General features: G+C 37.3%; 2 protein-coding genes and 1 pseudogene across 2 annotated transcripts; 2 read left to right on the forward strand and 1 right to left on the reverse strand.

The window, feature by feature from the left end:
- Positions 1–6,394: 6,394 nt before the first annotated feature.
- On the forward strand, positions 6,395–7,370 carry LOC122894622 (annotated as a pseudogene).
- Positions 7,371–30,988: 23,618 nt separating this feature from the next.
- LOC122894623 (olfactory receptor 11H6-like) lies at positions 30,989–36,748 on the forward strand. Its single transcript, XM_044232388.1, has 2 exons — positions 30,989–31,037; positions 35,769–36,748. The coding sequence occupies exons 1-2, from the start codon at positions 30,989–30,991 to the stop codon at positions 36,746–36,748; spliced, it is 1,029 nt and encodes a 342-aa protein (XP_044088323.1).
- Positions 36,749–47,913: 11,165 nt separating this feature from the next.
- On the reverse strand, positions 47,914–48,940 carry LOC122893181 (olfactory receptor 4K15). Its single transcript, XM_044230046.1, has one exon. The coding sequence runs from the start codon at positions 48,886–48,888 to the stop codon at positions 47,914–47,916; it is 975 nt and encodes a 324-aa protein (XP_044085981.1). The 5' UTR covers positions 48,889–48,940.
- Positions 48,941–72,089: the final 23,149 nt, after the last annotated feature.

Consider the following 72,089-nt stretch of genomic DNA (forward strand, 5'->3'; position numbering starts at 1 on the left):
GTATTATAGAAGGCACGGCTTGCATGGAGCACTGGGTGTGGTGAAAAAATAATGAATACTGTTTTTCTGAAAATAAATAAATTGAAAAAAAAAAAAAGAAAAATTTTTCACATAGTAGGAATTAAATGTTGAATAAATGAATAAATAAAATAAATGTTCTCATTATGTGACAAATGAATGCAAATCCATAAAGGAAGTACTGGAATCATATAGTGTTAATGAGAGAAAATTAATTAAATACTATTATTTAATTGATTGATGTGTTCTCTATTATTGAGTGATGTGTTATCAGTCACACAACGAAAATTCCTCTTATAAGAATTTTAACCCTCTCAATTCCCCACCAATCTAACACTAATATACTCTATAGTTAATGTTAAATTTCTTACAAAGTAGTAAAAAATAGTTTTGAGGTGTTATATGTCCTCAGTGATGTTTTTGCTTCAACCTGAGTCCTCTGGATTATTTGCCCATTGACCCTGCTATGTGCTACTGTCATTCCTAGTTCAAGTTTTTATTGCATTCATTTTTTTTTTTTTTTTTTTGTCAATGCTACTAGCAAAGTACTTCTTGAGGCTTGCAGTGGTGTCTCATTTGTCTTATTCTCACTAGATCATTGCACAGTCTCAGGGAAGATACATCTTAATCCATTAATGAGTTAGTAAATCATTAGATGAATATCTAAAAGATTTAAAAGGGATCCATTATGTCTTCATTTTCAAATGGTGTGACAGTGAAATGATCAGTACATTTCAGAGTACAATAGCGGCATGAGATTAGAGTGACAAAGAAAAAAGGAAATGGAATAGAGGTGTTAGAGCAAAAATTGTACTTTGGTAGCTAATATAGTTGCAAGATTCCCAAAAGAAATGCAGATTCCCAATTTATATAATGATATCAGATGTCTCAACCTTCTTTATTTTTTTTTTTTTTTGCTACCTGTACAACTTAACATATTATTCAGACAGGCATGATTATGAAAGTTACTTCTTCTGCACATATATAGAATTCCTTTCTTAATAGTAATTTTAGCATTATCTTCTCTTAGTGCCAGTAGCAGAGATTCCGTCATAATAATTGTCATTTCAAGTAACATTTAATGAGCTCCTGGGTTATACTAGTTATCATGCTCAGTAATGAGGTGCAATGGATAAGCCATGCTCCTGATTTTTCAAGTATAATTATTTAGGCATTTCTAGATAAAGACATGCAAACTGATACTACAATTTAACGGATGTCGTTAGTTTTTATTTTTATCTTTTTAATAAAGGAATGTGGGATCCCATTTCTGGTGTGAGCAGGAATATGAGAAGGTAACCCACAGAGATCAGATCACCAAAGCATTCACCCACATGGAGAACTAGGAACCCTCATGGAACAGTTGAGTTAGCGAAAGTGAGTTTATGGAAAGCAGCAGTAGCAACCACATGAATAAGAGTTGGTGTACTTCAGGACTGAAAGCAGTGGCAGATTTGGCATAAGAATACTATTTTTTATATAAGCTGGAATAGAGAGTTGAAGGCAAGGACATCGATCCTAAAGATTTTTGAGAAGGAAGTTCATGATAGGAAAATCAGTAAAAGTTGTCAAAGAGTCATATTAAGAATGTTTCTCTGGGATAGTTGATATGAAAAGAGTAGAGTAGAAGGAAACATGGAAACTTTAAATACATGGAAGCCTATTTGAGATAACCACATGGGAATCTAGAAGAAGGACTGGAGGTGTGTGTTCCAGTTTGATGTGTGTCAGACAGTTTTCCAAAATGTCCTGGTTCGGTAGACATTTCATTCTTGCAGTTTCGGTCTGTGATTGGGGAAGGACTCAGCTGAGCAGTTCATGTCTGAGCCACAAAGGGACAGCTTATTTCAGAGTTGAGCTCACCTTGGACGTGGAAAACTCATTTACAGGATGGCTTCTTCACTCATTTGTCTGGCATCTGTACTGTAAATCCTGACAGGGGGAGACATAGTCACAGTGCAGAAATATATGTACAATGGAAGATTTTGATTTTAAGCATCTTTGGAAAATAAGATCAGCAATAAGAAGATAGGCTTGATTGTAGCCCAAAATCATACCTACATTGTATGTGTGAAGGCTATTGAAGCAGAAGAATAATAGGGAGTATCATCAATAAAGAGATGGAAAAAATAAAAAGCAGAAATTATGAGGAAAAAAAGGACAATAACAGAAATGAAACATTCTTTAGGGGGGCTCGACTGCAGTTTTGGTTGTCAGAAGAAATACTAGTGAACTTGGGGAAAGTTGATTGAGTTTCTCCAATCTGAGGAACAGAAAGAAAAACTGAATCCAAAGTAAAGAACTGGAATTTAGAGATCTGTGGGGCACTATAGAAAGTAGCATACAAAGTATACACATACATATATTAGTATATATAATGTGTATATATGTTTTATATATGTATATAAAATATATTCAAATTTACCCTTTCAGTTTTCCTCCTAATCTGTCTACAAATACAGTACTTATGATCTTATATAATGGCAACTTTATTCTTGGAGTTTCTTAGGCTACAATACTTGGAATCATGCTTGACTTCTCTATTATAATTACAACCTATAATAATCTTCAGGTAGTCCTGTTAGCTCTAATTTCAAACTGTATCTGGAGTCTGACTGCTTCTGTCTTATAGTGTACATTTGTGTGTGCATCTGATTGTGCCATCATCAGAGCTGGTCTGGATTAGTGAACTTGCTCCTTATCTGGCCTCCTAGCTTCCATCCTTGTGTTTTCCAACAGGAGCAGTTAGAGCTGTTCTAATGCCTGTCCTCTACTCAAAACTCACACTCACGACTTCACACAGAAGAGAAAGCCATGTGCTGGTAATGTCTTACAAGGCCCTATAGGACTTATGCCCTACACATAATTGCTTATCATCCCAACCACTCTCCATCTTATTCCACTTCAGTCCCAGGAGTTGTTTAACAACCTCAGGCAGTAGCCATCTAAGTGTTTCCACACTGGCTGTTCTCTCAGTGTTTTGCTTTTCCCAGATGTACACATAGATACTCCCATGTCCTCCTTTAAGTCTTTGGTCAAAAGTCCCCTTCTCAATGAAACCTATTCTTAACATCCTATTTAAAAAAAAAACTCTGGCATTCCCACTATCTCTTATCCTGCTTGATTTTTTTCCATAGCCTTATTGTAAATTACCATGTTGTTTTTGTTTATGTATCTGCATTTTCTGTGAGAATGTAAATACTGTGAGGGAGACAATGGTCAATTTCATTCAACAATGCTTTGGAGAATGTGGACTACATATATAGCCTGGAGTCCTTTTTTTAAAAACAAAACACCATGAACTTTTCTTAATATATTGAAATGTGTGTTGAAAACATTATTTTTGTTATTATATTCTATCACATTGATCATTAATTCATTTTATGTATTTGAGCAAAATGAAATGGTTATATTTTTCATATATTAATCCAACTCTTTGGTAGACATCTTTTATTACAGAAATACTAGATAGAGGTCTACCGGCATTTTTCAGGGAGCCCAATTTATATTTCCCAAGTGTCTGTCCAAAAGTTGTACTGACTTACATTCCTCTTAACAGTGAGGGAGTTGGCCTTACACAGCTTAAGAATATAAATTCTGGAGCCCATGCACCTGGTTAGAACATCAACTCTGCTACTGGCAGTGTGTGTCCATACACATTAGCCTCAGTCTCCTCATTTATAAATCAGTAATGATGGAGTTTCTCTCATTAGACTGTTGTGAAGATTAATTGAAAGAATCAACCGGACATAGCACTGGCATAGAGGAAGTACTTAAGAGATGTCAGGGGTTATTTAAATTTGTATTGTTACTTTTATTGTGAAATTATCCATTTTCATTAGAACTGACCATTGGGGAGGGTATGTGCTTTTGGGTAAATTGGAAGGGGAGGTGAAACATGAGAGACTATGGACTCTGAAAAACAATCTGAGGGGTTTGAAGTGGCGGGGGGGGGTGGGAGGTTGGGGTACCAGGTGGTGGGTATTATAGAGGGCACAGCTTGCATGGAGCACTGGGTGTGGTGAAAAAATAATGAATACTGTTTTTCTGAAAATAAATAAATTGGGAAAAAAAAAAAAAAAAGAACTGACCATGAGTTTGATGCATTTATTCCAAAACTAAAATATGGATAAAAGTATGCCTTGTTAACTTATATTTATTGAGAATAACTTTCTAATGTTTATTAGCCTATTAATCCTTTTCCTTTTAAAAAAATTATTTTCCTAAATTCTTTCCTCTTCTTTCCCTTCAGGTTTCCTTCACTTACTGATTTATAAATACTTTTTCTGTCTAAAGTATATTAAGGCTTTGTTAGCAGGGCTAAAATAGTCACACTGGAACTTCGTATAAATTAGAAAAGAAGTGCGTCCAAGGGGAAAGCCCAGGCCTGTTTAGGATATATTGTTTGTTGGATGGTTGGGGCATAGGCTGGATGTCAGCCCTGATGGGCCCTTTGTCTAGTAGGCCTTGAACACTTTAAGTCTATACAACACTAAGTAGTGACTTTGTGGGTCTCAAGATTGGAAATCAAGTTTACAAATTTGTGGTTGGATTTACACTATTTTTTGTTTGTTTGTTTGTTGTGGTGCTTCCTAAAATACAAATCTTTTAAAATATTTACATATTTTTGTGTATTGTTATTTTACTTTCTGAATTTTTCTATTACTGGCTTGATAGTGTATCTGTCAGGGTTTTCAGGAAAAAGAGGAAAGGGACAGAGAGAGACAGAGACATAGGAAGAAAGGGAGAGATTTATTACAAGAAATGACTCATGTGTTTTTCAGAGCCTGCAAGTCTGAACTCTGCTGTGTGGACTGGAAGGCCTGAGTCCCAGGAGAGCTGATGGTACAGATGAAAATCAAAGACAATGTACTGGAGAATTCTTTTTTGCTTGGAAAGGTGAGTCTTTTTGTTCTATTCAGGCCTTCAGCTAATTGGATAAGGCCCACCTATCTTATGAAGGAAAATATGTTTTACTCAGAGTTCACCTGTTTCAACTTTAATTTCATCCAAAAACACTCTCCCAAAATGATACATAAAATTAGTCATCATGTTTAGGCGACATTTCCCTACCTCTATGCAAATATTCACTTGTTTTAGCTGTCATGAGCTTCTCCATTATTCTTGGCTTGACATAGTTTATTTGTACCTAAATAATGACTATATATCAAAAACAAATAACATTGATACACAAAATTTACTTGTACAATTTTTTTCTTTATCATTTATGGCTTGTGTGCTTTAGGTAGAGAAACAACTTAGAAACGTTTTGTGATTCCTTTTAAGTGAAATAAACTATCTGAAACCAAGATAGAAAATGATACATGTAACTTTAGCTCCCATAAGAAGTCTTCCCAAACTATTACTCCATGTTATAGTCCTCAATTTCATAAAGGACCAACATAATAAAAGTTCATACAAAGGACAGTTCTGCATCATTTGTGAAATTACTCATGAAGAATTCTGTTCAATGTCTTTATAAAAACGTTTATACAATATCTTATTCTTAGGGAGAAAACTGGTGTACCACCTAATTACTCATGATAAACTGATAATGAAACCTATCCATCCCATCCCCATTTTTCTGCAAGTTCAGAACTACATTCATACTCAAATGCTGAACTTATCAGTACTCATGTATACTGTGAAAGCTACCCTCTCCCCCAAATTATTGGATAGGTTTTATGCTCTGGCTCATGTTGAGAGGTTTTGGAAAATATTTCTTTCATTGAAGCCATTCTAAAATATTTTCATAAGTAGTTTATACACAAGAAGTCTACAAATGAATTGGACCATTGGCTTTTTAATCCCAAACCTAACTGATCAATAGAGATGACAAGAGCAGTAATAAAAATGTGGAATTGGGGGAACTGTATGAGCCTTAGATTAATTGATTTATTTCCTTTCGTACTGATGGCTTTATTAACTGAACTAAGTGAGAATGGAAAACTGTCAGTGTTTCATAGACATGGTCTGAATGAGTGAGTTTGTGAATGAACAAATGAATATGGAAGGAGGAGATAGTTCCACTATTATCAGAAGTCCATGAAGGAGACTGGGCTGTCTGGAATGTGAAGATTTCAAAGCAAGCATTGTGGAGATGGGCTGCATAACTCCATAAATTTGTTTAAAAATCATTATGTTTTACATTTAAAATCGGTGAATTTTGGTAGGTAGGTACATTTTATCTTAATAAAGTGGATAGTAATAAATTTTAAAAAGCAAGATTTTAAGCATGGGAGACAAGCAAACTGTTGTTGGGCTTGGCTTTAATCATTTTTGTATTGTATTTTATATATGGCTTACAAATTAAAATTATATTCAGATGAAATTTAGGTGATCACTTTCATGTGCCTGGCAGTTGACAGGCCCTTTCATGTCCACTTCTTTTCTTTATATAGATTCAGGGCACAATCTGAAACTTGAGATAATGGAGCTGCAGAATTATTCCTTGTGTCAGAATTTGTGTTTTATGGACTCTGCACTTCACAACACCTCCAGCATTTTTTCTTTATATTTTTCTCTGGGATCTATGTGGTCACTGTGCTGGGTAACCTGATCTTTGTGGTCACTGTAATTTCTGACTCCCACTTGTACTCCTCTCCTATACACTTCCTGCTGGAAAATCTTTCTTTCTTAGATATACGGCTAGCCTCATTTGCCACCCCCAACATGATCAGGGACTTTCTTAGTGATCGAAAGCTCATCTCCTTTGGAGGATGTATGGCTCAATTCTTCTTGCACTTTGTCAGTGGGGCTGACATAGTACTTCTGATTTCCATGGCCTATGACAGATATGCAAAACTTTGCATTACATGACCATGATGAGCCAGCAGACTTGCATGGGGCTGGTGTTGGTTTCATGGGTCATTGGATTTGTGCACTCCATCAGTCAAGTAGCCTTTACTGTGAATTTATCTTACCATGGCCCCAAAGAGGTGGACAGCTTCTTCTGTGACCTTCCTCTCGTGATCAAGCCTGCCTGCATAGACAGCTATATCTTAGGTATACATATGATATCAGACAGTGGGTTGCTGTCCATGAACTGTTTTGTGTTCCTCTTGGTCTCTTACACTGTTATCCTCATCACTGCCTAACAGCATGCTGCTGGTGGTGTATACAAAGCACTCTCTACTTGTTTTGCACAATCATGGTAGTCACACTCTTCTTTGGGCTCTGCATTTTCATTTACATGTGGCCTTTCAGTCACTTTTCTGTGGACAAGCTCCTGTCTGTGTTTTATACCACTTTTACTTCACTCTTGAACCACCCCCCTTATCTACACAATGAGAAATAAAGAGATGAAAACCACTATGAAGAAACTGGGTAACCAACACATGACTTCTCACTGAATTCCAGCTTTCCTTGGACCTACGTGTTCTTACTCATTCAGGGGATATCCTTTCCTTAATAGGATTCTGTGTAAAGATTTCATTCTGATGTTTTATTGATATAATTTGTATTGTGTTATATTACAGAGAAATAGTTGTGGATTACAACAAAAATCATGTATATAGTTTTATTCTACATAAATTTATACTTTAAATAAAATTTTATCATATAATTATAGTATTGCTACCTTATAATGTAAGATTTATATTACATTATAATTATAATTTTATCATATTTTATGTGTAATTTATCTATATAATATAATGACATTTTAATATCATATTAATATAATGGTATATTATAGAGGTCGATTATATAGTAGTTACTATATAATATATATAACTTTATGTAAACAGACATACATGTTCATACACATTCAATCCAAACATTCACTTTGGAATGGTCTTGGCAATTTTCTTTCTCTCTTTGTTAAACTGAATTTCTCTTACTAGTTTATTTTGCTTAAAGTATGTATACAAAATGCACTTTAATTTCCTAATCATAGGTCAGTATAGGAAGAGCCATCACTTCATGGGCATTCAAGACATGAGATACTCAGCAGAAGGAAGCTAGTCTGAGAATAAAATGCCCTATGAATCTTTCTCTGGTTTTCAAAGTCTGTGAGGAGGAAAAAGACATGAAATCCTATTGATTTAAAAAACACATTTTTCTTGAGACTAGGTATTATGCTTGATCTTTTTATTGAAAAAATTAATGTATGCCAGTGAAATTCAATTATAGAAGTTATTTTCCACATGAGAAAAATCTGTATTTTATGGCTCAATATTTCATGGTATAAATTAAGCTATTGGTTGCTACTTAATATGGATTAGGAAATTAATCAGGTTTTACCCACAGGCTTTAAAAACACCACATTTACTCTGTATCTGACTGAATTGATTCTGTCCCTTGTGGACCTATTAAGAAGTGTGTTTGAGTACCACAGAGTCAAATCTTATTCTAAGTTTTTAAATTTCTTTGCATCCTAAAAGGACAACCATAAACAAGAGTTAACTTTTTTTTTTAAAGAGTTAACTTTTGTATTAACTAAACTACTCATCAAAGAATTTAATCCATTTTCTTGTATGTTGATTCTGAAATGTAAAACAAAAGGAGATAATTGAGCAATGTTTGAGTTACTTGAGTAACCGAATGAAACTTCCAATAATTTTGGACAATGTTTTCAATAAGAGGTATGCTCCTGTGTTCTTATGGCTTCTTATATGACTGTAATCTCACACATTTTCATAAACACTAAAAGAATACAGATTTAAAACTGCCTTGGGATAAATTTCTCAAGAGTCCTCTTGCTTGCTATTGCAATACTACACTGTTTTGATTTTACAGACTTTGGACTTGTCAAATTTTATGACAAATTATACCCCTCTTTGTGAACAACTAAAGAGCTTAAAAGCTCCACTCTATTTTCACTACTGCATTATTTACAATAGCCAATATATGGAAGTAACCTGTGTACAAGGGGAAATGAATGGATAAAGAAATGGTGTGTGTGTGTGTGTGTATGTGTGTGTGTGTATGTCTTTGCTGAATCCCAAAGATTTTGGATAGTTGTAGTTTCATTTTCATTTGTTTCCATGAATTTTTTAAATTCTTCTCTAATTTCCTGGTTGACTCATTCATTCTTTAGTAGGATGCTCTTTAACCTCCATGTATTTGAGTTCTTTCCAACTTTTCTAACTAGATATAGATATAGATATTATTCAGCCATTTAAAAAGAATGAACTCTTACTCTTTAGACAAAATGACTGGACCTAGAGGGTATTATGGTAAATGAAATAAGTCAGACAGAGAAAGACAAATACTGTATGATTTTACTTATATGTAAAGTCTAAAAAAATAAAAGAAAAAAACTGAAGAGAAAAAGTCTTACAGATACAGAGAAAAAATTGGTGGTTGTCTGATGTGAGGAGGGTGGAGATGGGCAAAGTAGGTGAAGGGTATTAAGAGACACAAAATTCCAGTTATAAAATAAGTAAGTCTCAGGGATGTGATGTACAGGATAGGGAATATAGCCAAGAATATAGTAATGACTTTGTAAGCTGATAGTAACTAGACTTCCTAGGGGATCATTTGATAAAGTACAAAAATACTGAATCAATCTAATACATACTTAAATAAAATATTGTATGTCAATCATACTTCAATTAAAACAAAGAGTGGAAGGCGCCTTGGTGGCTCAGTTGGTTAAGCCACTGCCTTCGGGCTCAGGTCATGATACCGGAATCCCAGGATCAAATCTGAAATTAGGCTCCTAACTCTGTGGACTGTCTGCTTCTCCCTTTGGCCTTCTTTTCTCTCATGCTCTATCTCTCAAATAAATAAATAAAATTAAAAAAAAAAAAAGAGTGGATACCAACATAGTTTTTAGGACGATGATACTTTATTCTTATATTGTTGAAGAGAGCAAAAGCAGGGTTAAAATCTGAAAGTGAAAAGTTTTATTTATAAACATGCTAGAATACATTGAAATAAAAAGGAAGAAAACATATTGTGTCTTTAGAGGTTAAATCCCGTTATAAATGAACGTCATGTCTATGGGAGTCTGTTTCAAGTTTTCCTCTTAATGTCTTTATTTAAAAGTTTTGCAGGGACATTTGCGTTTCCTCTGAACAAAGGGGGAAAGAAGTGTTGATTATCTCAACCCCCGACCCCTCCCTCCTGCCCAGTAAGGCCCAGCTGGGAGGGCATTTCTGTTGCCTCTGAAATCTTGAAATAAACATCAGAAAAAACAGCATCAAATGTCAATGTTGCGCTAAGGCAGGCAGTGGGTCCTAGAAACCTGTCTGCCGGAGCATCACCCAGTTCTGCACCGCAAGGTCCAGGCTGTGGTGGTGCCTGTGGTTAGCCAGGTGCGGGCGCAGCAGGGAGTCCCGGGCCAGGGCCGCGGGGGCTGCCGGGAGGGCCGCCAATAAAGCGTTTGGGAGGTGGTGCGGCGCTGGCGTGCCTTGCTTTGGGCCTCGGTGCTTGCGTGTCTCCTGCTCCACCCGGCTGAGGCAGCTGGTGTTGTCCAGAAGGCCTCAGGGCAGGGTCAGCCACTGGTGAAGCACACACCAGGGCCAGGCCTGGCTGCCTGTGTGAGACCTCAGGTGTGCCTTACTAGCTCCTTGAAGGGCAGGGAGGACTTCCTGACAAACGTGGGTGTGCTTGCCAGCGGAGACTCATGCAAGGCAAGGCCTGCTTCCTGTTATGGACTCTGTAGATGTCACTCGTGGGGGACGCTGGATCTGCATCAGGTAGGTGAGCCGTCAGCATGCCCGGGTGGAGGTGGCTCCAGGTCGTGTTGAAGATCCGGATCGCGTCTTCATTCTGGCCGGTCGCCTTATGGAAGATCATGCCCAGGTGTTGTCCTCCTGCAGTGCCCCTCTTTGTATGATGTTCCTGCAAGGCTCCTTCTTTAAGATTTTATTTGTTTATTTGACAGACAGAGATCACAAGTAGACAGAGAGGCAGGCAGAGAGAGAGAGAGGGAAGCAGGCTCCCTGCTGAACAGAGAGCCCGACGTGGGACTCGATCCCAGGACCCTGAGATCATGACCTGAGCCGAAGGCAGCGGCTTAACCCACTGAGCCACCCAGGCGCCCTGCAAGGCTCCTTCTTGATGGGCCCCACATAATGGCCCATCTTGAGTGTTCTCCGAATAGGCTTCTGGTATAGCTCTCCTTCCTCAGGCCCTGTAGCTGGGGCCTGTATTGTGGTGATGTCACAGCATATGCAAATAGGGAATGAGAACTTTGGATTCAGGAAATTTGTCCCGACCTTGGGCAACCATCTGTCGGGGGATGGGGCAGTGATTTCAGAGTTGTGTAGGTCAGACAGCAGTTGTGGTCAGTCTGGTCCCAAAACTGACTGGGAAAATAAGTTGTCGTTGTTTCAGGGAGGGGTGATGAGTGCTGTTTTACAGGTCATCCTAATTAAAATACCAAAATGGAGGGCTTCCAGAGAGTTCCTGAGAACAAGACTCAGATAAGGGTCTAGTTTTTAGTGTCTTCCATTTCAGTTGAGACTGCATTCTTTAGGAAGGAGAATCCCATTATAGCCATTTCAGATTCTGCAGTGCTTCCATTGTGTGGTAACATGGGGGGAAAAAAAAAAAAGTATAGAGAAAAGTTAAAAGGAAATCTTTCTGCCTTAGGATTAATTTCCTTGGTTTTTATTGGTGTATTGATTATTGACTTTGTAGATTATAGAGATAGCCATTTTTTATCAAGATACATCTAATAACTATGCATTTGTTCAGTTAATTTCAGGGACCTACTATATTTCAGATTAGATCACACATTTTCAAGTATAGTGGAATAAAAAGAAGGAAACGGTCACAAAATATGCTGTCATGTGAGGTCTATGATAGTGATAAACATGATATTTGAGTATAGGAGAGGGAAATTTAATCCAGTCCTCATGGTTAGGAAACACTCCCCTTATTAACTCAATTTTTCTCTGATTTCTAAGGATTTTGTGTTTTGTCTTATTACTGCACACACGTAGGATGCTTAGCACAGAACCAGTCCTCTAGTAAATGCTGATAGGTACTAGATCTCACAAGTGTTCATGATTTTGTAGATCTATCCAGTGGCTATTTTTTTTTTTTTTAATTTAAATCAAGTGGCTCTTATCTGCAATCTCTGCCCTGTTCTTCATCTTGCTTTGACCAGATCCATGAAGATAGTGTGGACTTTTGCACCCTCACTTTAGATGCAGAAATCCCTGGATTTTAGTTGTCTAGAGGGGAAGAGATGCCTGCTTGAATTGTTAGTGAAACTTGAGTGGGCAGAGTCATCAGTTTTCCCCAAACGATGTGCTTTTGTAGGGACTTTGTCATTGTTCAGTGCACAGGGAACTATAGATTGTATTTTTTTAAGTTTTTATTTAAGTTCTGGTTACTTAGGGCACCTGGATGGCTCAGTGGCTTAATCATAGGCCTTCAGCATGATCCCAGGGTCCTTGGATGGAGCGCCAGCTCAGCGGGGACTGCTGCTCCTTCTCCCTCTGCCTGTCCCCCTACTTATGTGATTCTCTCTCTCTCTCTCACCCCCTCAAATAAATAAAATATATTTTTTTACATTTGCATATTAACATATTTATTTTAATAACATTTAATAAGGAACATTAATATTGCAGATATTGCTTTTCCCATGTCTCCCATGTTCCTATTTAATCACAAATAACATATGAAAAACATTTCACTGTAGTGATTCACATATTTACAGAATAAAGAGATTTTTCAAATATAATATCTTTTTTTTTTTTTAAGATTTGATTTATTTGATGGAGAGAGAGGAATCACAAGTAGGCAGAGGGGCAGGCAGACAGAGAGAGGGGAGGAAGCAGGCTTCCTGCGGAACAGAGAGCCCACCGTGGGGCTCGATCCCAGGACTCTGGGATCATGACCTGAGCCGAAGGCAGAAGCTTTAACCCACTGAGCCACCCAGGTGCCCCTAAGATCATTATTTTAAAGATGAAAAGTGGATTCCATGTGATGAGAAATAAATTGCTTAAAACTCTATGGTGATCCCGTGGCAAATGTAGAAATATGTCCTCTAGGTAACAGACAATGTAGACTTTATTTTGAAGTTAATGAATCTCTAAGAAAGTTCTTTCAGATAATTGAATGAGTCTGATCACATTAGATTTTTGTCTGATTGTTGCACAGAGGCGAGAAGAATGTGCATTTAGAAACTTTCCATTGTTTTGCTGAAAATTTTTTAAGGAATCTCAGACTAAACTTTTAAAGCATCTGAATGTTAAAAAAAAATTGCCACCAGTTCTCAAATAAATTTGGATTCCTTCCTTTCTTTTCAAGAACACACTCATATTTTTGGGTGAACTTTACCAAAAGGACTTCCTTTACTCATCTCTAGGGGAAGAATTTTATAAAAGGCCTATCAGATGTTATTTCCTGGAACTACCTTGAAACTATTCGCTCCACAAAGTCTATCTTAGTTCTTTGAAAAGTTCCTTCCTAATTGTATTGTTATGTTCATAGATAATAATTATTTTGCATTGCTGTCCATTATCAGATTTTATAGCATTGTCAAATGACCTTCCTAGAATGAATCTGATTACTGAGAGAAGAACCTTCTGGAGTCCAGGCAAGCACAGTTCCCTACAGTATCTCTGCAATGTCATACATATACATGAAATTTTTCATGCCTTCTAATGTTTCCACAATAGTTTCTATTAAAAAGAACAAACAGTACAGAGTTCAGAATGCTTAGTGACTTAGGAATTATGCTCTTTTAAAATATTTAAGCAATGTGTATTTTTATTTGTTTAGATGGTTATAGAGCTTGTGATCCTAAGCATTTTATTGTACACAGAGATCTAAAATGCACAGTATTTGTATGTGCATATATCTTGTGCTTCTATGTATATCTGCATGAAATACAACAAAGGTGAATCAAGCATTGATGGATAAATAAGAAAGTAGGTAGACACATATTTTGAGAGATATCTGATTTATTGGTGTATACTCTGAGTTTTGATTAATATAGAAAAGAAGTTTATTTTGCTTTATTGCAAAAACATGTTGCAGATTTTGGTCGCCAAACCGTGGAAAGAACCAAGATGCCCTTCAACGAACGAATGGATAAGGAAGATGTGGTCCATATACACTATGGAGTATTATGCCTCCTTCAGAAAGGATGAATACCCAACTTTTGTAGCAACATGGACGGGACTGGAAGAGATTATGCTGAGTGAAATAAGTCAAGCAGAGAAAGTCAATTATCATATGGTTTCACTTATTTGTGGAGCATAACAAATAGCATGGAGGACAAGGGGAGAAGGAGAGGAGAAGGGAGTTGAGGGAAATTGGAGGGGGAGATGAACCATGAGAGACTATGAACTCTGAAAAACAATCTGAGGATTCTGAAGCGGCGGTGGGATGGGGAAAGGTTGGGGGAACAAGGTGGTGGGTATTAGAGAAGGCTCGGATTACATGGAGTGCTGGGTGCGGTACAAAAACAATGAATACTGTTACGCTGAAAAGAAATTAAAAATATAAATAAACAAAATTAATATCCATATTTTATCTATTATGAATAATACTACAATAATGATTTTTTAAAAATATTTTATTTATTTATTTGACAGAGAGAGATCACAAGTAGGCAGAGAGGCAGGCAGAGAGAGAGAGGAGGAAGCAGGCTCCCTGCTGAGCAGAGAGCCCGACGCGGGACTCAATGTGTTTTTTACACTAAGCTGCTTCAGGTAATTCGAATTCACAATCCTGACAGAGAACCACTGGATTATTGTTGACATTATCCATCTGCAGGAGTATTTGCTATTAAGGCTTGGTTAGAAGGATTTGCTTATGTGATTAATCTCTCTAAATGGACCGGGATGCATTCTTAGGTAAACATCATGTGGATATATTAAATCAAAAACTATGACCTCATAAAATGTGTTGTTTATTGGCAGAAAAGTTGGTTACTGAGAAGTTGCTGTGAAGTTGAAGCCCTCTTAAACATTTCTTCTCTACATGCAGTCATTGAAATCAGCTGCTTCCTTTTTTAATTTTCTGAGATATTAATGTTTTTCTTTAACATCAGTATTTAAGTAGCTTTTAAATCAAATTATTTTTTGTAAAGAATCTTTTGTTTTGTTTTGTTTTTTGTTTGTTTGTGTTTTTTTTGTTTTTTTATTTTTTTATTTTTTTTTGTTTGTTTGTTTGTTTTTAAAGATTTTATTTATTTATTTGACAGATGGAGATCACAAGTAGGCAGAGAAGCAGGCAGAGAGAGGAGGAAGCAGGCTTCCTGCTGAGGAGAGCCTGATGCAGGGCTTGATCCCAGGACTCTGGGATCATGACCTGAACCGAAGGCAGAGGCTTTAACCCACTAAGGCACCCAGGCACCCTTGTAAAGAATCTTTTAACATAATTTCTAAATGCTAAATTGTCAGGGGTGTCTGGTTGGCTCCACAGGTTTGAATATTTAATAAAGGAAATCAACCTTCAGTGTTCATGGGCCTGCTCCTGGGCTCCTAGGTAAACTATACTTTAACATTTCCAAGATCAGAATGACTTAACCAGACCTGAGAGCACAGACTCAGTTTCTGCCCCAGCATACCTTGTACATCTGTTTCAAAACAGATAAACTAAAATGAATACTTCAAACTAAAGGTAAGAATAAAAATCTGCCTAAGTTCTGATCCCATACCTCCAAAGCCTTGCACATATGAAAAGCATAAGAAAAAGTATATACTTTTCTGGAGTGTCATTTCTCATGATGATTTGTAAGACTTCTCTTTTAAGAGTTACTTATTTTTAGACAGAACATGGGTATAGTGCATGCATGGGAGCATGCAAGCTTTGGAGGGTGGAAGGGTGGGGCAGACAGGGAAAGAAAGAATCTGAAGTCAATTTGCCTCTGAGCATGGAGCCCAATGTGGGGCTAGATTTCATGATTCTGAGATTATGACCTGAGACAAAATCAAGAGTCAGATCCTCAACTGACTGAACCACCCAGGCATGAAGATTTTTAACTCCTTATGTAACAAAAAGCATGTATAATTTCATATTAAAACATTCCTTCTCCTGAGCACTCTTTTTGTGAAGATTTTGTATCCCAGGCAACAGTCCTAACTTGGGTTCCAATAAAACTTTCTGAAGTTCTAAAAGGTTTATTCATTTTGTGTCAACATATCTAGAATCAGACTTTCTAGGAATAAAATGCTGGTGTTATATAATTTTGATATTGCAGTTGTTTTCAGTGAGTGATTAAATCTGAAGTTTTCAGGTCTATCTTTGTTAATTTCAGTCTATTTTCATTTTTTTTAAAGATTTTATTTATTTATTTGACAGACAGAGATCACAAGTAGGCAGAGCAGTAGGCAGAGAGAGAGGGGGAAGCAGGCTCCCCGCTGAGCAGAGAGCCAGATGTGGGGCTCGATCCCAGGACTCTGGGACCATAACCCGAGCCGAAGGCAGAGGCCTAACCCACTGAGCCACCCAGGCGCCCCAGTCTATTTTCATTTTTATCTAGATTCTTCAAACGTAGGTATTTTGAAAATTAGAGATTATGACAGTTACCTGAGTTTATAAGTATCTTCTCTTTGAGACTGTGATGTGAAGGCTAGCTTCCTTGGGCACACCAGTTTCTCAGCTTTATCTCTTCAACTGAGGAAGTTCATCCGTCCGCCTCTATCTGGGTTTCTTTTCTCTGCACTGCAGCCTTGAATCTCTCACAGCAAAAAAGCCTGGACACTTGTAGGACTCAATTTATTTGTTTCCTGTCCCAGGGACTACTATATCCTTCACTGCCTGAAGTCCAGGATTCTGAGAATGGTTATTTCATGTTTTTAAGTTGTCTCAGATGGGAGAGTAAGTCCAGTGTGTGTTACTCCATGTTAGGCAGAAGCAGAAGTCATGCGCCATGTGAGAGAGAGAAAATTTCTTTTCCTGAAAATAAGCCTAGATATGAGTGAGGTAAATGGAGTGTAAGATTCTAGTGATACCATTAGAGGTGCTGGGTGGAAATTAGAAGTTCATCATGAAAAGTTTGAAATAAGAGGATAACTCAGTTATATTGTTGAATTCACAGCTTTGCTCAATTATAAGCGAAAAGCAGTGACTGTAAATAGTAGAGAGTAGCTCCATTGCCAAATTTGGAGAACTGTCAATTGAATAATTTCTTTACATTCTGTCAAATGATTTTTTTCTGCATAAATTAAAATAATACAGTTTTTTTTCTTTAATCTCTTGGTATAGTACTGAGAATTTCTATAAAATGATCCATCTTTTGACAGATTATCATAGGATAAAACCCAGTTGGTGTAGGAATGCTTAAATATAATATTGGTTTGATTTTGTAAGTGTGAATTTTTTTGCATTTGTTATAATTAGGTTGGTTTATAATTTTATTTTTCTGTTCTTTTCTTCCTTTGGCATCTTATGATAAGTTTGAGAATGTATTTTTTTCTGGAATACTTCTTTGTAAGGGAAAACATTTATTTTCCAGAAAATTCATCAAGATCATTTGTAAAGCTTTTACAGCGTGGTACATTGGGGAAGGATTAAACAGGAAAGTATTGCTACCAAAATTCAGTTTCTTTTGACCTTATTTATATTTGGCTCCAAGTATATTTTATTGCTATTAAAATAACACTTTATCTTTCTACCATTTTTACGTAAACATTTTTATTGAAGAATTATGTACATTCAGAAGAGTACATAAATAATAATTTTATAACTCAATAAAATTTCAAAAATTAAGCATACTTGTGTAACTAGCACCCATGTGGAGAAACACCATCAGTACCCCAAAAGCTCCTGAACTTACATAATTGATTTGAGACTTTTCTCTTTTCTAATATAAGCACTTAATGGTATAAATCTCCCTTTCAGTATTCATTTAACTTTGTCCCTATGAATTTTGATATGTTGTATTTTCATCTTCATTCAGCCCATTTCACATTATTTTTAGTCCAATATATTTTTCATTGTCCTTGAGATTTGTGCTATGAGTCATGGATTATTTAAAAGTGTTTTGTTTAATTTCCAACTGTTTGGAAATATCCAATTATCTTTCTATTGTTGCTTTCCAGTAAGTGACCATTTTAGAGAACAATCTTTTTACAATTTAAATTGCTTTAAATTTTTTGAGGTTATTTTATGTCCCAAGATACAGTCTGGTTTAGTAATTGCTTTGTGCATATTTGAAAAGACTATGTATTCTCCTGGAGTTGGATGGTGTATTCTAATAAATGTCCATTAGGTTCTGTCACTTGGTGGTATAGTCAAATTCTTCTGTATACTATATACTGACTTTCTTTCTAGTTCTTTTATCAGTTGTTGAGCAAAGGGGTATTGAAGTGTCTAAATATAATGGTGAATTTGCTTTTTCCTTTTAGCCCTGTCAGTTTTTTCTTCACATATTTTGCAGTTCTCTTGTTCAGTATATATATACATTTATGATTGCTAATCTTATTGGACTGTCTCCTTTTTTGCTGTATAATATTCTCTGTATCTGATAATTCTCTTTGTTCTTGTATTAATAGTTATTCTAGCTTCTTCAGTTGTGTGCATGGTAATTAATTTTCAACTACTATATCATTACATTTGAATTAAGTTTCTTATAGATGGCATTAAAGGGTCATTTTTCCACTTTTGCCAACCTGTCTCCTTAAATTGGTGAATTAAAACTCTTTAATGAAATGTTGATATGTTAAGTCTGAGTCTCCCCATATATTTTATTTTATGCTTGTTTCCTTATTTTTTCTTTTCTCTCTCTCTCTCTCTCTCTTTTTTTTTTTTTTTTTTTTTGCAGTCCTGGGCTTACTTGAATATTTAGAATTTTATTTTGATCTATCTGTCTCAGTGTAGCTCTTTTTTTCCCCCCAGCTTTAGTGAGATATAATTGACATCCAGTGTTGAGTAAGTTTTAGGTATAAAATACATCAATTTCATACATAGATTTTTCAAAATGATTACCACTGTAGTGTTAGAATGTTTAATATGTGGTTAGAATGGTTAGAATGTTTAATCTACACTCTCAGCAATCTTAAAATATGTAATATATTATTAAGTATAATCTTGGGCTATACATTGGTCCCCAAAACTTACTTGTCTCATAACTGGAAGTTATACCCTTTGACTAACTTCTCTGAGTTCTCCTAAACCCCTGGTAAATACATTCTATTTTTACCTGCTGTAAGTTTACATCCACATATGAGTAATATCATACAGTATTTGTCTTTCTCAGACTTACTTCACTCAGTATAGTGCCCTCAAGATCCATCCATATTTTCACAAATGTCCTTTATTCTCATGGCTAAATAATTGCCTGTGTGTGTGTGTGTGTGTCTATATCTCACATTTTCTTTACTGAGTTACCTGCTGACAGATATTTACATTGTTTCCGTATCTTGGTGATTGTGAACAATGCTGCATTGAATGTAGGTACCTCTTTGACATCATTTTTTCTTTCTTTTCTTCTTTTTTTTTCAGATATATACCAAGAAGTGGGATTGCTTGATTATATGGTAGTCTGATTTTAAATTTTTTTTTTTACTCTTTTCCTTACTGCCTGCACCAGTTAATATTCCTACCAACAGTGCCCAAGTATTCCCATTTCTCTGCATCCTCATCAATACTTACCTCTTTTCTTTTTGAAGACCTTACTCATTCTAGTATGTGTGAACTGATAGCTTATTGTGATTTTAATTTACATTTCCCTGATGATTAGTGACATGGTGTACCATTTCCTGTACCTATGGGCCAGTTGAATGTCTTCTTTGGAAAAATTCTATTCAGCTTTACTGCCTATTTCTAGATTGTTTATGGATTAATTGATTGCTATTGAGTTGTATGAGTTCCTTATATGTTTTGGATACTAACTTTTTTTTCTTAAAGATTTTATTTATTTGAGAAGGAGAGAAAGAGAAAGAGAGTGAGCTCACACATGAAAGGGGGAGCAGCAGGAGAGGGAGAAGCAAACTCTCTGCTGAGCAGGGAGCCCTATGCAGGGCTTGAATCCAGAACCCAGAGATCAAGATCTGAACAGAAGGCAGGTGCTTAACCAATTGAGTCCCCAAGGTGACCCTTGGATATTAACTTCTTAACAGATACATGATTTGCAAATATTTTGTCCTATCCTCTATGTTGCCTTTTCATTTTGTTGTTTCTTTTGTTATGTAGAAGCTGTCTGATAATATCCCACATCTGATTTTTACTGTTGTAGCTTATGTTTTTGGTGGCGTATACAAAAACTTGGTGCTAAGATCAGTGTCAAGGGATTTTTCCCTATGCTCTCTTCTAGGAATTTTGTGGATTCAGGCAGTATATTTATGTCTTTAATCCCTTGCAGCCTCCACTCAGCCAACAGGAGAAGAATTAGGCACAAACAAGTCAGCTTCAAGAGATTGGGAGCAGGGGACAACAGTCGAAAAGACTGCTGCATCTAGCAACTCCTCAGTCTCACTTTTATTAGATAGAAACAATAGCCAACAAAGGAACCCATGAAGTTCAAACATTAGTCGCATGTCTTGTGGAGATAGAAGGAGGAGGATAAAGTTTATAGTTAACCAAGCACATTCAAAGAACTCATCTAAATAACAATAGGTGCTTCTGGGAAGAGAAAGGAGCTATAACAGAAAAGGGAAGCAGGCAGTATTTCTGTCCCCCCTGAGCTTACCTGGTGTTCTGGCTGCTCAGCTTCCCTGAAGGAGGCAATTTAAAGCCCTGAGCTGGCATGGCATCCCCGGCTGCCCAGCTTCAGGGTCCTATATCATCCTTCTCCCCAAAGACCTGTTGCCAGTATATGTTTTTCTTAAGGCCCTAAATGTGCTTGGTAATTAATAAAATCCTCCATGGGTTATATTTTAAGTAACAAATTGTTCCAAGGGGCAGTACCAGTCCTTTAACTTTAATGAACATCAATAAATAAATAAGTAAATAAATAAGTCAGTAATCCATTTCAAGTTAATTTTTTGTGTTCTTTTTTTGTTTTTTTTTTTGTTGTTGTTTTTTATTGATTTTTTATTTCTTTTCCACGTAACAGTATTCTTTACTTTTTCACCACACCCAGTGCTCCATGCAATCCCTGACCTCTGTAATACCCACCACCTGGTGCCACAACCTCCAGCCCCTCTGCTCCTTCAAACCCCTCGGATTGTTTTTCAGTGTCCATAGTCTCTCATTGATGAAGTTCTAGAACCTAGGTGAGGTGGGCTGAGGTCCGGAGCCGATGACCAAGAAAGAATTCTTGAGACATCTTTGGTGCAAAATGGTGGTTTATTAAAGCACGGGGACAGGACCCGTGGGCAGGCAGAGATGCAGCCACCCTGGGTTGTGGGGGATGGCAGGTTATGTACCCTGCAGTTGGGGGAAGGTGAGGGGAAGGGAGGTTTCAATAGAGTTTTCATATGCTAAAGGGGGCCTACAAGGTGCCAGGATGTCAGAGGCCTACCAGAGGCCTTGCCCTTGTGGCTTGTTCAATGTTGTCTTTAGACCAGCTATTAACATTAAGATAGCTGGGAGACTTTTTGGTGGGATGTCACAATCCTGCTATCAATCGCCTTTGTTAGTGAGATTTAGGACATTTGTAAGCCAAGGGAGACTTCTGTCTAGCAGGATTGTGAGCTCTGCAAGTTAACTATTTGCTTATTGTTCATGGCAGTCAGGACTGCCTGAGGGATGCTACACATATGACAGAGGGGGAGCGGATGGAGAGGGGGGTGCAAGGCAACAGCTTTTGCTTTGTCTTCAGCCAGTCCCATGCTCCCTCATCATCATGATTCACCTCCCCTTCCACTTTACCTCAACCCCCTTCTCTCTAACTCCCCATGTCCTCCATGCTTTTTGTTATGCTCCACAAATAAGTGAAACCATATGATAATTGACTCTCTCTGCTTGACTGATTTCACTCAGCATAATCTCTTCCAATCCTGTCCATGTTGCTACAAAAGTTGGGTATTCATCCTCTCTGAGGGAGGAATAATACTCCATAGTGTGTATGGACCACATCTTCCTTATCCATTCGTTCGTTGAAGGGCATCTTGGTTCTTTCCACCATTTGGCGACCGTGGCCATTGCTGCTATAAACATTGGGGTACAGATGGCCCTTCTTTTCACGACATCTGTATCTTTGGGGTAAATACACAGGAGTGCAATTGCAGGGTCATAGGGAAGTTCTATTTTTAATTTCTTGAGGAATCTCCATACTGTTCCCCAAAGAGGCTGCACCAACTTGCATTCCCACCAACAGTGGAAGAGGGTTCCTCTTTCTCCACATCGCCTTCAACACATGTTGTTTCCTGTCTTGTTAATTTTGGCCATTCTAACTGGTGTAAGGTGATATCTCAAAGTGGTTTTAATTTGAATCTCTCTGAGGGCTAGTGATGAACATTTTTTCATGTGTCTGGTAGCCATTTGTATGTCTTGATTGGAGAAGTGTCTGTTCATATCTTCTGCCCTTTTTTTTTTTTAAGATATTATTTATTTATTTGACAGAGAGAAATCACAAGTAGACTGAGAGGCAGGCAGAGAGAGAGAGGGAAGCAGGCTCCCCGCCGAGCAGAGAGCCCGATGCGAGACTCGATCCCAGGACCCTGAGATCATGACCTGAGCCAAAGGCAGCGGCTTAACCCACTGAGACACCCAGGTGCCCCCATTTTTTGATATGATTGTCTGCTTTGTGTATGTTGAGTTTGAGGAGTTCATTATAGATCCTGGATATCAATCTTTTGTCTGTACTGTCATTTGCAAATATCTTCTCCCATTCCATGGGTTGCCTCTTTGTTTTTCTGACTGTTTCGTTTGCTATGCAGAAGGTTTTGATTTGATGAAGTCCCAAAAGTTTGTTTTCGTTTTTGTTTCCTTTGCCTTTGGAGACATATCTTTTATTTATTTATTTATTTATTTGTCAGGGATAGAGGAAGAGAGAGCCAGCGAGCACAGGCAGAGAGGCAGGCAGAGGCAGAGGGAGAAGCAGGCTCCCTGCCGAGCAAGGAGCCCGATGTGGGACTCGATCCCAAGACACTGGGATCATGACCTGAGCTTAAGGCAGCCGCTTAACCAACTGAGCCACCCAGGCGTCCCTCTTTGGTGACATATCTTGAAAGTTGCTGTGGCTGATATCGAAGAGATTATTGCCTATGTTCCCCTCTAGGATTCTGATGGATTCCTGTCTCACGTTGAGGTCTTTTATCCATTTTGAGTTCATCTTTGTGTACGGTGTAAGAGAATGGTCGATTTTCATTCTTCTGCATATAGCTGTCTAGTTTTCCCAGCACCATTTCTTGAAGAGACTGTCTTTTTTCCACTGTATATTTTTTCCTGTTTTGTCGAAGGTTAATTGACCATGGAGTAGAGGGTCCATATCTGGGCTCTCTACTCTGTTCCATTGATAAATGTGTCTGTTTTTATGCCAGTATCATGCTGTCTTGGTGATCACAGCTTTGTAATAAAGCTTGAAAGCAGGTAACGTGATGCCCCCAGTTTTATTTTTGTTTTTCAACATTTCCTTAGCGATTCTGGGTCTCTTCTGATTCCATACAAATTTTAGGATTATTTGCCCCAGCTCTTTGAAGAATACTGGTAGAATTTTGATGGGAATCGCATTAAAAGTATAGATTGCTCTAGGCAGTATAGACATTTTAACAATGTTTATTCTTCCGATCCAAGAGCATGGAATGGTCTTCCATCTTTTTGTGTCGTCTTCAATTTCTTTCATGAGTGTTCTGTAGTTCCTCAAGTACAGATCCTTTACCTCTTTGGTTAGGTTTATTCCCAGGTATCATATGGTTCTTGGTGCTTCAGTAAATGGAATTGATTCTCTAATTTCCCTTTCTGTATTTTCATTGTTAGTGTATAAGAAAGCCACTGATTTCTGCACATTGACTTTGTACCCTGCCATGTTACTGAAATGCTGTATGAGTTCTAGTAGTTTGGGGGTGGAGTCTTTTGGGTTTTCCATATAAAGAATCATGTCATCTGCAAAGAGAGAGAGTTTGACTTCTTCATTACCAATTTGGATACCTTTTATTTCTCTTTGTTGTCTGATTTCTGTTGCTAGGACTTCTAATACTATGTTGAACAAGAGTGGTGAAAGTGGGCATCCTTGTCTTGTTCCTGATCTCAATGGGAAGGCTGCAAGCTTTTTCCCATTGAGGATGATATTTGCTGTGGGTCTTTCATAGATAGATTTGATGAGGTTCAGGAATGTTCCTTTTATCCCTATACTTTGAAGCGTTTTAATCAGGAATGGATGCTGGATGTTGTCAAATGCTTTTTCTGCATCAATTGAGAGGACCATGTGGTTCTTCTCTCTTCTCATATTAATTTGTGCTATCATATTGATTGATTTGCAAATGTTGAACCATCCTTGTAGCCCAGGGATGATCCCACCTGGTCATGGTGGATAATCTCTTTAATGTGCTCTTGGATCCTGTTTGCTAGGAACTTGTTGAGAATCTTAGCACACATATTCAGTTTTATTGGTCTGAAGTTCTCCTTTCTGGTAGGGTCTTTGCCTGGTTTGGGGATCAGGGTAATGCTGGCTTCATAGAAAGTGTCAAGAAGTTTTCCTTCTGCTTCAATTTTTTGAAACAGCTTCAGGAGTATAGGTGTTATTTCTTCTTTGAACGTTTGGTAGAATTCCCCAGGGAATCCATCAAGTCCTGGGCTCTTGTCTTTTGGGAGGTTTTTGATCACCGCTACAATCTTGTTGCTAGATATTGGTCTATTCAGGTTGTCACTTTCTTCCTGGTTCAGTTTTGGGAATTTATAGTTTTCCAGGAATGCATCCATTTCATATTGGTTGCTTAGCTATTGGCATATAACTGTTGATAATAACTTCTGATGATTGTTTCTACTTCCTTGGTGTTCATTGTGATCTCTCCCTTTGCATTCATAATTTTATGTGTTTGAGCTCTCTCTCTTTTCTTTTGGATTAGTGTGGCCAATGGTTTATCAATCTTATAGATTCTTTCAAAAAACCAGCTTCTAGTTTCATTGATACGTTCTACTGTATCTCTGGTTTCTACCTCATTGATCTCAGCTCTAATCTTGATTATATCCCTTCTTACATGTGGAGTTGGTTTGATTTGTTGTTGATTCTCTAGTTCTTTAAGGTGTAGAGACAGCTGCTGTGTTCTGGATTTTTCAAATTTTTTGAGGGAGGCTTGGATGGCTATATATTTCCCCCTTAGGACCGCCTTTGCTGTATCCCATAGGTTTTGGACCAAAGTGTCTTCATTCTCATTGGTTTCCATGAATTGTTTCGGTTCTTCTTTGATCTCCTGGTTGATCCAAGCATTCTTAAGCAAGGTGGCCTTTAGCTTCCAGGTGTTTGAGTTCCTTCTGAACTTGTCCTTGTGATTGAGCTCTAGTTTCAAAGCACTGTGATCCTAGAATATGCAGGGAATAATCTCAGTCTTTTGGTATCAGTTGAGTCCTGATTTGTGACCCAGTATGTGGTCTATTCTTTAGAAGGTTCCATGTGCACTTGAGAAGAATGAGTATTCTGTTGTTTTAGGGTGGCATGTTCTGTATATATCTATGAGGTCCATCTGGTCCAATGTGTCATTCAATGCTCTTGTTTCTTTATTGATTTTCTGCTTCAATGATCTGTCTATTTCTGAAAGAGGCATGTTAAGATCTCCTACAATTAGTGTATTTATATCAATATGACTCTTTATCTTGATTAACAGTTTTCTTATGTAATTGGCTGCTCCCATATTGGTGGCATAGAAATTTACAATTGTTAGATCATTGGTGGATAGTTCCTTTAAGGATTATGTAGTATCCTTCTGTATCTCTGACTACAGACTTTAGTTTAAAATCTAATTTGTCTGATATGAGAATCGCTACCCTGACCTTCTTTTGAGGCCCATTGGCATGAAAGATGCTCTCCATCCCTTCACTTTCAGTCTGGGTGTATCTTTAGGTTCAAAATGGGTCTTTTTAGACAACATATGGATGGGTCCTGTCATTTTACCCAATCTGCAACCCTGTGCCGTTTTATGGGTGCATTTAGGCCATTCACTTTGAGAGTGATTATTGATAGATACGTTTTTATTGACATCGTGTTACCTTTGAAGTCTCTCTTTCTGTAGATTATCTCTATATTTCTGTTCAATGTTATTCTTAGGATTTTTCCTCTTTTATAGAACCCCCCTTAATATTTCCTGCAGTGTCGGCTTGGTGGTTGCATAGTCTTTTAAGCCTTGCCGGTCTTGGAAACTCTTTATCTCTCCATCCATTTTGAATGTCAGTCTTGCTGGATAAAGTATTCTTGGCTGCATGTTCTTCTCATTCAGTACCCTGAATATATCTTGCCAGCCGTTTCTGGCCAGCCAGGTCTCTGTGGACAGGTCTGACATTTTTCTGATGGGCTTTCTTCTGTAAGTATGGAGCCTTTTTTTCCTAGAGGCTTTCAGGAGATTATATCTACAATTATGATTCCTTAATTTGACTATCATGTGCCTTCATGTTTTTCTGGAATCTATAATCTTGGGTGGAGGCTGTTCCACCTCTAGTACATGAACGCTGCTTCCATTCGTGAGATTGAGAAAATTTTCATGGAGAACTTGTTCCATTATATCTTCTAGACTTCTTTCTTTCTCCTCCCCTTCAGGGATTCCAATAATTCTGACGTTGGAATATTCCATGGCATCATTCATTTCCCTAATTCTGTTTTTGTGGTTTCTAAGCTGTTTGTTCCAGGCTTCCTCTTGATCCTTTCTCTCTATCTGTTTGTCCTCCAGATCACTAATTCTTTCTTATGTCTCAGTTACCCTAGCTTTGAGAGAGTTTAGATTAGATTGGAACTCATTGAGAGCATTGTGAACCTCAACCCTCGTAGCTTTTAGCTCTGCCCTAACATTGTGAACATCCTTTCTGGTCGCTTTCAGCTTGGCCATGATCAATTCCATTTGGTCATCCATGGCTTTCTCCAACCTAGCTATTGCCTGGATAATTGTTAGCCTGCATTCTCTTTCTGACATATTGTCTATGTTGATAGCCATTAGCTCTGTTGCAGAAGGTCCATCCTATGTATTTTTCTTCTGTTGGGCATTCCTCTTCCTAGTCATTTTGGTGAGAGATGGCTGAACAGATGTAGCTGGATGTATCAACTGTGGTGCAGTCGGTGTGCACCCTCGAACCTTTCTGAGCAATCAGGATTCCCCACCCTAACGAGAGAAAAAGGAAAAGAAAAAGAAAAAAAAAGTGAGAGAGAGAGAGATAGGAAAGAAAGGGAAGATGAAAGAGAAGGTTCACCCCAAATGGGCTCTAAGGTAAGATTTATGAGGTATACAAACAAAAACAGACAAACAAAAAGACTGATAAAAGTATATGACAAGAGAAAAAATATATATACATATGCAAATAAAGGAAGAACCTCGTCAAAAAGAACCCCAAGTGTAAGATTTATATACTATCGGGACAAACACAAAAACACAGAAGCAATGGTGGAAAAAAAAAAGATGGGAGAGAGGTTATAAATTCTCAGTGTGGGCGAGGAAGGTTGTTTTGATTCTTCCTGGATGTATCTTGATATCTTTGTTGAAGAACTCAACTTTCCTAAAATAAAGCGGGATTAAAAATTGGTTTACCTATAAGGGTAGTATTGATTGGGGAAAGGGGACTACTTTGAAATTTAACTCTATGTGAATATTAGAAAATAAAAATAAAAAAGCAATAAACTATACTAAACTAACCTAATATTAAAAAAAAAGAAATTCAAAAAATAGAAATGCAAAAGAAAAACACAGGTGTATGTATCAAAAAGTTCAGGTTAGAAGGTTATTATGGAATTTGATGTACTGGACAGCTCGCTGTGATGGTAAATAGGTTAAAAAATTATCTATATAAAAAATAATGAACCAGAATAGTGAGAACAAATTAAAAATAAAAGTTATCCTATGAAGTAGTGGTGGTGGTTCTCTTGTAGTCTTTTTTTTTTTTTTTTTTTTTTCTTTCCTGGTTGGTTTTCTGGGGGAGGGGCCAGCCACGTGGGTTTTCAGTCCATGATGTTCCCTGAGTTAAGTCCTCCTGCCCCCCTGAAGGGGGTGGGCTCTGAGGAAACCGGTTTTTTCAGGCTTTTGTTCTCTGGAGGTTTTTATGTTTGTTCACATTTTTTTTTCCTCTCGCCTTGACCGCTTTTGATGGTTTTTGTAGGTTTAGAGGAACGCAAACTGCATCCTGACCTCCCTCTCAGAGAGAAGCCTCTGTCTGTTCTTCTGTGGGTGTTGCAGAGCCCATATAAATTTCCCCTTGGCCGCTGGCAGAGCAGGTTCCAAGTCGTGGTCCCTGGGGATGCAGGACCTTCTGCTTGTACCCCAAACCACGGCAACTGTGGCTATCTGGGCAGCTCCAGACCCTCAGAGAGGTTCTAAGCAGGGATTGCACACTTAGATTTTCCCACTGGCCCAGGCTGGGAGTGCCTGGTCTCTCTGGGTCTAAGATCGCCGGCTTGCACGCACCTCTTTCAGTGGATGCTGTGGGTCGTGTGTGTCTCAGGCTCTGAGAACGGGGCGCAGGTCCTAAAGCACCAGGCTGGGCATTCACGCACCTCTCTCAGGGGAGAGTATGGGGCGCGCATCTTAGGCTCTGAAACAATGGTGTGGGTCAAAGAGCGCCGGCTGGGCCTTTGTACCTCTCTCAGGGGAGGATGAGGGGCATGTGCATCTCAGGCTCTGTAGCAAGGCTCGCACGTTCTGCCATCTGGCATGGCTCCCATCCCCTCACAGGAGCCAGACCCCACGCAATCTCGGGCGCTCTGGTGGCTCAGGGACCAAAGCCTGGTTTCTCCACTGCACTCTCTCTGGCTCAGCTCCAGGGGAGGCTGTCCTGGGACCAGGGACTTAAGCCCCTGTACCAAGCCACCCCAATTCCCACAATTTCCACCCCCCCTCCCCCGTGATCCTTTGCTCTTTTGGAGTGCTTTCAACCAGTCTCTAAGTTAATGCTGGTCCCCAAACGCAGGGCACTCTCACTCGTATTAGGGGTATTACTTTCCAACAGGTCACCTCTGGTGGCTCCCTCCCCTTTTATTTATCTTCTGATATCAGTCTGTCGTTCCCACTCCGCTTTACCTGCCCACTGGCGTCTTCTACCCCTGTAGAGATCCAGACGTGTATAATTCTGATCTCAGGCTGATTTCTTGCGTGATCGGAATTCTTTGGTAGGTAATCAGCTCACTTTAGGGTACAGGTTGAAAAGGCGCCTCCTCCTACTTCCCTGCCATCTCATCCCCCCCTATAGGTTTTCTTTAGAAATGGCACATTTATAGGACACCTGTGTGGTTTAGTCAGTTAAGCATCTTCCTTCAGCTCAGGTCATGATCCCAGGATCCTGAGATCAAGTCCCACATGAGGCTCTTTGCTCAGCAGGGAGCCTGCCTTTCCCTCTGCCTGCTGCTCTCTCCCCCTGGTTATGCACTCATGCTTGTTCTGATGAAAAAGAAATAAAGTCTTTTAAAAAAAAAAAGTTATATTTAAATTTGTCATATACTACATTGGACAAACCAAGTTACATTGGCTAGCGTAACATTTGTGAGACATGGATATATAATCCTTTTACAGGAAGGACAGTGAATCACTTGAAACAGTAACTCTCTTTACTATTGTGGCCATTCTTGTTTGTACTTGATTTTAATTGGATTGCTTCACATTTTATTATTATAGAATGTTTCAGCCATTTATTTCTGGTGCAGAGATTCTTTACCAAGTAGAGAAATTTTCTTCTATCTCTGGTTTATTATGAAGTCTATCAAAAATGGGTGTTCAATTTTATCTTTACTTTTACTTTTTCTACCATTAGTAAGATGTTCCTATATTTTTCTATCAGTCAATGATTTTAAAAAGTTATGTTTATATATTATATTTACATATGATGTAAATGAGGTAATATTGAATATCTCTTAAAGGGCTGACCTCTATTTGATCATATTCTATTATTTGGAAATACTCTACTCAAGATATGTGTTAATATTAGATTTAAAATCTTCATAGCTCCAGTTATTATACCAAAGGTCTCAAAAACTTGGGGATCATTACATAAATTTTGTTTATTCATAAAATGTTGATGCTATACTATGGAGCCATTAAAAGGCATTAGCAAAGTACTTAACTACAAGAGAAATTTCCATAAATGTCTTTCTTATTTAAAGAAATTTACTCATGGGCGCCTGGGTGGCTCAGAGGGTTAAGCCTCTGCGTTCAGCTCAGGTCATGATCTCAGGGTCCTGGGATCCAGTCCTGCATCGGGCTCTCTGCTCAGCGGGGAGTCTGCTTCCCCCTCTCTCTCTCTCTACCTGCCTCTCTGCCTACTTGTGATCGCTCTGTCAAATAAATAAATAAAATCTTAAAAAAAAAAAAAAGAAATTTACTCATTATTAAAGAATGCATCTCAGTGTTTGTGATTGTGGTGAGCTTGGGGTGGAACAAATAAATTGAAGTTAAGATGATAAATAGTCTGGAACAAAAGAAGAGAGTCTTTGATGTGCTTAAGTGCACAGGCTCCTAATCTCTGTGTTAACCTATATTCCACAGTCTTTTCTCTAAGATTGGAAAGAGGTCTTATTGCCAGAATCACAACTTTTTCTTTATCCTCAGAGAGAAGGTTACTTCTACCACAGTTAAACAGCAAACTTATACCTGCCCAAATCATTTTATGTGTTTGTATTTCTCTTGTTATTCCAAATAAAAAAATCTGTGAATTAAAGTAGGAAACGTGTTTGAATTTGAAACAAATTCCAGCATGCTGAATGAGGAAATGGAGCCATTGTTTTATAAATACCCTCTCTAGAGAGCCACTCCCCAAAGATGATCCTCACAGAAAGTAAAAGGGCTTCCTATTTCAGTTGTTCATTTTGTTCTGTGTAGATCATGAGACTATGATTCTCTTTTCAACTGTCAAGTTTCCTGTTGCTTTGTCAGTTTATGTAAGCAAAAGAAGTATAAGAGGGCAAGCCTGAAGAGGCCCATGACTGCTTTTGTAATGTTCTTCTAAAAGGGTCTGCAGTTCTGTGAACCCCCACAGTAGTGCATGGAACACTATCATATTTGTTCTTTTTCTGAGATCTGAGACTAGAGTTTTCACTGTGATATAGAAGATGGTGTTCAACCATACAGATTTCTATGATACCCCTATTGTATCTACAGGTAAGGTAAAGCTCACATGACTCCAAGCCCCTCTATGTCCCCCTTCCACCCATTCCTAGTTTTATATTCCACCACTTAATATATGAATTATGAAAATAGTTTTTCTTCAGAATTAAAGCCAGGCATTTTTTTTAGAGCTTATAAGCAAATGTTACTTCAAAAATGTATTAGAACTCTTAAAGTAGTTTGCTAGTTTCCCATTTGTATTGCTCTGTATAGGAGTTGGGGTCTGTAGGTAGAGAAAATTCCAGTAAGTGAATGTGTTTCTAGTAAGTGACTATTTCCTTCAATGAAACTCAAGTGATATATTGCCTATTGCCCTGTTAATTTCTGTTATTTTTAGAGGATAAGAAAGAAGGAAATTTTATTCATGTTTTACAGAATTTGAGGATTAGCTCTCTGAGCACAGTGAACTTTGACATAGCTTTATGAATGATACATATTTGACTTTAATGTCTAGTAAGTAATTTGCCTTTTCTATGCCTTGTTCGATGATGTTTTCTAATTGGTAGCACAATATTCTACTTTCAAGATATCTGTATTTTTTCTATTCTTTATTTTTAAGTTTTGGTACTCACATTCCTGTCCTTATTTCAATCTGCAAAAATTTTTTTATATGTTAAAGATGAGGATTTTTATGAATATCTTTAAAATTTATTTCCCTTTGAGGGACATCTAAGTGACTCAATGGGTTAAACGGCTGCCCTGGGCTCAGGTCATGATCCCAGGGTTCTGGGATCCAGCCCCGAATCAGGCTCCCTGCTCAGTGGGGGGCCTCCTTCTCTGTCTGTCTCTCTGCCTGCCACTCTGCCTGCCTGCGCGCTCTCTCTCTCTGACAAATAAATAAAATCTTTAAAAAATTCCTTTTGAAGAAAGACAGTATTTTACATATCAGTTTTTCAACTTGAAAATGTTTGTAAAAACCCATCCTCTCTCGTTTCATAAATATATGTAATAGGTATGTGAATATATGTGTGTCCATATATAAAATGAAATAGATTTAACTTTCATACATATTCAGCTACACTGGAGAAAGAGTTTACAAAAAGAGAAGGTAAATACAAAGTTGGGGGAGGAGACAAGAGAAAGAAGAACTTGATTGGCTAGTAGGCTAGACTCCCAGCAGTTGTTTTATGAAATCTGGAGATGTATCACATGTGAATAAATTATAGACATGGAAAGAATTGCAAGGTATTTAAACATACACACACACATGCATGCATATACTCGTAATAGAAAAAAGCCAAATGAAACAATGAGAAATAGGTAGACACTAAGATGTTTAGAGACATTTCCACACACATAAAGAGATAGAAGAATAAATGAAGAAAAACATGAAGAGGGAAAACCTGAAGTTGATGGCAGAAGTAAGAGGAGATTGTTGAGGGTTTACATGGGCTACAATTTTGTAACACTGTGTTACATACTAAATCCAGGGCCTCAGTCTGGGTTCTTATCTGAGATTACTTTGGAATTTAGATGAAATTACTGTTTTAGAAAAATTCTTCCTAAGTATGAGTCTGTTGCTTTTCAAATTTCAAAGTTTGTTTTTAAGAAAAACCTTAAAATTATGTAATTCCTGGGGCATCTGGGTGGCTCAGTGGGTTAAAGCCTCTGCCTTCAGCTCAGGTCATGATCCCAGGGTCCTGGGATCAAGCCCCACATCAGGCTCTCTGCTCAGCAGGGAGAATGCTTCCCCCTCTCTCTCTGCCTACTTATGATTTCTGTCAAATAAATAACTAAAATATTTTAAAAAGTATATAATTCCTTTAAAGAATATGAATATATGTGATTAAGACTTTAGTACTATGGATTAATTTATTTTTCTTCTTTATTTGCTCTTAATTTCCAAACTGTCCTATTTTATAGTTCATTTTTTCCAACTTTATTGAGGTATAATTGACAAATAAAAATTGTATGTATTAAGGGTACAATGACATGATTTGATATGCATCATAAAATGATGGCCATAGTCAAACTAATTAACCAAGCTAATTATCCATCACCTCCTGTAGTTTTACTTTTCCTGTACTTTTACTTTGCTTGAGTTACAAGATGAGTAAGTTCTACAGATCTAATGTACAGCATGGTAGCAATAGTTAATAATAATAATTTGTATACTTGAAATCTGCTGTGTCCTCACAGCATTATTTACAGTTTAACATGCAAGTATCTATGTAATTCGAAACCCAAACCAAACCAAAACAAAAAATATAAACTTTTCATTTTATTTATAGATAGACATAATTTTTGCAAAGTAAGTGGTTTTCAAACTTGTTGATTTCAGGACCCCTCCAAATCTTAAAACTCATCAAATACCCCAAAGTGGTTTTGTTCATATGAGTTATAGCTATTCATATTTACCATTTAGAAATTAAAACAATAAAGTTTATACTAAACTCCTTTTAAAGTGGCAGTAATAAAGTAATCACATTACCATAAATGTCAATTTAAAGATAATTGTTTTTGTCAGCATAAAAAAATTAATAGAAAGTGTTGTGTTTTTAAACATTTTTAATAAATTTCTTTAATGTTTACTTTAAGAGAAAACAGTAGGATGTTGTTTGGTTTTAAACACTAGACATTTGTTGTGAGATCAAACATTTTGGTAGGAGATCACCCATCATGCAGTCTAGAAAACTCCATTCGGTAATCAAGAAAAAATAAGAGTGAATAAAATAAATGATATCTTAGCATTATTATGAAATTACTTTTGACCTTAATTCCTTGAAAAATCTTCAAAGACCATCAGGAGTCCTGAACATACTATGAGAACCACCATTTTCTAGACATCACTTTTGAGTCTTTGTCTTTTCTACATAAAACACCTGGGAGTTGAAGACTTACCCTCCATACCAATCATATGGTATTGAACAACTTCACTGAATACTGTCCTTACTCTCTCATATTTAAATTAATGATGATTATAATGCTGACTGTTAGACAACCAACTTAAAGGAAGTGTCCTCAGATAGTATTTGTTATTAGAACTGAAATTTTTTAAATGGCATTTCCTTCCTATAGGGAGGATTATGAATAGGAAACATACACACTTTCCTGGGCTGTCTTTGTTGACAAAAATTCAATGACTGTGATCTCTTTGACTTTCTGTGCAGCATCCTAAGTACTGAAATACAGTGAACATTTAAAAAATATATATACATGTGATTTTTTTTAAAGATTTTATTTATTTATTTGACAGACAGAGATCACAAGCAGACAGAGAAGCAGGCAGAGAGAGAGGAAGGGAAGCAGGCTCCCTGCTGAGCAGAGAGCCTGATGCGGGGCTCAATCCCAGAACCGTGGGATCATGACCCGAGGCAAAGGCAGACGCTTTAACCCACTGAGTCACTGCACGTAATATTACACTACATGTAATAATTTTAAGAGTGTATTTTTACTATTTTTACTGAAGGGAGCGATTGATATTTAAAACCTTTTTTTTTTCAGGTCTAATACTTTTATTTTTTTATTATGCCTAATTAGCCAACATATTCTACATCATTAGTTTTTGATGGAGTGTTCAACAACTCATCAGTTGCATGTAACACCCAGTGCTCATCACATCATGTACCCTCCTTGATGCACCCCCCAACCACCTCCCTTCTGGTACCCTCAGTTCCTTTCCCAGAGTCCAAAATCTCTCATGGTTTGTCTCCCTCTCTGATTTCTTCCCATTCAGTTTTCCCTTCTTTCCCCTGTGGTCCTCTGCAGTATTCCTTATGTTCCACATATGAGTGAAACCATATTATAATTGTCTTTCTCTGTATGAATTATTTCACTTAGCATAATCTCCTCCAGTTCCATCCATGTCAGTGTAGATGATGGGTATTCATCTCTTCTGATGGCAGAGTAATATTCCATGGTGTATATGGACCACATCTTCTTTATCCATTCATCTGTTGAAGGACAACTTGGCTCCTTCCAGTTTGTCTATTGTGGACCTTGCTGCTATGAACATGGGGTACAGGTGCCCCTTCTTTTCACAACATCTGTATCTTTGGGGTAAATACATAATAGTACAATTACTGGGTTGTAGTGTAGCTCTATTTTTAACATATAAGGAATCTCCATACTGTTTTCCAGAGTGGCTATACTAGCTTGCATTTCTACCAACAGTGTAAGAGCGTTCCCCTTTCCCCACATCCATGCCAACATTTGTTGCTTCCTGTATGTTAACTTTTTAATTTCTCATTTTAATGTTGACTTATAATCTATTCTAAAATAGATATGAGTGTTGCCCATAACCTAACAATAAAATTATTTATTAATTAATGAAACATTAATTATCTTGCATATAGTACTTAACAAATTGAATATTATTTTCAAATCCACTTGACATATTTCTCACAAATAGAGAAAAGATTATGGAACATTATTATCTTAATATCTTTGTATGTTAAAAATGCTGAGTTATCTCTTAGCTGTATTAATTCAGTCTGTATTCATTAACTACTTTACCAAACTTTGTAGATATTTGAATATAGAATTGCTTATGGTCAATACCAAAAATTTTTATTGTAACACTTAGGATGACAGGCAAGTATCTGTTCACTTTATCTTTGTTATATCTAGAATGGGACTATGAATAGTTAAAAATGATGAAGATATTTCTCCATGAGTTATATTATTTTATTGACATGCAGAGTAGTGTAATCATAATCAATATACTTGCCTTAGTAAGTAATACTAAAAGGTCGTTTATCTTATGGAAATTTGTTGTTTCTGCAGCATTACAAACAAATGAATATTCCAACATAAATAATTGCTCAAGCTCTGTGAGTGAATTCATTCTTTTGGGCTTCTCTTATACCTGTGAAATTCAGGTTTTCCTCTTTTCAGTCTTCTCTGGGACTTATATTCTGACACTAACTGGAAATCTATGCATTATCTGTGCTGTGAGGTGGGACCATCTACTGCAAACTCCAATGTACATCCTGCTGGCCAATTTTTCTTTTCTGGAAATCTGGTTTATCACCTCCACTGTCCCTAATATGCTGGCCAGCTTACTCTCTGAGACCAGCACCATCTCCTTCTATGGCTGCTTCCTCCAATCCTACTTCTTCTTCTCCATGGGTACCACTGAGACCTTCTTCTTGTCTGCCATGGCCTTTGACAGGTACCTTGCTATCTGCAGGCCCCTGCACTACCCCACTGTCATGACTGTTCAGCGCTGCATCAGAATAGGAGCTGGGTGCTGGGTGTGTGGATTCCTATACTTCCTCTTGCCTATGAACCTCATCTCTCAACTCCCATTTTGTTGTTGCAAGAAGATTGATCACTTCCTGTGTGACCCAGATATCCTTATAAAGCTGTCCTGTGTGCCAGCTCCTGCTACTGAGATCATCTGTGCCATCTATAACTCAGTCCTCATTTTCTCCACCTTCCTTTTTATTACCAGTTCCTACTTCCTGGTGATTAGAGCTGTGCTGAGGGTCCCCTCAGTAGAAGGTCAGCATAAGGCCTTCTCCACATGTGGCTCCCATCTGGCTGTGGTGTTCCTGTTCTATGGCTCTATCATGGTTGTATATGTAAGCCCAACAGCAGGCAATCCAGCTGAGATACAGAAGATTCTGAGTTTGTTCTATTCTGTTTTAACTCCTCTTTTCAACCCCTTGATCTATAGTTTCCGAAATAAGGAGATGAAGGTAGCTCTGAGAAAATTATTCAGGATTGTGATATTTAGTCAGAGGCATGGAAAAAATCTTTGAAGTACTTTTGTTTACAACTGAAAAAAATGTATGTGAATAAATAATTAAAAGCCTGATATTCAGTTGTATAAATGGAATTAGGTATTTTGGGATTCAGGAACAGTCATTGTAATAGAATTTTTATAAATGTAACTGTATCCATCTCTTCATTTTTGTAAGGAAAATTATTAATAGTAAAATCTTTCAAATTCAAATAAAAATAAATAAAAAAATCACTAATCTTTCTGACCCTTAGATTTAATACTAGTTAAAATTTTGCTGGTAATATCACACACATTCATACATGCAGTCAATCTGACCTTTATTTTACCTTTATTGCTAAAATTTTCTCAAATGAGTCAAAAGTTATGTATGCTGAATTTAGATGATGAACATTTTGTCATGTCTATTAGCTATTTGTATGTCTTCTTTGGAGAAGTGTCAGTTTGTAGCTTCTGCCCATTTTTTGATGTGATTATCTGTTTTGTGTGTGTTGAGTGGAGGAGTTCTTTATAGATCTTGGATATCAGTCCTTTGTAATGTCATTTGCGAATATCTTCTCCCATTCCATGGATTGCCTCTTTGTTTTGTTGACTGTTTCCTTTGCTGTGCAGAAGTTTTTGATCTTGATAAAATCCCAAAAGTTCATTTTTGGTTTTGTTTCCTTTGCCTTTGGAAACATATCTTGAAAGAAGTTGCTGTGGCCATTATTAAAGAGGTTAGTGCCTATGTTCTCCTCTAGGATTTTGATAGATACCTGCCTCACATTGAGGTCTTTTATCCATTACTTTTCTTTTTTTTTTTTAAGACTTTATTTATTTGTTTGTTAGGCAGAGATCACAAGTAGGCAGAGAGGCAGGCAGAGAGAGAGAGATGGGGAAGCAGGCTCCCTGTTGAGCAGAGAGCCTGATGCAGGGCTCGATCCCAGAACCCTGGGATCATTACCTGAGCCAAAGGCAAAGGCTTTAACCCACTGAGCCACTCAGGCACCCACTTTTATCCATTTTGAGTTTATCTTTGTGTATGGTATAAGAGAATGGTCAAGTTTCATTCTTCTACACATAGCTGTCCAATTTTCCCAGAACCATTTATTAAAGAGACTGTCTTTTTTCCACTGTATATTTTTTCCTGCTTTGTCAAAGGTTATTTAACCATAGAGTTGAGGGTCCATGTCTGGGCTCTATACTCTGTTCCACTGGTCTATGTGTCTATGCCAGTGACATGCTGTCTTGGTGATCAGAGCTTTGTAGTAAAGCTTGAAATCAGGCAACGTGATACCCCCAGTTTTGTTTTTCTTTTTCAACAGTTCCTTAGCAATTTGGGATCTCCTCTGGTTCCATACAAATTTTAGGATTGTTTGTTCCAGCTCTTTGAAAAATGCTGGTGGCATTTTAATCAGGATGGCATTGAAAATATAGATTTCTCTAAGCAGTATAGACATTTTAACAATGTTTATTCTTCTGATCCAAGAGCATGGAATGGTCTTCCATCTTTTTGTGTCTTCTTCAATTTATTTCATGAGTGTTCTGTAGCTCCTCAAATAGAGATCCTTTACCTCTTTGGTTAGGTCTCTTCCCAGGTATCTTATTGTTCTTGGTACTATACTAAATGGAATCAATTCTCTAATTTCCCTTTCTATATTTTCATTGTTAGTGTATAAGAAAGCAACTGATTTCTGTACATTGATTTTGAATCCTGTCACATTATTGAATTGCTGCATGAGTTCTAGTAGTTTGAGGGTGGAGTCTTTGCAGAACACAATGCTTTGAAACTGGACCTCAACCACAAGTAAAAATTTGGAAGGAATTCAAATACTTGGAAGCTAAAGACCACCATGCTTAAGAATGCTGGGATCAACCAGGAAATCAAAGAAGAACTTAAACAACTCATGGAAACCAATGAGAATGAAAACACTTCGGTCCAAAACTTATGGGATATGGGGATTTGGCGAAGGCAGTCCTAAGGGAGAAATACATAGCGATCCAAGCCTTCCTCAAAAAACTGAAAAGTCCAGAATATACCAGCTGTCTCTACACCTTAAAGAACTGAAGAATCAACAATAAATTAAGCCAACTCCACACACAAGAAGGGAAATAATCAAGATTAGAGCAGAGATCAATGAGACAGAAACTAGAGATACAGTAGAACACATCAATGAAACTAGAAGCTGGTTTTTTGGAAGAATCAGTAAGATAAATAAACCACTGACCAAACTAATCCAAAAGAAAAGAGAGAGGACCCAAATAAAATGATGGATGAAAAGGGAGAGATTACAACTAACATCAAGGAAATAAAAACTGTCATCAGAAATGATTATAAACAGTTATATGCCATTAAGTTGAGCAACCTAGATGAAATGGATGCATTCCTGGACACCTATAAATTTCTAAAACTGGATAAGGAAGAAATTGGCAACCTGAATAGATCAATATCTAGAAACAAGATTGAAGCAGTGATCATAAAACCTCCCAAAAAATAAGAGCCCAGGACCTGATGGATTCCCTGGAGAATTCTACCAAACATTCAAAGAAGAAATAATACCTATTCTCCTGAAGCTGTTTCCAAAAAAATAGAAACAGAAGGAAAACATCCAGACTCTTTTTATGAAACCAGCATTACCTTGATCCCCAAACCAGGCAAAGACCCACCAAAAAGGAGAATTTCAGACCAATATCCCTGATGAATATGGATGCCAAGATTCTCAACAAGATCCTAGCTAATAGGATCCAACAGTACATGAAAAAGATTATCCACCATGACCAGGTGGGATTTATCCATGGGAGGCAAGGGTGGTTCAGTATTTGCAAATCAATGTAATAGAACAAATTAATAAGAGAAGAGTGAAGAACCACATGGTCCTCTCAATTGATGCAGAAAAAGCATTTGACAAGATACAGCATTCATTCCTGATTAAAACGATTCAACTCACTTCAAAATATAGGGTTAGAGGTAACATTCCTCAAATTCATAAAATCGATCTGTGAAAAAAGCACAGCAAATATAATCCTCCATGGGGAAATGCTGATATCATTTCCTTTATTTTTTTTTAATTTTTAACTTATTTTCAGTGTAACAGTATTCATTGTTTTTGCACCACACCCAGTGCTCTATGCAATCTGTGCCCTCTCCAATACCCATCACCAGGTTCCCCCAACCTCCCACCCCCCACCCCTTCAAAACCCTCAGATTGTTTTCCAGACTCCATAGTCTCTCATGGTTCACCTCCCCTTCCAATATCCCTCAACTCCCTTCTCCTCTCCATCTCCACTTGTCCTCCATGCTATTTGTTATGCTCCACAAATAACTGAAACCATATGATAATTGACTCTGTCTGCTTGACTTATTTCACTGAGCATAATCTCTTCCAGTCCTGTCCATGTTGCTACAAAAGTTGGGTATTCATCCTTTCTGATGGAGACATAATACTTGTTTGTATTCTTTCAGGAAATATATATTCAAATCCCTTGAGCACTTAAATTGGGTTATTTGTCTTTTTATTGTTGAATTATATAAAGTATAAATAACATATTTTAGACATATGTCCCTTACCAGATATGTAATCTGCAATTATTTTCTCCTAATCTGTAGACTTTTTACTTTCTTGAATATATCCTTTGAAGTTTTGACTTTTTTGTAGTTTTTAAATAAGTTTTTAAATTTATTTTTATTTGAATTCAAGTTAGTTAACCAATATGTATTATTAGTTTCAGGGTAGAGTTTAGTGATTGATCAGTTGCATATAACACCAAGTGCTCAGTTTCCCATCCTTATGCCCTCCTTAATGCTCATTAGCCAATTATCCCATCCCCCCAACCACATCCCCTCTAAAACCTTTCAGTTTGTTCCCCATAGTTAAGAGTCTCTTTGGTTTGCCTCTCTGTTCTTACTTTATTTTATTTTTCCTTCCCTTCCTGTATGTTAATCTGTTTTGTTTCTTAAATTCCACAAATTTCACATAAGTGAAATCATATAGTAGTTGTCTTTCTCTGAATGACTTACTTCACTTCACATAATACCCTCTAGTTCCACCCATGTTGTTGCAAATGGCCAGATTTCATTCTTTTTGATGGCTAAGTAATAATATTCCATTCTATATATGTCACATCATCTTTATCCATTCATCCATCAGTGGACATCTGCGCTCTTTCCATATTTTGGCAATTGAGGACATTGCTGCTGTAAAAATTGAAGTGCATGTTTCCCTTTGAATCAATATTTTGGTATCCTTAGTTTTTTGTTGTTGTTGTTGTTCTGTTTTTCTTTTTTAAAGCCTGTGCATTCTCTTTATTTTCTTAACATCTTTTATTTTTTTCAGTGTTCCAAGATTCATTGTTTATGCACCACATCCAGTGCTCCATGCAATATATATCCTCCATAATACCCACCACCAGGCTCACCCATTCCTCCACCTCTCTCCCCTCCATAACCCTCAGTTTGTCTCAGAATCCACAGTCTCTCATCTTTCATCTCCCCCTCCGATTTCCCCCAATTCACTTTTCCTATCTTTCTCCTAATGTCCTCCATGTTATTCCTTATATTCCTCAAGTAAATGAAACCATATGATATTGACTTTCTCTGCTTGACTTATTTCATGCAGCATAATCTCCTCCAGTCCTGTCCATGTTGATACAAAAGTTGGATATTCATCCTCTCTGATGGCTGTGTAAGATTTCATTGTATATATGGACCACATCTTCTTTATCCATTTGTCTTTTTTTTTTTCAATTTATTTTTCAGAAAAACATTATTCATTATTTTTTCACCACACCCAGTGCTTCATGCAAGCCGTGCCCTCTATAATACCCACCACCTGGTACCCCAACCTCCCACCCCCCCCGCCACTTCACACCCCTCAGATTGTTTTTCAGAGTCCATAGTCTCTCATGGTTCACCTCCCCTTCCAATTTATCTTTTGAAGGGTATTTCAGCTCTTTCCACAGTTTGGCTTTTGTGGACATTGCTACTATGAACATTGGGGTATATATGGCCCTTCTTTTCACAACATCTGTACCTTTGGAGTAAATAACCAGTAGTGTAATTTTGGGTCCATAGGGTAGCTCTATTTTTAATTTTTTGAGGAATCTCCACACTGTTTTCCAAAGTGGCTGTACCAACTTGCATTCCCACCAACAGTGGGAAAGGTCCTCTCCAAAACCTCTCCACATCCTCCCCAACACTTGTTTCCTGTCCTGTTGATTTTGGCCATTCTAACTGGTATAAGGTCATATCTCAATGTGGTTTTAATTTGAACTTCCCTGATGGCTAGCGATGATGAACAGTTTTCATCTGTCTGTTAGCCATTTTTATGTCTTCTTTGGAGAAGTGTCTGTTCATATCTTCTGCTTATTTTTTGACATGATTACCTATTTTTCAGTTGTTGAGTTTGAGTTCTTTGTATCCTTTGGATTAAATATGTAATGGTACTATTGCTTTTGGTGTCAAGTATAAGAAACAATTCTCTAATCCATGGTCACAAAAATTACTCCTCTGGGTGTTTACATTATTTTTCAATGCAGGTTATGTTTAGAACTTTTGAATTTATTTGGACATTTTAATAGGAATTTGTTAAGACTGAAACCACATGCAAGTTCCAAATAACTACTGTTTTTTTAAAGATTTTTTTAAGGTAACTTCTTATTGTTATTATTTTTATTTATTTATTTGTCAGAGAGAGAGAGCACAAGCAGAGGGAGCAGCAGGCAAAGCAGGCAGAGGGGGAAGCAGGCTCCCTGCTGAGCAAGCAGCCCGATGTGGAACTCAATCCCAGGATCCTGGGATCATGGCCTGAGCTGAAGGCATCTGCTTAACCAACTAAGCTACCCAGGTGTCCCTTTTTTTTTTTTTTTTTTAATTTCTTTTCAGTGTAACAGTATTCATTATTTTTGTACCACACCCAGTGCTCCATGCTATCTGTGCCCTCTCTAATACCCACCACCTGGTTCCCCCAACCTCCCACCCCCTGCCCCTTCAAAACCCTCAGATTGTTTTTCAGAGTCCATAGTCTCTCATGGCTCACCCCCCCCCTTCCAATTTCCCTCAACTCCCTTCTCCTCTCCATCTCCCCTTGTCATCCATACTATTTGTTATGCTCCACAAATAAGTGAAACCATGTCCCTTTTTTTAAAAAATATTTTATTTATTTATTTGATAGAGATCACAAGGAGGCAGAAAGAGAGGAGGAAGCAGGCTCCCTGCTGAGTAGAGAGCCCAATGTGGGGCTTGATCCTGGGATCCTAGGATCATGACTTGAGCTGAAGGCAGAGGCTTTAACCCACTAAGCCACCCAGGCACCCCCAAAAAACTACTCTGAAGTAAAAGCTCCACAAACACTTTTAGCATATTTGTATGTGTTTCACAGTTTATAAAGCTATATGAGTCACTGCATAATCATCTGTTTCTTGTTTTGTTAAAACAAGATAGTCTCTTCAAGATTATCTTATACCACATTTTTAAGTGAAACATATTTGATTATTTCTTTCAGTTTGTCAAATTTTGATATAATCTTTTAAAACTAAATATTTGTAACATATATTGTGAAATATTACTTCTCCAAGACATTTGAAATGTTGGTTCAGGACTAGAAAATAGGATGAGAAATAAATTGTTGAGAAAAGGATACAAAAATAGGCCAATTGTAGAATATGGCATAAAAGGGAGGGTAGAGTTAATAGAATTACTATAATAATTATGGTGAAATATCCTAATAATGTTCTTTAAATTAAGGAAAACAAGAGACAGGTAAGAAAAGGCTTTATTGTGTCTAAACTGTTAGTAATGTTTTTGAAACTTTTGGTTCATTTTCCATCTATTGCTACATGAAGAATAATGTTCACATTTTCATATGTAACTCTTTGAAAACCATATTTTAATGATTTGATAAATTTGTCACCCTTTATTTTTTAGCATTTGTATACTAGGGTTTTTTATTGTGATATGTTGGTATAAATAAAATGTTATAATAGGAGCATTTCTGATGGTGACCATCTTGCAGAATATCACATGCTTATTGCTGTTTGAGGAAGGAATTAAAGCAGCTATTCACTTCATCCAGGTGACATTCTTGGGTTAAAGGGATGATGACTTCAAGGATTTAGACTTGTTTCTGACATCAAGAGGTACACTTTAAATATGGATAAATTTTTAAGTTTTTATTTAAATTCTAATTAACTTACAGTGTGGTATTAGTTTCAGGTATACAATATAGAGATTCAGCACTTCTGTACAATATGCAGTGCTTATCACACAAGTGCATTTTTTTTAAAGATTTTATTTATTTGACACAGAGAGAGAAATCACAAGTAGGCAGAGAGGCAGGCAGAGAGAGAGAGAGAGGAGGAAGCAGGCTCCCCGTGGAGCAGAGAGCCCGACGTGGGGCTCGATCCCAGGACCCTGGGATCATGACCTGAGCCGAAGGCAGAGGCTTTAACCCACTGAGCCACCCAGGTGCCCCATAAGTGCATTTCTTAATCCCCACCATCTCTTGTATGCCAGTCATACCTCAGTAAAGTTGTTTTTGGAATAAGAAAACAAAGGAAAATGGATTGGGTGTACATAGTATACTGAAAAAGGTATCCCTAATGTTTTTAGGCTGTGACACTGCCATCATCGTTCTTATTTCTTGTTTCATGACTTGAGCCAAAACCAAGAATCAGCCACCCAACCAACTGAATCACCCAGGTGCCCATTAGGATTTTTGTCATGAATGGATGATATACTGTCATTTTCCTGCTTCTATTAAGATGATTGTATGATTCTTATCTTCCCTTTTTTGATATGGTGTATTATGCTGATTGATTTACAAATACTAGACCATCCTTGCATCCCCAGAATAAATCCCACCTAATCATGGTGAATGATTTTTTTTTATGTATTTTTGGATTTCGTTTGCTAATATTTGTTAAGGATTTTTGCATCTGTGTTAATGAGGGATTTTGGCCTGTAGTTTGCTTTTTATTGTGGAGTCTGTCTAGTTCGGCCTTGTAGAATGAATTTGGAAGCTGCTGCTGCTGCTGCTGCTGCTTCTTTTTTTTGAATAATTTGAGAAGAGATATTAACTATTTTTCTCTTCTTATATTTTAACTACAGTATAATTAACATATAGTGTTATATTAGTTTCAGGTGTACAATATAGTGATTCAACATTCTATTCATTACTGAGGTTCATCATGGTTAAGTGTACTCTTAATCCTCTTTACTGTTTCACCCATTGCCCCACCCACCTCTCTCTGGTAACCATTGATTTATTCTCTATATTTATGAATATGGTTTTTGTTTGTCTCTTTTTTTTCTTTGTTCATTTGTTTTGTTTCTTTTGGTAGAGTCTTTAGGGTTTTCTGTATGTATATCATGTCATTTTCAAATAGTGACAGTTGAACAACTTCTTTACCAGTATGGTTGCCTATTTGTTTTTTTCTTGTCTGATTGCTATGGCTAGGGCTTCCAGTTCTATGAAGAATGAAAGGGGTGAAAGCAAACATCCTAGTCTTATCCCTGATCTCAGAAGGAGAGCTCTCAGGTTTTTACCATTGAGTATGATGTTAGGTATGGGCCTTTTGTATATGGCCTTTATTATGTTGAAGTATGCTTCCTCTAAACCTACTTTGTTGAGGGTTTTTATCATGAATGGATGTTGTACTTCGTCAAATGCCTTATCTCCACCTTTTGAAGCGATCGAATGGTTTTTCTCATTTCTCTTGTTGATGCAATGTATCACGTATTAACTGTCCCTTATTTTTTTTATTATCTATTTTAGAGAGGGGAGAGGAAGAGGATGAGAGAATCTTAAGCAGATTCAATGTGCAGCATGGAGCCCAGTGTGGTCTCTGTCCTGAGATAATGACCTGAGTTGGCCCTTAACCAGCTCAGCCAGGCACTGGCTGAGGACTATTAACTGCTCTATAAATATTAACTGCTATTAACTGCTCTATAAATATTTGTTAGAATTCCCTGTGAATCCATCAAGTCCTGGGCTTTTATTTGTTGGGAATTTGGGGGTTGTTGATTTGATTTTTTTACTACTAGTTGTTTTGTTCAGGTTTTTAATTTCTTCCTTTTTCAGCATTGGAAAATGTTTTTAGGACATTCAGTATATGTTTGTTGGGGATGTATCCATTTATTCTAGTATGTCCAATTTGCTAGCATATAATTTTTCATAGTATCCTCTTATACTCCTGTGTACTTCTGTAGTATCAGCTGATACTGTTCTTTCATTTCTGATTTCATTTATTTGTGTTCTTTCTCTTTTCTTGATTAGTCTGGCTATACATCTACCAATTTTAATTATCTTTTCAAAGAACTACCTCTTGGTTTCATTGAACCTTTCTGGTTTTGTTTTGTTTTTTTTCTCTATATTTCATTATTTCTACTCTAATATTTATTATTTCCTTTATTCTGTTAACTTTGGCCTTTGGTGTTCTTTTAGGTGTAAGATTAGATTGTTTTTTGATGGTTTTCTACTTTTTTTATTATTATTATTACTATGTTCAGTTAGCCAACATGTGGTACATCATTGGTTTTTGATGTAGTGTTCAGTGATTCATTAGTTGCATATAACACCCAGTGCTCATCACAACATGTGCCCACCTTAATACCCATTATCCAGTTACCCAATCTCCCCAACCCCAAGGGGATTATATTAAGTGAAATAAGTCAACCAGAGGAAGAAAATTATCATACAATTTCACTCCTATGTGGAACATAAGGAATAGCACAAAGATGTTTTTTACTTTCTGTATGTGGCCCTGTATCCACTATAAATGTCCCTCATGGAATTGCTTTTGCCTTTAGGTCAATAATAAATTGGTACCCTCTGGTTCAAAAATGAGAACTTAATTTTTATTTCAGTAATAATAGTTGTAGAATTCCTTTAGGAGATTCTAAAGATTGGAGTCTAGGAAACAGGTAACATTATAACAGATTATTAAAATAGAATACAGTAGAAAATATTGGAAAATTGTGAATATAATAAAATGTGAATATAAAAATAGAGTAAAAGTCTAAAATAAGCTATAATGAGGATTCCTAGAAATCCTTATTTTCATGAGTGATCATGGAAGAGGCATTTCATTGCTATCCCAAAGTTCTTGAAATAGGGTTCTGTCATTTTCTGGACCTGCATTATGCAATATAAAAATAAAATTATAGCTAAGTCCACATAGGAAAATGATTATTTCTACCAACTATTAAAATGTAAAAAAACTACCTTATCTGAGAAGACAGGAATTATGAATACCTATGGAGAGAGTGTGTTTTATATGAACTTTCAGACTCCTATAATCAAGATGACAAGTGGTAAAGAACTCATCTATGAAGTTCTCCAGATTATTTTATCAGTATTAAACATAAATTTAGGGGTGCCTGGTAGCTCATTGGGTTAGGCATTTGCCTTTGGGTCAGGTCATGATTCTTGAGGCCTGGGATCTAGCCCTGAATTTGGGTTCCCTGCTCAGCAGAGATTCTGGTTCTCTCTTTCTCTCTACCTCTGCCTTTCTCCCTGCTCATGCTGGACTCTCTCTCTCCCTCTCTCTCTCAAATAAATAAATACAGTCTGTTTATAAAAATTAACAGAAATTACCCCAACTAAAGGCAGCATACTCTGGTGAATAAATTTATTCAGCTAGTTATTTCCATGAATAATATGTATTAAGAAGCAACATTGAAGAAGGATTTGTGAAAGTGTTGACTATAAATACCTTTGCTGGATAGCCTTGCTATTTTACATGTTACTGTAACATTAACACCAATAATAGAATTGGCTTCATGTGTTCATTTACCTAGCACTGTGTGAAATGTAGTCTTATCTAGGTGCGTCATGTATATGTAAACAGATCTATTTTCTCTATTGTATAGGAAAATATACCTATTACTCCATAATTGGCATCTGAGTTTTGAGAGGAAGAGGTACAGTTTATTTATTAAATATGAGTAAATGCCACTTCTCAATGTATTCAAGGGCTGTATATTAAAAAATTTTTAATAAAAAAATACAAAATAGATATAGGACACACAAATAAGGCTAGAGATTCTAAATATCAGTAAGGTCCAATCTTTGGGTTTTATTATTTTAATTACTCTATCAATCAAGTTGATCCACCCTTTCTGCTGGTCAAAATGATCTACTTTAACATCATAGTGATTCCATTTATAATTGTCTAGAGTCAAGGCTACAGTAGTTACAGTGTATAAGTTTACTTTGTTTCCCAGAAAAGAACATTTCTTATGACTGTAGAAACCTGACCAGGCTTCAGGTACCGACTCTTCAGTTTTGACATGGCTGCCTTCACTTCTTTGTTCCTTAGAGTGTAAATAACTGGGTTTAAGATGGGAGTAAAGATGGTGTAAAACACAGCAAGGACTTTGTCAACAGAATAACTGCTGAAGGGCCACACGTAGATGAAGATGCATGGTCCAAAGAACAATGTGACCACAGTGATATGAGCAGTCAGTGTGGAGCGGGCCTTTGCCATGCTAGCAGAGGAGCGGTTCCTGACAGTGATAAGTATCACAGTGTATGAGACAACCAAGAGGAGAAAGGAGCTCATAGAAAGAAAGCCGCTATCTGCAACTATAAGTAGGCTGACAACATAAGTGTCTATGCAGGCCAGCTTTGTCACTAGAGGGAGGTCACAGAAAAAACTGTCTACTTGATTTGGGCCACAAAAAGGCAAGTTAACAGTAAATGCCAACTGGCTAGTAGTATGGATGAACCCCACGAGCCAGGAGATGAGAACAAGTATAATACACACACGGCGACTCATTATTGTCATGTAGTGGAGAGGTTTGCATATAGCAACGTAACGGTCATAAGCCATGGATACAAGGAGCACCATTTCACTGCCAGTGAAAAGGTGAACAAAGAAAATCTGGGCCAGGCAGGCATCAAATGAAATAGTCTTGTGCTCAACCAGAAAGTCTGCAATCATTTTGGGGGTAGCAAAAGAGGCAACGCATATATCTATAAAAGAGAGGTTCGCAAGCAGGAAGTACATGGGGGTGTGAAGGCGGGAATCTGAGGTTACAGTGAGGATGATAAGAAAGTTGCCCAGCAGTATTGCTAGGTAAAGTAGTGAAAATATGAGAAACAAGAAAGGCTGGAGCTCCTGCGAATTAGAGAGCCCCAGCAACACAAACTCGGTTACCCGGGAATGATTTGTCTCATTCATTGACTTTGGGAGGAATGTATCTTGTTACCTGAATAGGAGAGAAACACAGATCAGTCAGTAAGCATGGGTTTCATTTCCCAGTTTCACGTCCTTCCTTAGAGATTCCAATTTCTGCTTATACTTATGTATCTGAATTTTCATGCATCATTAAAAATTATACAGACAGCATAATAACAGTAATAAAGAGGGATGGAAGAGAGAGTTTTGAGATTTTGGACATTGGTATATCCAGTTATATGAATTTGAGGAATATAATCTACTTGCTTTACAAATGAAATTGAAAATCTGAAATGTTTTCTTGACATGATAGAAATCCAGTCTAAGAAATTACAGAAACAAAATATGAACCATTTTTTTACAATAAAGTCTAACAATTTTTTGAATGGCTAACACAGAGGAAGATAGGATCGACAACGTTGATCCCAAAAGTGAGACAAAAAAGTGTGTATACTATATGAACCTATTTAAATAAAGTTAAAATATAGGCCATACTGATACATGATATTTAAAAAGCGCCTGGAGTGGTTATCCTGGAAGGGGAATAGGGATAGAAAGGTGACAGGAAGGGCTTCTGAAGTGCTGGTAATGTTCTGTTGCTTGATGTGGTTGATAGGTACAAGTGTTTGCTTTGTGAAAACTTACAAGATGTGCAAGATCTGCCAGATGTACTTCTGTGCATATTTTATTTATTAATAAAAAATTCAAGAGATAATGAGAAACCATTACATGGTTTGAGAACTCATAAGCAGAATCATTGCTTTGAGTGATTAGGTCTTATTCCCTTCTCTGCTCCGTTATAAATTATATGAACTAAAACACAAAACCTAGCAAAACCCAAAGATCTAGAGCTTATTGGAACTCTTTCTAGAGTTGGACTCATCTCTTCCTGGAGTTCTGTTTTTTTTTTTTTTTTTTTTTTTAAAGATTTTATTTATTTATTTGACAGAGAGAGATTACAAGTGGGCAGAGAGGTAGGCAGACAGAGAGAGGAGGAAGCAGGCTCCCTGCCGAGCAGAGAGCCCGACGCGGGACTCGATTCCAGGACCCTGAGATCATGACCCGAGCTGAAGGCAGCGGCTTAACCCACTGAGCCACCCAGGCGCCCCTTGGAGTTCTGTTTTATGAAAGAATCGAGTACATTTGTTCTTTTGAGCTTTTCCCTGATGTTAAGTTTCATTAACCTCAGCTATTGCTAATAGCCACAGATGTATTATTGAATTATGACTAATACTTTATTTAATTTGTTGAGGCTTTTAAAAATTATAGTTATATTATACAGTAGTATTCATAGTAAGAAATCATTGTTTCTTTTTTTGTTGTTCAGTTATTGTATATTCTATTTTATCAACACTTTCTCCCTTTTATGTTATTTATACTTTTATAAGCAATCTAGAACTTGGAAACATTGTATAGTGAATAAGAAAAAGAAAATGTGAAATGTAAAGACATTTCTATATATATATATCTAAATCACTCCTTTGGAAGGGAGTGTCTTTTATTTTACTGATTTCTAATTATTTGCAGTTTTTTTATATTAATGTCTTCTTAAATCTAATTGCAAATTGCCTAGTGTTTCCTTGAGTTTCACTGGAGGATTTACACATAAAGATAGGGCATGTGATAAATAATTTTAACTCTCAGGAACCAAATTCAGGGACTCACCCCTATATTTCAAATCTCCAGTTGTCTTGAAAATTCCCCCAAATAATTCACATATTATCACCAATTATATAAAAACTATGGCTCATGTATTTTCAGAAGAGACTACCGACAAAGTCTGAAATCAGAAGAGGCTGGAGGTAAAATTATGCAGTGGAGTAAGTTTGTCTTTGAGAAACCACCACATTCATCTTGGTGTTTCTCCCTTCCTCATCATTTCTTGGTAGCCAGTTTTTGAGTTAACTCCAGGTACACAGAATGGCCTATGCTCCCTGGGAAACACCCTTACTCAGACTCCTTAACACAAATACTGTAATCAATGCCTAGACACAGACAAGGAAATGATACCCAGCAAGACCAACGAATAGGGGCTCCTATGTGTCCTATCAGAAACAGCAAAGCCTTCAATTAAGCATGGGGAATGACTCTCTCAGGGAGACCTTCTAGAGTTACAGCAGAAAGGGGTGGCAGAAGAGTTTTTGGTATCTTTGAAATAAAACACATAATTCATTTATGTGAGAAAGTCACCACAGGAATCATCCTCCCAATAAATCTTCAAAGCTCTATGCTTTGATGCCAGTGGCTTCTTGGGGGGGGGGGAGAGGCAGAAAAAGAAAACACCCTGTTTTCCATGAAGGAAAATAGTAGGCACATTGATTCAGTCAAGAGCTGGTTTTCTTGATATAGAAGACAAGCATGATGAGCAACAGAAACTAGAAATAAGTGTACACTAAATAGAAATTCTTTAGTTTTGCTATAAATGCTTTCTTTTTAAGGTTATTGGGTCTGTAAGTAAGTACGTGTGCACCCTCTCAGGGCACTGTGCTGTGCACTGGTGATAGAACAGTTAGGTTTGCAACTTGCCTCCTGAGAGATCACTTAGAAATACTCATCCCTTTTTTAGTGAAGTTAGTGAGTCCTCATCTTTTATCACTGGCTAGCACATTCCTTTTAAATGAAATAGGCTGTCTTTTTACACCAAGTAAAACTGCTATAAAAAGTGAAAACATAAAGCTCTTAAAATTATTAAAAAACAACAACAACAACTATGTCAAGGACACCTGAGTGACCCAGTCAGTTAAGCATCTGACTCTTGGTTTTGGCTCAGGCCATGATCTCAGGGTTATGGGATCAAGCCCACATACAGCTCCATATGCTGGGAAGAATCTACTTGAGGATTCTCTATCTCTCTCTCTTTCTCCTTCTCCTGCTCTCCACAATCCTATCTGCTCTCTCAATAAATAAGTAAAATTAAAAAAAAATAGTGTTGCTCAGGTGGCTCAGTCGATTAAGCATCTATCCCAGGGTTTGGGGATCAAGTTCCAAGTCAGGCTCCCTGCTTCTCGCTCTCCCTCTGCTGCTTCCCCATGCTTGTGCTCTCTTGCTGTCTCTGTCAGATGAATAAACAAAGTCTTTAAAGATAATAAAATAATGTGTTGTTTCAATCAGTATTTTCTGATAATTTTACATGCTCGAAGATTGTATGACTCGATTCATCCAAGAATGAGTTTCTAAGTAGTAGATGTGTTCTTTAAAGACCAATCTTTCATTTCTTATAGTTTTTAAAAGTAAATTAATGCATACATACAGGATTATACTATGTGGCCCTCAGGTCCCTCCTTTTTGAAATTCTGTCAAATAAATCTTTTCCTACTACTTTTATCTTTGGTATTATGACTGGTGGATTAAGTGAAGTAAGTAAAAGTATTGGTTACAAGAGGCCAGCAAACACTCTCAGATCAAGATTCATCTTTCACTAGTTTTCTGGCATTGCCACTGCCTTTACCCTCTCTAAATCCTGATCAGAAATGTAATACTCATTAGAGACAAATGCTAGTGTGTGGTCTTTGTAAGGATACTAACAAAGCACTTTCACTTACCTAAGATGAAATAGGTCGTGCAGATATAACCTGTAATTTATAGTCATTAATGCTTAGTAAGAATTCAGTTGTTACTTCCACATCTCCTAAGAAAACAGACCTGACTCTGTAGAGATGAATCATAAAGTTTACTTTTAAATAAGAAGGAAATAGAGTGAGGGTGTCCGTAGCCAGGATGGACTGTCTTCATAGAGGTGAGAGAAGGCTGAATGCGGTATTTGAATTTAGGTCTGGAGTAGCTGGGGTAGTACTTGGAGCCCTCAGGAATCTAGAGAGCAGACAAAAAGGTGGACATGCTAAAGCAATATTTCCTGTTTCACAGTTTTATAAAGAATTCTGCCTAACTATAGCTGTCTTCTGTTTTTGATAGCAGTAAACTAGATGATTACAAATAACTTTCAGAGACCTCTAGAAATCAGTATCAATCATTGGCAACTCAGGATTACAGGAGGAGGATTATTTCTTAATCCTTCAAGTATGGCATATTTAACCTCATATGTTAGGAAAATGTTTTTTCAACTTAACTTCCTCCGATAAGTCCAAAAGTTTGGATGAAATTCTTCAGAGATTTAAGCATTGTTCATAAGGGGAAGTTTCAGCAACAATCTGCAACAATTTCATATAAGTTTTGTTTAAAGATCAGCAAGAATTTTTTTAGGAAGTATCACTTAGGGTAGTAATCATTGTGTGATTTGGGGCCCTTAAAGAGAGGTATCAGAATATTGCATCATTTTATCTAAACCATGTTTGGGGAATATTTAGGCTTTTTCTTCCCTTCATCTCAATTCCACTTCATTCAAAGTGGAATTTCTTGGGGGCCCAGAAAAAGAAAAGAACTTTGTCCCTTGTTTCTCATAATGTGTTCTATATGATCATCAAATAAATGAATCAAACATTTTGTGTAATAGCAATATAAGGAATTTACCACAGTATTAATAAGATTGTAAAAGATAATCATATATGGGCTATCCTCTTTTTTTTTATTTTTTCACAAGAAGGATATATATCAAACAAGATACTTTGATTTTCATGTTATTTGTATTTTCTAGACATGAATTAACAAAGAGCATTCTAATTATAGGTTTTAAAATAGCCTGAAGTCCAAATCAACAGATGATATTCAAAGACATTGTGGAGTATAAAAGAAGTAGTAGCCTGAGTTATACAAAATATCTATTCAAATTCTGCCTCTCAATAAATAAATTCACAATTTTAGGCAAATCACATACCTTCAAAATGTTCCATGTCTCTTCCGAAAAAAGAGGGAATAAATCTCCTTCATAATTCTAATATTATCTAATTCTCTGGGTTTTGAAAGCATGACCCACCCCCAAAAGTTAATTCAACGACACAAATATAAAAGGTTGTACTGAAATAAAATTATATTCAGTTAAAAGGCTAAACCCATCCTGGTATTAGCAAATAAATGTGGCATTCAGTTGCTTCTGAGACTTAGATATTTGAGCAGCTAATAGGCAAAATGGACATAAAATAGTCAAAGATTAGTTGAAAGGGTGAGGGCAATCGTCTGTCTCCTGTTCTCTGTTGTGGCCAAATTAGGAGGACAACAGGACTGTTCTTGTCTCTAGACTGATATTGTCCAAACTGGAAGAAACAACATTCTTCAGGATCCACAGGGTGGGGTGCAAATGTAGGGGAACGCATGTCTTTCCAGACTTAAATCTCCATCATTTATACCTTGAAGTATCTTCAGCACATAGATCTAAGAAAATCCATTAAAATGGTCAGAAGCTAATTAGTGATCATCACTGGATTGCAGTAACCAAGAGACCCAGAGGAGTATTTGTGGTAGTAGAAATCACCTGCATTAGGGCTAATTATGTGAGAGAGTTTGTGCACAGAGTTACAGTGCATCATCTTGAGGATTTCAAATGGAGAAAGGAGCAGGACTAGTGGAAATGCTTTGTCCTGTTGGACAAAAATGTAACATGGTGGAAAGAAAAGCAGTGAATAGCTTTGTTATTCCCTTCTGTTTCAGGAAAGGTTTAGCACCATTTAGGTCCCAGGAGAGTCAAAAACTGATGAGAAGATATTTGTGCCTTTGCATGATACATAGCAATGCAACATCCTGGTATTTTAATAATTCTAAAAAAGCCACATGCTTAGTTTCCAAGGCAAGGCTTCTGGTGTAGGGCAATGAAAACCATTTTACAGTAGAAGCACTCTATCCTACAGAGTGGGTTCTAGTGAAGAGACTTAAAGTAAACTCACAAAAATTTAATTTTTTTTTAGTTGAAAATTTTAGAAAAAAATTTCTGTTGGGTGAAGCTTTGATATTCTTCCCTGAGGTTAGTTTGTATTTAAGGGCAGAATATAAAAGGATAAAGAAAGTTTTCTTATTCTCATGTAGAATTTTGATGCTCATATGAGCACTAGAAATCAGCTAGTCCAGCATCCTAAATTGTTAGATAGGTTGAAAGAATTCTTGAGGAATTAGTTTCTTGACTCATATTGTACTGTGCAGTTTTAGAACATACTTTCAAATGATTTGTCTAACACCTCTCCTACTGTCCTTGATTCATCTTCTACAAGTTGGAACATTTTATTTTTTATTTATTTTTTTTAAATTTTTATTTATTTGTTTGACAGAGAGAGAAACACTGGCAGAGAGAAGGGGAAGCAGGCTCCTTGCTGAGCAGAGAGCCAGATGCAACCTCGATCCCAGAATCCTGAGATCATGACCTGAGCAGAAGGCAGAGGCTTAACCCACTGAGCCACCCAGATGCCCAAATTGGCACATTTTAAATTAATGATTAGAGCTAAGGTGAATCTTTATGCCTTCCCAAACACATGAATTTAGAGCATTCCTAAATGACTCTTTGGCCAGTACTTCCAGTACAGTTCTCGTTATCTGTTTTTGCACTACCCTTTTCTTGTAGATAATATCTAAAAATCCATCATTTGAAATTTCTTTTCTTCTTAGAGTCTCCTGCTAGCAGGTTTAATATGTTCAAGTGACGTTGCATCTTTATGAGAAAGAGCCTAAGTGTACACCTCTAATTCTAAGATTTCACATGTATCAGAAGACATCACTGTACCACAAATTTAGTATCTCCAAAACTAACACATTTTCTGTTATAGTAAATACCAACTCTGCCAATGTGATCATTTGCATCCTCTGAAACATCCAGGCTTAAATCATCAATATGATAGATGATGTCTAGGTCTCTCATATCCCTATATTTAATTTCCAATCACACTGTTTATTTAGGTGTGTGGGTTTTTTTTTTTTTTTTTTTAGTGCTCATTTTCTCTAAACATGAATCATGAACATTCCTCATTGTCACATATAACTTGCAACCTTGATTTTAAATGGTTGCATTATGTTCTACTTTATCAATAAAATACTTAATTCCCACATTGTAGAAAATATAAAGTATTTTTTCCCAGTTGAAAAGAAATGTGATTTGAAATAACTTATAGGGGCGCCTGGGTGGCTCAGTGGGTAAAAGTTTCTGCCTTTGGCTCAGTGGGTAAAAGTTTCTGCCTTTGGCTCAGATCCCAGGGTCCTGGGATTGAGCCCCGCATCAGGCTCTCTGCTTAGCGGGGAGCCGGCTTCCCCCTCTCTCTCTCTGCCTGCCTCTCTGCCTCCTTGTGATCTCTCTCTCTGTCAAATAAATAAAATATTTTAAAAAAATAACATATAAAAGTCATCTTTAAAAATTCTAATTGCTTTCTCAGGATAAGTTCTTAAAGGTAAAATTATTGGAATCAAGCCTTTTTTTAAAATTAATTAATTAATTTATTTTAATTTATTTTTTATTTTCAGCATAACAATATTCATTATTTTTGCACCACACCCAGTGCTCCATGCAATCCGTACCCTCTATAATACCCACCAATTGGTACCCCGACCTCCCACCCCCTGCCCCTTCAAAACCCTCAGATTGTTTTTCAGAGTTCATAGTCTCTCATGGTTCACCTCCCCTTCCAATTTCCCCCAACTCGCTTCTCCTCTCTAACTCCCCATGTCCTCCATGCTATTTGTTATGCTCCACAAATAACTGAAACCATATGATAATTGACTCTCTCTGCTTGACTTATTTCACTCAGCATAATCTCTTCCAGTCCTGTCCATGTTGCTACAAAAGTTGGGTATTCGTCCTTTCTGATGGAGGCATAATACTCCATAGTGTATATGGACCACATCTTCTTTATCCATTCGTCCGTTGAAGGGCATCTTTGTTCTTTCCACAGTTTGGCAACCATGGCCATTGCTGCTATGAACATTGGGGTACAGATGGCCCTTCTTTTCACTACATCTGTATCTTTGGGGTAAATACCCAGTAGTGCAATGGCAGGGTCATAGGGAAGTTCTATTTTTAATCAAGCCTTTGAACATTTATGAGTCTCTGGATTCGTAACACAGAACTCTTGACTCTACCCTACAGTTCCATCTCCATAAAAAGTTCTCTTTGTATTTGACCACTTCCCCCTCCACAGACCCTTAGCAACTACTAATGTGTCCTCTATGTCCATAGATTTTCCTTTTCCAGACATCATATGTTTAGTGTGTTGCATGTATAGACTTTTTCAACTATCTTCTTTCATTTGGTGATATCTATTTAAGATTAATCCATTTGGTTGAATGGATTAGAAGCTCAGTCTTTTATATTATGGTATAATATTCCACTAAATGGATATACCTCAGCTCATTTTTCCATTTATCTCTTGAAGGACATCTTAGTTGTTTCTTTTTTGTTTGTTTTGGTGATGATGAATAGTTTCTGTAAACATTTATATGCAGGTTTTTGTGTAGATGACTTTAAAATCAGTTGGGAAATCTAATTTGATAAGAAGAAATGTTTGCCTCCATACATTTTAAAGCTTGGGTATTAGGTACAAACAGATTAAGATTTGTACATCTTCTTGAAGAATTAAGCTCTTTAACGTTATGACATGTCTATCTTTATTTTTGATAATTTGTTGATTTTGATAATTTATTGGCCTTCAGAGTCAAATTTTTTTATTGTGTTATGTTAGTCACCATAAAGTACGTCATTAGTTTTTGATGCAGTGCTGCAGGATTCATTGTTTATGTAAAACAGCCAGTACTCCATACAATATGTGCCCTCCCTAATATCCACATGACTGCCTCAGTTTCCTTATTATGGTTTGCATTGCTTATCTTTCCTCCATCCTTGTCCTTTGGCAGTCTGTGTCTTTAAAGTGGATTCCTTGATGAGAGCAAATATGTGGGTCTTGCTTGTGCTTCATTTTGGCAATATCTGCCTTTTAGTAGAGTCCTTAGATCGTTTACAGGTAATGTAATTGTTTAATTTGATGTACAGCTACCATCCTGTTATGTGTTTCTATTTTATCTATTTTTGCTCCTTTCCCACTCTTCCTGCCCTCTGATAGAATTTTTTTCCTTAGTATCTCATTTCATTTCCACTCTCAATTCTATTTTATTTTTTAAAATTTCCATATAACTTTTGTTTTACATTTTATTAAACTATATTGTAACATTTTCCCATATAAACAGTGTTCTTTTATGTTTAAGGTTTTGATTCAAAATATTTATTAAATGTTATATCATTTTTGAGATAATAACAATAGATAATCAAATTTATTTTGAAAGGCTTTAAACTTTTGATAAATATCGGGCTTTAGTCCTTTAAAAACCTTTTTATTGAAGTATGACACGCAAAACTTGTACATATTTAATTTATGCATATTGATGATTCTGAAGATAATTATGGATCCATGAAACAATCACCACAATCTATGCCATAAGCCTATCTGTTACCTCGAAAAGTTTCTTCTCACCCAACTGTTTTATTGTTACTTTGTTGTGATAAGAACATTTAACATAAAATTACTCTCTTAGCATTATTTTAAGTATACAATATGATATTGTTAACTATAGGTACTAGCTATACAGTAGATCTCTAGGACCTATTCATCCTGTATAACTGAAACTTCACTTTTTTTGTTTATAAGTTTCACTATTTTCCCCAATTTTATTGAAATATAATTTATAATTTTTTGAATTTAAAGTATATATTTCAGTGATTTTAATATATAAAATGATCATCACAATAAAGTTAGTTAATATCTGTCATCTCACAGAGTTAACATTTTGTGAATGTATGGTGAAAACATTTAAGATTTACTCTCAGAACAGATTTCAGGGTATAACACATTATTACATTTGAACTCCAGAAATTATTCATCTTATAAATGAAACTTTGTAACCTTTGACTAGGTTAATACTACCGTGTTTCCCTAGCCCCCAATCCCTAGCAACCACCATTCTACTCTCTGCTTCTATGATTTTGACTATTTAGATTCCTCATATAAATGGTATAAGGTCACACTTGTCCTTCTGTCTCTGGCTTACTTCACTTAACATAGTATCTTTCAGATTCATCAGTATTATTGCAAAGAGCATAATTTTTTTTTCTTTAAGGCTGAATATTTTTTTCATTGTATGTATATACCACATTATCTTTACTCAGTGGATATTTAGGTCCTCTCTTGGTTATTGTGAGTAACACTGCAATGAACATTGAAGTACATATATCTCTTCAAGATTCTGATTTCCATTCCTTTGGGTATACAGTCAGAAGTGGGGTTCCTGAATCATACGCGAGCTCTTTTTCATTTTTTGAGAAAACTTACTGTTTTCCATAGTGGTAGAACCAGTTTAAATTTCCACCAACATTGTACAAGTGTTCGTTTTCTCCACATTCACTATTGGCTTTATTTATTCATTTTAATACATACTTTTTTAATCCAGTCTAGCAATTTTAATTTAATAATATATTTTTTTAAAGATTTTATTTATTTATTTGAGAGAGAGAGACAGTGAGAGAGAGCATGAGCGAGGAGAAGGTCAGAGAGCAAAGCAGACTCCCCATGGAGCTGGGAGCCTGATGTGGGACTCGATCCCGGGACTCCGGGGTCATGCCCTGAGCCGAAGGCAGTCGTCCAACCAACTGAGCCACCCAGGCGTCCCGCAATTTTAATTTTAATAAGTGTGTTTAGACTGTATGCACTTAACATGATGATTGATATGGTTGGATTTTGAGTTCATCATCTTGTTTCCTTTTGTCTCTCGCTTTTTTTTTTTTTTTGGCCTTCTTTTGATTTTTGAGTATGCCTTTTATTCTAATTTATCTCCTTAGTTGGCTTCTTATAGTTAACTATTTTATTAGTCATTTTAAGTTTATGATCGGTTTCTAACTCAACACGTCTACCTTTAAGTATTATTATACCATTTCACACATAGTATATGAACCCTAAAATAGTCTGTGTACTTATTTTTTCGTTCCACTCATTTGTGTATTATTGTGTATTTTATTTCTTCATATGTTTAAGTTCTATATTACATTGTTACTGTCTTTAAACACCTAATTATCATTTAGAAAACCTGAAAATATAAAAAGTTTTATGTCTTTGGGGCACCTGGGTGGCTCAGTAGGTTGAGTGTCTGCCTTTGGCCCAAGTCATGGTCTCTGGGTCCTGGGATCGAGCCCCACATCATGCTCTCTGATCAGCGGGGAGCCTGCTTCCCTTCCTCTCTCTTCCTGCCTCTCTGCCTACTTGTGATCTCTCTCTCTCTGTCAAATAAATAAATAAATTTAAAAAAAAAAGTTTTATGTCTTCACTCATAAGGAAGGAAATCCTCTTCCTTCAAGGATTTCCTTTAAAAATTTCTTGTAGTGTATGTCTAATACAATTCTTTCAGTATTGTAACTTCTGAAAAATAAAATATTTTGCTTTTAGAATATGTTTGATGCATATAGGATCTAAGATGGCAGTTCTTTTTGTCTGCAGTTCTTTAAGTATATTCCTTGACTGTCTTCTGCTTGCATTACTTCCAATGAGAAATCAGTTACCATTCTTAAATTTGTTTTTCTAAGCATGGTATGTTTTTATCTCCTCCATCTGGTTTTTTGTAAATTTTATTTAAATTCCATTAGCCAGCATATAGGAAATACTTAGTTTCAGATATAGGATTTAATAATTTACCAGTTGTATATAATACCCACTGCTCATCACATCATATGCCCTCCTTATTGCCCATCACCCAATTACTCCATTCCACTACCCCCTTCCTCTCCAGCAACTCTCAGTTTGTTTCCTATAATTAAGAGTCTCTAATGGTTTCTCTCCCTCTCTGTTGACTTCCCATTCAGTTTTGCCCTCCATTACCCTCTGATCCTCTGTCCTGATCTTTATATTCCACATGTGAGTGAAATCATATGATAATTGTCTTTCTCTGATAGACTTACTTAGTTCAGCATAATGCCTTCCCCTTCCATCCATGTTGATGTAAATATTAAATATTCATCCTTTCTGATGGATGAGTAATAGTCCATTGTGTGTGTGTGTGTGTGTGTGTGTATATATATATATATATACCACATCTTCTTTATCCATCCATTTGTTGATAGACATCTCAGCTCTTTCCACAGTTTGGCTATTGTGGACATTGCTGCTGTGAACATTGGGGTGCAGTTGTCCCTTCAGATCACTACATTTGTATCTTTGGGGTAAACACCTAGTAATGCAATTATAATAATAGTGGGTCCTAGGGTAGCTCTATTTTTACTTTTTGAGGAGCCTCGATGCTGTTTTCAGAGAAGCTGCACCAGCTTTCATTCACACCAACAGCATAAGAGGGTTCCCTTGCTTTGCATTCTCTCCAACACTTGTTTCATGTCTTGTTACTTTTAGCCTTTCTGACTAGTGTGAAGTGGTATCTCATTGTGGTTTTGCTTTCTATTTCCCTGATGCCATGTGATGTTGTGCATTTTTTCTTGTGTCTGTTGGCCATTTCTGTCTTGTTTGGAAACATGTCTGTTCATGTCTTCTGCCCATTGCTTGACTGGATATCTGTTATTTTGGTGTTGAGATTGATATGTTCTTTATAAATATTGGATTCTAGCCCTTTATCTGATATGTCCTTTGCAAATATCTTGTCCCATTCTGCATTTGCCTTTTAGTTTTATTGATTATTTCCTTCGCTATGAAGAATTTTTTTTTATCTTGGTGAAGTCCCAATAGTTCATTTTTGTTTTTGTTTCCCTTGTCTCTGGAGATATATCAAGCAAGAAGCTGGTGTGGCCCCAGTTGAAGAGGTTGCTGCCTGTGTTCGCTAGGATTTGGATGGATTCCTGTCTCACATTTAGGTCCTTCATCAAGTTTGAGTTTAATTTTCTGTATGGAGTAAGAGAATGGTCCAGTTTTATTCTTTGACATGTGGCTGTCTAATATTCCCAGCACCATTTATTGAAAGGACTGTCATTTTTCCATCAGATATTCTTTCCTGCTTTGTTAAAGATTAGCTGTCCATAGAGTTGATCATCCATATCTGGTGTCCATAGAGTTGATCATCCATATCTGGGTTCTCTGTTATGTTCTGTTGACCTGTGTATCTGTTTTGATGCCAGTACCATACTGTCCTGAAGATTATTGCTTTGTAATGTAGCTTTAAGTCTGGCATTGTGATCCCTCAGCTTTGGTTTTCTTTTCCAACATTTCTTTGGCTATTTGCACTCTCTTCTGAGTCCAAAAAAATTGTAGAATTATTTGTTCCATCTCTGAAAAATGTTGATGGTATTTTGATAGGGATTGAATTGAATACATAAGTAGCTCTGAGTAGCATGTACCTTTTAATGATATTTATTCTTCGAATCTATGAGCGTGGAAAGTTTTTCCAATTCTTTGTGTCTTCTTCAATTTCTTTCATAAGTGTTATGTAGTATTTAGAGAACATATCCTCTGTGGTTAGGTTTACAGCGAGGTATCTAGCTGTATCTAGGTTTGGATATAAGTATAAAGGGGATTGATTCCTTAAACTCTTTTTTTAAAATTATTTTTTTATTTATTTTCAGCACAACAGTATTCATTATTTTTGCACCACACCCAGTGCTCCATGCAATCCGTGCCCTCTATAATACCCACCAGCTGCTACCCTGACCTCCCGCCCCCGCCCCTTCAAAACCCTCAGATTGTTTTTCAGAGTCCATAGTCTCTCATGGTTCACCTCCCCTTCCAATTTCCCCCAACTTGTTTCTCTTCTCTAACTCCCCATGTCCTCCATGCTATTTGTTATGCTCCACACAGAAGTGAAACCATATGATAATTGCAGCTCTCCGCTTGATTTATTTCACTCAGAAGACTCTTTTCCAGTCCAGTCCATGTTGCTACAAAAGTTAGGTATTCATCCTCTCTGATGGAGGCATAATACTATAGTGTATATGGACCACATCTTCCTTATCCATTCGACCATTGAAGGGCATCTTTGTTCTTTCCACATTTTGGCAACTGTGGCCATTGCTGCTATGAACATTGGGGTACAGATGGCCCTTATTTTCACTACATCTGTATTTTTGGGGAAAATACTGAGGAGTGCAATTGCAGGGCCATAGGGAAGTTCTATTTTTAATTTCTTGAGTAATCTCCACACTGTTCTCCAAAGAGGCTGCACCAACCTGCATTCCCACCAACAGTGTAAGAGGGTTCCCCTTTCTCCACATCCTCTCCAACACATGTTGTTTCCTGTCTTGTTAATTTTGGCCATTCTAACTGGTGTAAGGTGATATTTCAAGGTGGTTTTAACTTGAATCTCCCTGAGGGCTAATGATGATGAACATTTTTTCATGTGTCTGATAGCCATTTGTATGTCTTCATTGGAGAAGTGTCTGTTCATATCTTCTGCCCATTTTTTGATGTGTTTGCCTGTTTTGTGTGTGTTGAGTTTGAGGAGTTCATTATGGATCCTGGATATCAACCTTTTGTCTGTACTGTCATTTGCAAATATCTTCTTCCCATTCCGTGGGTTGCCTCTTTTTTTTTTTTTAAATTAATTTATTTATTTTCAGCATAACAGTGCAGAAGTTTTTGATTTTGATGAAATCCCAAAAGTTTATTTTCACTTTTGTTTCCTTTGCCTTTGGAGACATATCTTTTTTTTTTTTTTTAAGGTTTTATATATTTATTTGACAGAGAGAAATCACAAGTAGAGGGAGAGGCAGGCAGAGAGAGAGAGGGAGGAAGCAGGCTCCCTGCCGAGCAGAGAGCCCGATGCGGGACTCGATCCCAGGACCCTGAGATCCTGACCCGAGCCGAAGGCAGCGGCTTAACCCACTGAGCCACCCAGGTGCCCCGCCTTTGGAGACATATCTTGAAAGAAGTTGCTGTGGCTGATATCGAAGAGATTACTGCCTATGTTCTCTGGAATTCTGATGGATTCCTGTCTCACATTGAGGTCTTTTATCCATTTTGAGTTTATCTTTGTGTACGGTGTAAAAGAATGAACGAGTTTCATTCTTCTGCATATAGCTGTCCAGTTTTCCCAGCACCACTTATTGAAGAGACTGTCTTTTTTCAACTGTATATTTTTCCTGTTTTGTCGAAGATTAATTGACCATAGAGTTGAGGGTGGATATCTTGGACTCTCTATTCTATACCACAGCTCTATGTGTCTGTTTTTATGCCAGTACCATGCTGTCTTGGTGATCACAGCTTTGTAATAAAGCTTGAAATCAGGTAACGTGATGCTCCCAGTTTTATTTTTGTTTTTCAACATTTCCTTAGCGATTCAGGGTCTCTTCTGATTCCATACAAATTTTTGGATTATTTGCTCCAGCTCTTTGAAGAATACCAGTGGAATTTTGATCGGAATAGTATTAAAAGTATAGATTGCTCTAGGGAGTATAGACATTTTAACAATGTTTATTGTTCCGATCCAAGAGCATGGAATGGTCTTCCATCTTTTTGTGTCTTCCTCAATTTTTTTCATGAGTGTTCTGTAGTTCCTCAAGTACTGATCCTTTACCTCTTTGGTTAGGTTTATTCCCAGGTATCTTATGGTTCTTGGTGCTATAGTAAATGGAATCGATTCTCTAATTTCCCTTTCTGTATTTTCATTGTTAGTGTATAAGAAAGCCACTGATTTCTGTATATTGACTTTGTATCCTGCCACGTTGCTGTATTGCTCTATGAGTTCTAGTAGTTTGGGGGTGGATTCTTTTGGGTTTTCCATATAAAGAATCATGTCATCTGCGAAGAGAGAGAGTTTGACTTCTTCATTGCCAATTTGGATACATTTTATTTCTCTTTGTTGTCTGATTGCTGTTGCTAGGAATTCTAATACTATGTTGAACAAGAGTGGTGAGAGTGGACATCTTTGTCATGTTCCTGATCTCAACGGGAAGGCTGCAAGCTTTTTCCCATTGATGATGATATATGCTGTGCTTCTTTCATAGATAGATTTGATGAAGTTCAGGAATGATCCCTCTCTCCCTATACTTTGAAGCATTTTAATCAGGAACAGATGCTGGATTTTGTCAAATGCTTTTTCTGCATCAATTGAGAGGACCATGTGGTTCTTCTCTCTTCTCATATTAATTTGTTCTATCACATTGATTGATTTGCGAATGTTGAACCATCCTTGTAGCCCAGGGATGAATCCCACCTGGTGATGGTGGATAATCTGTTTAATGTGCTCTTGGATCCTGTTTCCTAGGATCTCGTTGAGAATCTTAGCACCCATATTCATCAGTGATATTGGTCTGAAATTCTCCTTTCTGGTAGGGTGTTTGCCTGGTTTGGGGATCAGGGTAATGCTGGCTTCATAGAAAGAGTCTGGAAGTTTTCCTTCCACGTCAAAAAGCCAACATCTAGTTTCATTGATACGTTCTACTGTTTCTCTGGTTTCTATCTCATTGATATCAGCTCTAATCTTGATTATATCCCTTCTTACATGTGGAGTTGGTTTGCTTTGTTTTTGATTCTCTAGTTCTTTAAGGTGTAGAGACAGCTGCTGTGTTCTGGATTTTTCAAATTTTTTGAGGGAGGCTTGGATGGCTATGTATTTCCCCCTTAGGACCGCCTTTGCTGTATCCCATAGGTTTTGGACAGAAGTGTCTTCATTCTCATTGGTTTCCATGAATTGTTTCAGTTCTTCTTTGATCTCCTGGTTGATCCAAGCGTTCTTAAGCAAGGTGGTCTTTAGCTTCCAGGTGTTTGCATTCCTTCTGAACTTTTCCTTGTGATTGAGCTCCAGTTTCAAAGCATTGTGATCTGAGAATATGCAGGGAATCATCTTAGTCTTTTGGTATCGGTTGAGTCCTGATTTGTGACCCAGTATGTTGTCTATTCTAATGAAGGTTCCATGTGCACTTGAGAAGAATGAGTATTCTGTTGTTTTAGTGTGGCATGTTTTGTATATATCTATGAGGTCCTTCTGTTCCAATGTGTCATTCAATGCTCTTGTTTCTTTATTGATTTTCTGCTTCGATGATCTATTTCTGAGAGAGGCATGTTAGAGATCTCCTACTATTAATGTATTCATATCAATATGACTCTTTATCTTGATTAACAGTTTTCTTATGTAGTTGACTGCTCCCATATTGGGGGCATAGATATTTACAATTGTTAGATCATCTTGGTGGATAGTCCCTTTAAGAATGATGTAGTGTCCTTCTGTATCTCTGATTACAGTCTTTAGTTTAAAGTCTAATTTATCTGATATGAGAATCGCTACCCCAGCCTTCTTTTGAGGCCCATTGGCATGAAAGATGCTTCTCCATCCCTTCACTTTCAGTCTGCGTGTATCTTTAGGTTCAAAATGGGTCTCTTGTAGACAACATATGGATGGGTCCTGTCATTTTATCCAATCTCCAACCCTGTGCCAATTTATGGGTACATTTAGGCCATTCACATTGAGCGTGATTATTGACAGATACATTTTTATTGACATCATGTTACCTTGGAAGTCTTTCTTTCTGTAGATTGTCTCTATATTTCTATTCAATGCTATTCTTAGCATTTTACCTCTTTTATAGAACCCCTTTTAATATTTCCTGCAGTGTTGGCTTGGTGGTTGCATAGTCTAAGCCTTGCTGGTCTTGGAAACTCTTTATCTCTCCATCCATTTGAATGTCAGTCTTGCTGGATAAAGTATTCTTGGCTGCATGTTCTTCTCATTTAATGCCCTGAATATGTCTTTCCAGCCCTTTCTGGCTTGGCAGGTCTCTGTGGACAGGTCTGACATTATTCTGATGGGCTTTCCTCTGTCAGTAAGGGGCCTTTTTGTTCTAGCGGCTTTCAAGAGATTATACCTACAATTATGATTCCTCAATTTGACTATCAGGTGCCTTGGTATTTTTTTGGAGTCTATAATCTTGGGTGGAGACTGTTTGGCCTCTAGTACATGAACTCTGGTTCCATTCCCGAGATTGGGAAAATTTTCATGAAGAACTCGTTCCACTGTATCTTCTAGACTTCTTTCTTTCTCCTCCCCTTCAGGGATTCCAAGAATCTCACACTGGAACATTTCATGGCATCATTTATTTCCCTGATTCTGTTTTTGTGGTTTCTAAGCTGTTTGTTCCAGGCTTCCTCCTTATTTTTTCTCCTGTTTGTCCTCCAGATTACTAATTCTATCTTCTGTCTCAGTTACCCTAGCTTTGAGAGAATTTTGATTAGCTTGGAACTCATTGAGAGCATTGTGAAGTTCATCCCTGGTAGCTTTCAGCTCAGCCCTAACATTGTGAACATCCTGTCTGGTTGCTTTCAGTTTGGCCCTAATCAATTCCATTTGGTCATCGATGGCTTTTTCCAACCTAGCTATTGCCTGGATAATTGTTAGCCTGAATTCTTTTTCCGACATATTGTCTATGTTGATAGCCCTTAACTCTGTTACAGAAGGCCCATCCTCTGTATTTTTCTTCTGTTGGACATTCCTCCTCCTAGTCATTTGGTGTGAGATGACTGAACAGATGTAGCTGGATGTATCGACCATGGTGCAGTCAAGGTGCACCTTGGAACACTTCTGAGCAATCAGGATTCCCCACCCAAACAAGAGACAAAAGAATAGAAAAAGAAAAAGAGAGAGAGAGAGAGAGAGAGACAGGAAAGAAAGGGAAGATGAAAGAGACAGTTCAGCCCTAATGGGCTCCAATGTAAGATTTATGAGGTATACAAACAAAACAGACAAACAAAAAGACTGATAAAAGTATATGACATGAGAGAAAAAAAATATATTATATATATATATGCAAATAATGGAAGAACCTCGTCAAAAGAACCCCAAGTATAAGATTTATATACTATCAGGACAAACACAAAAACACAGAAACACTGGTGGAAGAAAAAGATGGGAGAGTGGTTATAAATTCTCAGTGTGGGCGAGGAAGGTTGTTTTGATTCTTCCTGGATGTATCTTGATATCTTTGTTAAAGGACTCAACTTTCCTAAAATAAAGTGGGATTAAAAATTGGTTTACCTATAGGGGTAGTATTGATTGGGGAAAGGGGATTACTTTGAAGTTTAACTCTATATGAATATTAGAAAATAAAAATAAAAAGGAATAAACTAGACTAAACTAAACTAATTTTTTTTTTAAAAAAAGGAATTCAAAAAATAGAAATGTAAAAGAAAAACACAGGTGTATGTATCAAAAAGTTCAGGTTATAAGGTTATTATGTAATTTGATTTACTGGACCGCTAACTGTGATGGTAAATAGGTTAAAAAATTATCTATAAAAAAAATGAACCAGAGTAGTGGGAACGAGTTAAAAATAAAAGTTGTCTTATGAAGTAGTGATGGTTGTTCTCTTGCAGACTTTTTATTTTTTCTTGGTTTGTTTTCTAGGGGAGGGGCCTGCCATGTGGGTATTCAGTCAATGATGTTCCCTGAGTTAAGTCCCCCCACCCCCCTCAAGGGGGTGGGCTCTGAGGAAACTGTTTTTTTTCAGGCTTTTGTTGTCTGGAGGTTTTTATGTTTGTTCACTTTTTTTTTTTTTTTTTCCTCTCACCTTGACTGCTTTTGATGGTTTTTGTAGTTTTAGAGGAAAACAAACTGCACCCTGACCTCCCTCTCAGAGAGAAGCCTCAGTCTGGCTGCAGAGCCCAAATGAGTTCCCCCTTTGCAGCTGGCAGAGCAGGTTCTGAGTCATGGTCCCTGGGGACGCAGGATCTTTTGCTTGTACCCAAAACCACGGCAGTGGCAGTAGTCTGGGAGTTCCAGACCACCAGAGAGATTCCAAGCAATGATCGCACACTGAGATTTTCCTGCTGGCCTGGACTGGGAGTGCCTGGTCTTTCTGGGTCTAAGAGTGCCCGGCTTGCGCGCTCCTCTTTCAGGGGAGGCTATGGGTCACGCACTCCTCTCAGGCACTGAGAACGGGGCGCAGGTCCGAAAGCACCAGGCTGGGCTTTTGAGCACCTCTGTCAGGGGAGAGATTGGGGCACACGTCTTAGGCTCTGAAACAATGGCGTGGTCAAAGAGCACCGGCTGGGCCTTTGTAATTCTCTTAGGGGAGGATGAGGGACACGCATATCTCAGGCTTTGTCACAGGGCTCGTGCATTCTGCTGTCCAGCGTGGCTCCCATCCCCTCACAGGAGCCAGAACCCACGCATTCTCAGGCGCGCTGGCGGCTAGGGATGAAGACATGGTTTCTCCGCCGCACTCTCTCTGGTTCAGCGCCAGGGGAGGCTGTCCTGGGACCAGAGACTTAAGCCCCTGTCCCTAGCTGCCCCGATTCCCACAATTTCCCCCCCGCAATCCTTTGCTCTTTTGGAGTGCTTTCAACCAGTCTCCAAGTTAATGCTGGTCCCTAGAGGCAGGCACTCTCGGATTGGGGTATTACTTTCCAACCAGTCGCCTCTGGTGGCTCCCTCCCCGTTTTGTTTATCTTCCGATATCAGTCCGGCATTCCCACTCTGCTTTACCTGCCCACTGGCATCTTCTGCCCCTGTAGAGATCCAGACGTGTATAATTGTTATCTCAGGCTGATTTCATGGGTGATTGGAGTTCTTTGTTAGGTAATCAGCTCACTTTAGGGTACAGGTTGAAAAGGTGCCTCCTCCTACTTCCCTGCCATCTTGTCCTCCCCCCCCTCTTTTATTTTACTTTTTTTGTCTGTCTCCTTTTTAGTGTGTAGAAATTCTTCTGATTTCTGTGCATGGAATATATATGCTGCTGTGTTGCTGAATTGCTGTATGATTTATAGCAATTTGGTGGAGTCTTTTGAGTTTTCCACATAAAGTATCATGTCATCTCTGAAAAGTGAGAATTTGACTTCTTCTTTGCCAGTTAGAATCTGTTTTATTTTCTTTTGTTGTCTGGCTACTGAGGCTAGGACTTCCGTACTATGTTGAACAACAGTGGTGTTGATAGTCATCTGTGTCATGTTCCTGACCTTATGGGAAAAAGTATTCAGATTTTCCCCATTGAGAATGATATTTGCTGTGGCCTTTTTGTAGATGGCTTTATGATATTGATATATGTACCCTCTATCACTATACTTTGAAGAGTTTTGATCAAGAAAGGATGCTGTACTTTGTCAAGTGCTTTTTCAGCATCTATTGAGAGTATCATATGGTTCTTGTTCTTTTTTAATGTATCACATTGACTGATTTGCAGATGTTGAACCAGCCTTGCAGCCCAAGAATAAATCCCTCTTGGTCGTGGTGAATAATCCTTTTAATGTACTGTTGGATCCTCTTGGCTTGTATTTTAGTGAGAATTTTCACATCTGTGTTCATCAAGGATATTGGTCTATAAATCTCTTTTTTGATGGGGTCACGTCTAGTTTTGGGATCAAGGTAATGCTGGCCTCATAAAATGAGTTTGGCAGTTTTCCTTCCATTTCTATTTTTTGGAATAGTTTCAGGAGAATAGGAATTAATTCTTCTTCAAATGTTTGGTAGAATTCCTCTGGGAAGTCACTTGGCCCTGGGTTCTTGTTTGTTGGGAGATTTTTGATGACTGCTTCTATCTCCTTACTGGTTATGAGTCTGTTCAGGTTTTCTATTTCTTCCTGATTCAGTTTTGGTAGTTTATACCTCTCTAGGAATGCATCCGTTTCTTCCAGATTGTCAAATTTGCAGGTATATAGTTGCTCATAATATTTTCTTATAATTGTTTGTATTTCTTTGGTGTTGGTTGTGATCTCTCCTAATTCATTCATGATTTTATTTGGGTCCTTTCTCTTTTCTTTTTGATAAATCTGGGCAGGGGTTTATCAATATTACTAATTCTTTCAAAGAACAAGCTCCTAGTTTCATTGATTTGTTCTATTGTTTTGTTTTGGTTTGGTTTGGTTTTTAATTCTTTGATTTCTGTTCTGTTCTTTGTTTTTTTTTTTTATGATTTTATTTATTTATTTGATGGAGAGAGAGATCACAAATAGGCAGACAGGCAGGCAGAGAGGGGGGAAGCAGGCTCCCTGCTGAGCAGAGATTCCCGATGCAGGGCTCAATCCAAGGACCCTGAGATCATAACCTGAGCTGAAGGCATAGGCTTAACCCACTGAGCCACCCAGATACCCCTCTGCTCTGGTCTTTTTTTTTTTTTTTTTTCTCTTCTCCTGCTGGCTTTAGGCTTTCTTTGCTGTTCTTTCTCCAGCTCCTTTGGGTGTAGGGTTAGGTTGTGTATTTGAGACCTTTCTTGTTTTTTGAGAAAGGACTTTATTGGTATACACTGTCCTCTCAAGACTGCCTTTGCTGTGTCCCACAGATTTTGAACCATTGTATTTTCATTATCATTTCTTTTCATGTATTTTTTTTTTTCAATTCTCCTTTAATTTCCTGGCTGACCCATTCATTCCATAGCCGGATGCTCTTTTGCTGCCATGTATTTGGGTTCTTTCCAAATTTCCTCTCGTGACTGAGTTCTAGCTTCAGAGCATTGTGGTCTGAAAATATGCAGGGAATGACCCCAATCTTTTGGTACCAGTGAAACCTGACTTGTGACCCAGAATGTGATCTATTCTGGAGATTGCTCCATGTGCCCTAGAAAAGAATGTGTATTCTGTTGCATTGGGATATAATATGCTGAATATATCTGTGATGTTCATCTGGTCCATTGTGCCATTTAAGGCCTTTATTTCCTTGTTGATCTTTTTTTTTTTTTTTAAAGATTTTATTTATTTATTTGACAGAGAGAAATCACAAGTAGACAGAGAGGCAGAGAGAGAGAGGGAAGCAGGCTCCCTGCTGAGCAGAGAGCCCGATGCGGGACTCGATCCCAGGACTCTGAGATCATGACCTGAGCCGAAGGCAGTGGCTTAACCCACTGAGCCACCCAGGCGCCCCCCTTGTTGATCTTTTGATTGGATGATCTGCCCATTTTGGTGAGGGGGGGTGTTAAAGTCCCTTACTATTATTGTATTATTGTTGATGTGTTTCTTTACTTTTCTTATTAATTGGTTTATACAGTTGGGTGCTCCCACGTTAGGGGCAAAGATATTTAAAATTATTAGATCTTCTTGTTGGACAGACCCTTTTACTATGATATAGTATCCTTCCTCATCTCTTATTATAGATTTTGGCTTAAAATCTAATTGATCTGGTATAAGGATTGACACCCCAGATTTCTTTTGATGTCTATTAGCATGGTAAATGGTTTTCCCCCCCCTCACTTTAAATATGGAGGTGACTTTGTGTCTAAAATGAGTTTCTGTAGACAGCATATTGATGGATTTTGTTTTTTTAATCCATTCAGATACTCTGTCTTTTGATTGGAGCATTTAGGCCATTTATATTCAGTGTAACTATTTAGAGATATGGATTTAGTGCCATTGTATTGCCTGTAATGTGACTGTTACTGTATATTGCCTCTGTTCCTTTCTGGTCTACTACTTTTAGGTTCTCTCTTTGCTTAGAGGACCCCTTTC

Source organism: Neovison vison, chromosome 13 (genome assembly GCF_020171115.1).
Source record: "Neovison vison isolate M4711 chromosome 13, ASM_NN_V1, whole genome shotgun sequence".
Taxonomy (NCBI): domain Eukaryota; kingdom Metazoa; phylum Chordata; class Mammalia; order Carnivora; family Mustelidae; genus Neogale; species Neogale vison.

Bases quoted from the DNA above. Each gene is read 5' to 3' on its own strand.
- LOC122893181 (XM_044230046.1), bottom strand. From the start codon at position 48,888: ATGAATGAGACAAATCATTCCCGGGTAACCGAGTTTGTGTTGCTGGGG.
- LOC122894623 (XM_044232388.1), top strand. From the start codon at position 30,989: ATGGTGTTCAACCATACAGATTTCTATGATACCCCTATTGTATCTACA. The intron at 31,038-35,768 runs GTAAGGTAAAGC...TTGTTTCTGCAG, and splicing joins TACCCCTATTGTATCTACAG to CATTACAAACAAATGAATAT.